The 65,332-nt window shown below is 40.7% G+C and overlaps 1 protein-coding gene, 1 non-coding gene and 1 pseudogene across 2 annotated transcripts; 1 reads left to right on the top strand and 2 right to left on the bottom strand.

Annotated features, from left to right (window-relative positions):
- The first annotated feature begins 6,642 nt into the window (after nt 1–6,642).
- Nucleotides 6,643–6,757, top strand: trnal-caa (transfer RNA leucine (anticodon CAA)). Its single transcript has 2 exons — nt 6,643–6,680; nt 6,712–6,757. It is a non-coding gene; the product is annotated as a tRNA-Leu (tRNA).
- A 19,682-nt stretch (nt 6,758–26,439) lies between these two features.
- Nucleotides 26,440–27,429, bottom strand: LOC110166419 (neuropeptides B/W receptor type 2-like). The gene has a single exon (XM_020931653.2). It carries the CDS (start codon nt 27,427–27,429, stop codon nt 26,440–26,442), a length of 990 nt encoding a protein of 329 aa, XP_020787312.1.
- Nucleotides 27,430–45,649: 18,220 nt separating this feature from the next.
- On the bottom strand, nt 45,650–45,767 carry LOC129412473 (5S ribosomal RNA; annotated as a pseudogene).
- Nucleotides 45,768–65,332: the final 19,565 nt, after the last annotated feature.

Here is a 65,332-nt window from a genome sequence, read left to right as displayed (position 1 = left end):
TTGGGCTCAGACATTTTGAGAAAACAAACAAGAATTTTCAGGATGTGTTGTTACATTCATGTCGTTTAAAAAACATGACAATATCAAGTAATCCAAAGTAATCAGATTACGTACTCGTTTAAGTAATTTAATGGATTACGTTACAAACTACATTTTGGGGTGTGTAATCTGTAATCTGTAGGGGATTACATTTTAAAAGTAACACTCCACACTGCACAGATGTGCCTCAGGGTCAAGAAATGACAAAGTGCAAAGCAGTGATGAAAGCAAAGGGTAAAGGTGAGTGTTGAATTTTTCAGAGTTGATTTTTGTTTCCTACATATGTGTTTCATTCATAGTTTTAAGGACTTCAGAGAGAATCTATGGAAAAAAGAACCATGAATGAAAAAGTGTGTCCAAACATTTGACTGGTGATGTATATGAATGGTGTATATGAAGTGCCCACCCCCTGTGACCACGCCCACGCCCACCACGCCCACCAATAAACCGAAACGCCATATTACCCACGAATGCTCTCACCACTTCCTGCTCTGATGCTCCTGCTTCCGCTCACTGTGGCTGTGTGCTCCAGATCAACCTCTACTACTACTATTTCTACTTCTCTTTCAGCGTATTCAACCCTCCGCTCAGCGTGAGTTTTTATTGTTCAAACTCGCTCGTGTCGAAGTGTCTGTGATCGTCCTGTACCGATGTTTGGTCGCTGTTAATGCTAATGCTAACGCTAGTAGCGGCTAAACTAGCGGGTGCCGCGAGTCACTTATTTACTCTCGTATTGATTAAATACGAACCAAACTTTAATTTCTATTGTTGCCGAATTTATGGCCAAACCGTAAACCCTTAAAGGACACCCTGATTTATGTATTTTACACCCGTTTTGGTGTTTATTTATTTGTTTGAATGGAATGAATGAATGTAGCTACATACTTTGATACTGTTGCGCAACTGTTTATATTCTAATGAAATGTCTTAAAGGTAAATTAATTTAAAGGTGCACTGTGAATTTTGATACATTGGAATGTTATCCGAATGATGACAAATGTATTAATTAATCATGTTACTGCTATTAATTCTGTTGTAAACTACAATTGTGAAAGTTTAGTTTGTAGCTTGTTTGCTATTTAATACAAAACTGAATGTAATTTGTTTTTTCCTTTTTGACCTTGTGCAGGTCAGGTTTTTTTTCTTCCTTCCCTTTGGGACAAAAACACCTCAGCCTGAGGCTGTGTCCCAATTCGAGGGCTGCAGCCTCCGAAGGCTGGTTTTAAGGCCGCATACGTCACTTCCGGTGAAAGAAGGCCTGTCCCATTTCATTTTTATGTCATGCAGCCTTCAAATGCAGCCCTAAAACCGGCCTCGTTTCCATGGAAATGGGGCCGCGAACGGAGGACACATCCGAGTATCCTTCGCAGCCTTCAGTATCCCAGCATGCACGCGCGGCGGCAAGTCAGATGTTCGAAAACACGGAGCAAAAGCCGGTCCCGAGAGCGGGAGAAAAACATGTGAGTAACACTTTTAACTTTAGGAAATCATTACTAACAAACTGTAAACGTAAAATAACGACCATAAGTCCCACAAAACTGTCAAATAAGTTTGTTTTTAACTGCGTGAACCGCGGAGTTTTGAGCTAAAAGTTTGCCTAGTAATGTGCAGCTAATGCGATGAAAAGTCCGCTCCAACTTTCATATTTGGACACATTTCCATCAAACACTCATCATGTTTTTACTGTTAGGGGAAAAGAAGCTCACAGAGTGATTTAAAGAAGCTACGAGGAGAAAACTCCACGTTTTCACGGACAGTGTAAACATGTAAACAGTTGGTCAGTGTAGCTCGGAGTTAAGATGAAAACACACATTATTTCATACATTCAGCTGAAAAAAGACTCAGTCTGACTCTATCAAAGCTCATATTTACTTGTAAATCACATAATATATGCCTCCAACGTGTGCATTTCATTCAGGGAATACATTATCTGCTTTTAACAATCCGTGCATGTTTGTAAAGTGAAGAGTATATAATATCCTGCCTGGACAGGTCAGATTTATGATGGACATGAGGCTCGTTTAACAGATTTGTGCAGACACTGGTGTAGATACGACCTGGTGTAGATACGACCTGACTGTGTCTGTTAGGTCTGTCACATCTAATGTTATAACAATGAGAAATCTGTTTTACATGAATTTTCTTTTCTCATCTGCAGCCTCCTGTATGAGGACACGGCACACTGCAGGGGCCACAGAACTGTTGGCTGACAAGATGCTTGTGATTCATAAAATGGGTCAATGCAGATGACAAAGTAAAGCCAACACTGAGCTGGAGGTGCTGACCCAGACTCCTGCCAACGATTAGGTATGGGGCATGTTACATTGAAAATTGTACTAATAAGAGCTGCAAATGAATCATGCTCATGTTGAAATTATGATTTAAATTGTGAAAATATGCATTTCTCAAATGTGTGGGATTCCTCTATTCATTTAGCTGTTTCAGATATAAACTGCCTTTGAATCTGAATGTACATCAAAGTTTAAGTTCAACGTTAAAATAGTTTATTGTCAATTCTTCATACAAAAAACATATAAGAATCGAAATTGTTTTTCTCACTCCCTTGCGTATAAATACAATAATAATAAATGTAAATAGTGCGGAGGGAGTCCAGGTGTTCTTTGGGGCTGCATGCTCTTTTGAAACTTACTTTCCTCTAATAGTTTTGTGTTCTTAATGTGTGTGTCATTACAGGTTTTCACTCTACAGGACAGAACTTTGAATCAATCAGACGCAACAACCATTCTGCTCTTCCTCCTCCAGAAGACGAGAGACACATCACACTGAGTGGTCCAGTCCACTGTCCATGTCTCCACTGTCCATGTCTCCACTGTCCATGTCTCACTGTCCATGTCTCCACTGTCCATGTCCATGTCCATGTCTCCACTGTCCATGTCTCCACTGTCCCATGTCCAGAGTCTCTGTCCATGTCCAAGAGCAGGTCCAGAGTCTCATATGATCTGAACAAGTGTGTGAGACAGAAATGAAAACATCTGCTCATAAGTGTTTCTGAATGTTTTTCAGCCTGTACTGACATTTGATTTATGGCGAAATGTGCCATTTATTTGGTGTCTCTTTTGATAGTAACTAATTACATGTACTATAAGAATGTACTATTGTACTGCAGATAAGCTGTGGTATTCCACATGACCATATCTGGCAAAGATAATTTGTTCATTTTTTGATTGTCACTTGCTTCAGCAAAAAGGGAACACAATGAGATTTACTGACATACAGCTGTTTGTACTAACTTGTTAATGCAGAGTGTGTGTAATGGGTTTAATATTTGACTTCATATTATGATAAAGTATTTCCAGAAGTTCCTTGGATTGTTTAATAAATCATCTTTTCTCAGGAGAGATGTCTTTCTTTCTTTACAAACTGACTGTATAAATGTAATCCCTGGTCAATATAAAAATCCTTAATAATGATAATATTTAGTAATGCATATCTCATCACAGTTTTTTTTTAATTTTAAGATAATTTAGTCTATTTAAAATGTATCCCTTAAATACAGCCGTTTTGTTTTGCAAAAGTTAAACATACATTTCGGTTTTGGCCATAAGATTTGGATGCGAATTATTAAAATAATTTGGTCACAAAATCCGACAGTTTGATGACCTGTGCGTCTTTTTACTGATCCGTGTGTGGAATCTGCGCGGAGCGTCTTAGCATTAGCATTAGCGCTAGCAGCGTCCCTCGGTTGCTAGGCGACAGGGGAGCGGCTCCGAGGTCTAGACCTGTCCCATTTCCGCAACGGCCTGGCGGTCCGCGGAGGCCAGTTCAAGGGCTGCAGCCTTCGCGGCCGACGAAGGACCCAGCCTTCACAGCCTTCGGAGGCTGCAGCCCTCGAATTGGGACACAGCCTGAGTCTGTGATGTCGAGCTGTGAATACCCCACCTTGTGGTAGGAGATGGAACTACATATATACTTCTTCCCTCTATTTCGCTGGATCTAAACTTCAAGAAAAACTTTTAAGACCTTTGAATCTTAGTCAATACGACTCGTGGACTAAAACCCCCAAAGACAATATACGATCTGACAGGACTCTCAGAAGAACTCAAGTTGTTTCTTTGGTTGTTTTAGTTTAGTTTTGTTTGTAATATCATATCTGTCTTAGTTATAATACATATATACATATCCAATAAGTATCCATAAGTCTATATTATATTCATATCATTATTATTGCCAACTTCAAAAAATATAATACAATTTATCATATAAACTTTAATGTGTGTCGCTTTTTCATTCACCCTACGGCTCTTCAACGAATCTACTTCTGAACAACTTAATATCACAGTCAGACCGACGAGCCAACGACACGTTACATGTACTTAGTGCTGATTACACTTCTTATTTGTATGCAGTGTTGGGAGTGTTACTTTTCAAATGTAATCCCCTACAGATTACAGATTACATACCCCAAAATGTAGTTTGTAACGGAATCCATTAAGTTACTTAAAGTGAGTAACGTAATCTGATTACTTTGGATTACTTGATATTGTCATGCTTTTTCACTTGTTTTGTATATTACCATTTGTCATTTAATAAATAAATAAATATATATATATAATGCCATGTTTTTTTTTTTAAACTACATGAATGTAACAACTACATCGTGAAAATTCGTGTTTGTACTTGACCATATAAAAAAATATTATTGATAGAGAAATTATTTTTATATAAAATCACAATTATGTCCACCTACTGTTAGTGTCATATTGTATTAGTTTAGTCCTGGTTTAGTCCTGGTTTTAGTTCTGGTTTAGTCCTAGTTTAGTTCTGGTTTAGTCCTGGTTTAGTTCTAGTTTAGTCCTGGTTTAGTCCTGTTTCAGCCCAAAATGTGAAAACAGTAAAATCCCTCTGTGTAATCCATTTATTTCAACAAAGTAACTGTAATCTAATTACCACTCATTGAAACAGTAACTGTAACTGAATACAGTTACTCATCATTTGTACTCTGATTACTCTGGTACATGTAATCTGTTACTCCCCAACACTGTTTGTATGGTACCTCCATTTAAGCACTTAAAACTGAAAATGAAGTATGTCTCAAAAAGGTACATGAGTTTGCATGTCTGGAAAACAGGTCAGTTATTTTCTGAGATTCCCAGAACATGTGGAAACCCTGTTTTAATTCTACAAAGAAAAATACACAGAGACAAATCTTTATCTTATCTTTATTAAAAGGTCTATAATGAGAAGCTAAAGTTAAGCCTTCAAAAGATGAACACAATATTATATTTACAGGACAAAGAAAAGCAGTAGTAAAGCTCTATTCAAATACTCGGATACACAGGCTTCAGTTCTCTCTCTGTAGAAATGCACAGGCTCTTATAATGAAGATTCTCCCAACAGTCTATTACTGCATCAAACAGATATGAACAAATGAAATGTGGAAAAACACAACTGAGATGTTATTTGTGTTTTCAAAGTTAGATTCATATCTATGGTACCCATAAGTTATCAGTGCAGAGGTTATGTTAAAACAGTGCACAACTAAATTAATCTTCAGAATTAATGAAATATATTTAAAACACAGACTGCAAAAGGTTCAAGATTCAATCAAAACATTTCTTTAAAAGGCACATTAGGAGAAACTCAGCCACTCTATAAATAAATGCGACACATTGAAGCAAAATCAGCAGAAACCTTTCAATGCGGAGTCCCCAAAATTCACAGTTAAGATGTGGATTTAACCCTTGTGCTATCCTTCAGAGCAGTCCAGTATATTGTAATAATAATGATATTATTATTTACTACTACTACTACTACTACTACTACTACTACTACTACTACTACTACTACTACTACTACTACTACTAATAATATTAATACATGGGCTAAACCAGGATTAAACATGGGGAAAACTAGGACCTCAGGGACCGGCCTCCTGCTGGTGCCCAGAGTCAGAACTACACATGGGCTAAACCAGGACTCAACCTGGAGTAAACATGGGCTAAACTTTTGCATGCTATTACTTTTTATTTATTTTGTATCTACTTGACTATATTTGCTGTAATAAAATTGGGTAAAAGGTTTATCGAGGAGATTGATGAAAGCAGTGTGATCAAACCATTCAAATGTTGTTGTTATAACTTCTTTCCCTAATTTAGGAGTTCACTTTAATTTTTACTACACCAAAACCGTAATTTCATAAAGAAAAACAACAACAACAACAAAACAGTGAATAATCAGCATATGATCCTGCCTGGTCAACTCAGTGTTTGTCCTGTAGGTGGCAGTAATGCGCCTTATCTACGCATGTCCACTTTTTAGGCTACTTCCTATGAATTTTACAGCTAAAACAAAATGCTCCGTTTGTATTAAATTAAATTAAAACATTTAAGCATTGAACAGAAAATAGAAGTTAGGCTGTATCCCACTGGTTTACGCTGCGTCTTTGGCGATAAACAGCGTCTGAACACAACCGCGATCGCAATGAGGTGACGTTTCCTTTCTAGAGACACGTAAAACATAAAAAATAGCGATATGCATTCGTAAACGTGATTTCAAAATATTCGTAGTACTTTAATCAAATACTGAGTCATGCTTTACGGTTTAGCGCTTAAATATATACTTCTGTTTGTGTATTCGCAGCGTGTCAGGATGGCCGAGTGGTCTAAGGCGCCAGACTCAAGGATAATCTCCTTCCTTCCGTAGAAACGGGACTTCTGGTCTCCGATTGGAGGCGTGGGTTCGAATCCCACTTCTGACACATACCTTTTCTTGACTTCAGACACATAAATCTAATACTATTTAAATCTTTTGATTTACGATGTAATAATTTGTACATATATATTTAAAACCTGACTCACCCGTAGTGACCAGGGACCCTCGGCATCTCGCGCGTGCGTGTGAGACGCGGGCCGATCATTGCCGCTTGCGGCTATATTTATTATTATTATTATTATTATTATTATTATGCATAATAATGATCAAAAGTGCATATTGTTGGTACTACAAAACTGTTACAAGTTGTAAAATTATTCATATATATATTTATTTATTTGTTATTACACTTTGTTACACATACAAAAGGTTAAAAACAAAGAAAATCATTTATTGGAGATTGAATTACAACACATCTAAATAATAATATGCACATGAAATGACACAATGTCACAACAAGAAAAAGAAGAAGAAGAAGCAATAGGAGCTCTGGGCAAGTCCTGCCAAGTGCTGCAACATGAGCACAGACGTCACAAGACGTCAGAGGCTTTTCTTTGACTGTATTTTATCAGGTTGTCGTTGTCGTCGTCGTCGTCAAGGTGACAGGATGACATTTCTTCATACACAGGTATGAATCTTATCTCATAACATGTCCTCATACACATGATGTGGAGCAGAAGGAGTGCGATGTCCTGGTTCATGTTTTGCAAGAAAACTATTGACCTATAAGATAAATAAGTGCAATTTAAACTTGGGCTATAAATTGTATAACAAGAAACTGGCACAGGCTCGCGCATGCATGCAAACACACGCACACGCACACGCACACACACACACACACACACACAGAGTGAGAGAGGAAAAACTAAAAAAAAAATAAAGATTTACTTGTACCTTTCCCAGTTTTAGGAGAATCAAAGCTAAACCGAACAATATTAACAGCCGCAGCAGTGCAGATGAGGAGATGACAGCAGATGACAGAAGAAGCGTAGTAGTAGTAGTAGTAGTAGTAGTAGTAGCAGTAGTAGTAGTAGTAGCTTTTGTCTTTGTCATGTGGTCATTGTGTTCTATAGGCTTGAGGGCTGCAGCACCTTTGAACAGATCTATATATTAGCATAAATCCAAATGACAAATAAAAAAACAATGCTTTATGAATTCCGTATCATCATACACACACACAAATACACTTAAATAACCAAGTAACATGGTAAAATAACGAGTGTGGTCGACTCACGTGAGACATTGAGAATCATGCTCGTCTGGCTACTTCTGAATTGGTCTTTCACAAGATAGGAAGCTTTACACCATATCACAAGTCCACGATGGGCTTCTGTCAGAGTCACGTTGCGTGCGATTGTACTGTTATATGTCCCCTGCGCGTCGGTGACTATTTTGTGGTCTGTAAGAACAACAGTCCCCTCACGGTTTTGCCCAAGGTTCCACTTGAGCCGAGGGAAGTGAAGAGGACAGGGCGTGACAGCTGAGCAGGTAATAGTCACCACCTCTGTCTCTCTCTGTTCACCAGAGACTTTTAGTGTGGAACTCCAGGGAGAGTCTGGGGAGAGTAAAAGAAAAAAAAAAAAAGATAAACAAACAAAACAAAACAACACACACAACAAACACACACACACACGCACGCACGCACGCACGCACGCACGCACGCACGGGCACACACACACACACGCAGAGACAGAGGTCTTCACTATGCAATGTTTCTTGTTACAGTGTAAAGCACAGTTACCGAGTGATGACAAGGCTACATTTTGGGCTGTTATTTATATTTATATAGCAATATTTAAAACAAACAAAAAAAAACTTTACTCACCTGAACACAGCAGCAGATGTAAGATTAGTATAAATTGATTAAACATATTTGCAGAGGGCAGAATCTGCAACAAAGATGTAGAAAGATAGAAAATACAAGAGGCGAGTGTATTGGTTTTGTTTTTAATATATTTTATTAGTTTGTTATGTATACAAGGTTACTGGTTTTGTAAGTAAGTAAGTAAGTAATGACTTACAGTGTAGTCTGTCTGTGCACCTCTCACTATCTGTATCATCTAGTTGTAGTCCTCGTCGTCAGTCTTCTCTGAGTGTGTTTGAGCAAGGCTGACAAAACCGTACGCTACATTGTCCGCACATGCATTTGTTACATTCCGAGCAAACAGTCTGTGTTTTCCGGTCCTTTTTGCTGGGGCATATTTGACACCTCTTTCTTTTATTGCTTATTTTTGGTCTGTTGTCCTCTTGCTCCTCCTCTTCCTCCTCCTCCCGCTCCTCCTCCTCCTCCTCCTGCCGTCGCTGCCGTTGAATGTCTCGAACCGTAGCCAGGGACGTTTCCGTGCGAGGCATACACCATCGCCTCTGGATGAGCGGCGTCACGAGTTCTTTGCCGAGTTGCTCCAGAAATATCCTTCTCTTGTTGCGTCTCGCTGACATCCACGTGGGGTTGAGCTCCCGCCACAGTACAAAGGCATTGTAGGACGAGACATCCAGGATGTTGTGAAAGACAGCCAGGGGCCAGCGTGCTGTCATCCGCCTGCAGCTGTAGGCGCTAATAACCTTGTCCAGATTGTCAACTCCGCCCTTGTTGCGATTGTACTCGATCACCAAGTCGGGCTTCGTCCCCCGTGCTGCTCCTGCTGCTGCTATCGGTGCGTCTTCTTCGTCTTCTTCTTCTGCCGCCGCTCCTGCTCCTGCTCCACGTTCTACAGGCTCTCAGGGATGTCGCCGCTTTGTACTCAGCAATAGTACGTTCCTATTTTTTTTCGGCATATACCAGACCAGGACGGCAGGCAGAGGAGCAAAAAGATAAGCGGACAGAGGATAGCTGCGTGGCGTGGTCCTCGAAGCGGAGATGACGCGAATACCTGTAAAAGGTTTTCAGGGACATGGTCACGCGGAATACGGCCCTGCCCGTGTGGGCGTCCCAAAGGCTGGCTGCGGCTTCTCCTCGCGATTTGAACACTCCCGCTAGGATGAGCAGTCCCAGGTAAGCGCGCAAATCGATCTCGTCCATGCTCTTCCACACGTCAGAGCCAAACTTGCGCACTCCCTCCCGATTGGTTTCTGCGACAATTATTTGTTCAATTTCCGGCGTCACGAAAAGGCCGAACGTCGAGGCGATCTCGTGCCGCCGCTGCCGCCGCCGGGTTTGGTGATGGGGATGGGCATGATGAGAAGGAAGAGCAACAGAAGGAACAGAACCGGCACCGCCACGGCCAAGGCCGCAACCTTCGCCACCTTCATCACCTCCGCCGCCGTCCTCGTCCTCACTCTCACCACCGCCCCTCGCCGCCTCGGCGGCCTGCAAATTGTCTTCCTCGTTCTCTTGCTGTTCTGGCTTCTCCTGCTGTACACCTTCCATCCCTTTAATTGCATATCGCATGGGTCCGGGAGTTCCTACAGGCGACGGGGAACGAGGACGAAGATCCTCCCGGTCGTCGGCATCGTACGGTGACGAGGTGGCGGGGCTACAGTAAGGTTGGCAAGAATCATACGGTACAGTACACCATTGTATTTGACCGTCTTTCGAACTGTAAAAGAAAACTGTCGCTGCTGCTGCTGCTGCTTCTTTGTCTTGCGCTGCCGCTGTTGTCGGATGTCTGCGAGGCATGACATTACTGTCACGGCTGTCTTCCTCGTCCTCCTTATCTGTGCTGTAGTCCTCGTAGTCCTCCACCTCCTCCCCTCCTCCCCCTTCTTTGGGGTCCTCTTCAGAGTCCTGTTCTTCATCATCGCCACCTTCTTTTTCTTCTTCTGATATCTCTTCGTCTACATTGTCCTCCTCTGGGGAATCCACAGCCTCTTGTGAAAAGAGTGACCGTAGAATTTCAAATGCACTCAGTTGTTGCCCATCGCTATACCCGCTACCCGTTTTTTGACTTGTCGTAGCCGAATTCTGCTGCTGCTGCTGCTGCTGCTGCTGTGGCATGGCTGCCAAAATCAAAAAAAAAAAAAAAAAGGATGCCTGTAGTAAGTAGTACAGGGATAAGTTTTGGAGTGGTGGGGTTGTGCAGTGTGTGTGCTGCTGCTGCTGCAGGTTAGGTGCCACAAAGGAGGTGTAGTGAAGGAATAGTAAATACATTGAAAGGTAAGGGTGTGAGTGAGTGAATGAGATGGGCAATGGGAAATGCCTCGGTACAGATGATATCAGCGTGTGTGCGCGCGCCAGGCTCAGCGGCTGCCTTGCCTTTCACCTTCTCGAACGAGTTCAAACCGTCGCCGTATCATCTAGGCACGCGCTCGGCCGATGCCGGAGGCGGTTTTGAGAAATGCCCGAATCCGCCCCCGAGAGTACTCTGCCTACTGGCTGTTTTTGAGACGGATCGACACTTGGGCCAACCCGCTTAAATTATTTTGCTGCAGTTTTGATGAGAGCAGCAGCAACATCAGCAGCAGCGGCGGCAGAAAACGAAGATAGAATTGGAAAAATATTGGTGTTGATGCCACCACCACCAAACATACACGGACACTGTGACATAATAATTCTCTATGAGATGAATCGAGATAGAAAGGTAATGAAGCACATTTTGACCACACAGGACTGCCCCCTAGTCATCGAGCGAGCAAGCGAGCAAGCAAGCAAGCAAGCAAGCAAGCAAGCAAGCATGCATCTCTGGGAAATGTCAAGTTTGATCTTGAAGAAGCAATCTGGAAACTACTGGAGCTATTTGTATACTACATCTTTTTCCTCGCCTTTGCACCTGAGCAAAAAATTTAGACTGTAGAGTGTACCAGGAGAAAAGAACACCTTCCTCTTCTTTACAACTGTCATCAACATACTCTATATGATACTATTATGATTTTTAGAAGTAGTAGTAGTAGTAGTAGTAGTCATTTGTTATCATGTATATGTATATTATCATGAATGTAATAAACAAACTTAATAAAAGAGACAAAGATTTGAGTATGCATTTCTTTATTTTTTTATAATCATAATCATAATTATGAGTAATACATTTATCCCTTTCACCCCAGCATAAATAGGCCCTGCATCAAAAAATAGGGAGTTGAGGGGAGGTTGATTTTGAGTCTATGATAGCAACACACACACACACACACACACCCCTCCAAGACATGTTTCTTTAGCAGCTGCCTCCTGGAGCACAAGGAGAAGCCATCGCTGCCGCTTCCGCTCCGGCTTTTGCTACTGTCACTGAAACTACCGTTAGCGAAACAGTCGCAGAAGCCGAGGCGGACTCGAAAGCAGCGGAGGATGCTACGGAGGCGGTCGAAGCCAGGACGCTCCCTTTGCGCGATGCCCTAAGAGAGACGGTAGTACTGATGTGCAACGCGCAGTCCTCCGCTTCGAGCCTTTTCACCATAGTGACGGAATTCAAACTTTCACGTTACCACCGGCCCATCCACACTACCACGTCTGGAGGCAATGCGTATCTGAACGCAGTCCTGCGTGACATTAAGCTTCAGGGCTCTGACCGATACCCCAACTATTTTCTTCTTTTAAGGAATGCCAGCAGGGCCTGCACAGATTATCTTGGTGCAGTCGTGACAGCGGCAAATGCGCAACGAGGACGAGGACGAGGACAAGGACAAGAAACAAACAAAGAGACAAAACATACATCAGGCCTAGCGCCTGGCCCCATCGCCGCCGCTGCCGCCGCCGCCGCCGCCGCCGCCGCCGCCGCCGCCGCCGCCGCCACCGCCGCCGCCGCCGCCGCCGCCGCCGCCGCTCTCGCCATCACCGGGGACTTGAGCAATCACTGCGATATAGTTGTCATCTTTCAAATGGACCAAGATGGGAAGGAATCGAGAAACATTTTCACCACTGACTCGTGCTCTCCCGCTATGCGAAATGCTGTACTTCAGGGCAATGTACGCTTTGACTATGAACAAATATGGAGACCAATAAAGACACACATACACTACTTATTCTGTCTTTGTTTTGCTCCTCACCATAGATTTAGACTAAGTCCAACAGCATAAAACAGGAGCAGCTGCAGCTGCCGGAGTACAGTAGTAGTAGGACTAGGAGTGGGAGGAGGAGTAGGCGTAGTAGTAGTAGTAGTAGTAGTAGTAGTAGGAGTAGTAGTAGGAGGAAGGAGGAGTAGTAGGAGGAGGTGGCATACAGTATGGCAGGCCCACAGGAAGGGTAGCGTGAGGGATAAATAAATAGTCAGACATACATACATACATACATACATACATACATACATACATACATACATACATACAGTAGTATGTAGAAGAGCAAAAACATGTATCCACAAGAGCCTGGAGCCCAAGAAGAAGCACAAGAAGGTGGACAAGCAGGAGCACAACAAGAGCCACAAGAAGAAGCACAAAGAAGGCCACAAGAAGAAGAAGAAGAAGAAGATGTAGACGAAGAAGCAGCACAAGCCAGAGCTGGATTGAACGCTTTAATCGAAGTGGCCGTGGCGGCTGGCCAGAATGAATGAGCGCTACTAAGGATGCGCGACGCCTTAATAGAGATGGCACGAGTGTGTTACTTTCAACCCCCTTTCGCTCTAGGGCACCTGTTCAAGCTGTCACGGTACCACGACGGTATCCACACGATATACGTGGCCGGAGACAATCGGTGTCTAGATACGGCGCTGCTCAAAGTTCGGCGACATCGACGACACTACCAGACCTACTGGCGTCTTTTGGGAAAGGTTGCCAGGGCCTGCGCGAGTTATTTCTGTGTGGTTCTGAGAGCGGCGAACGAAGACTTGCCGGCGGCAGGAGCGGGACGAGGAGAAGGAGAAGAAGGAGAAGAAGGACAAGGAGAAGGAGAAGGAACAGCAGCACCAGCAGCGTCACCACCACCACCACCGCCACCAATTAACCTACAGAAACACTGTGAAATACAGATTGCCTTTGAAATTGATCAAGATCGAAATGTGGTGAGGAAAAGTGTGATCCCAAAGGACTGCTCACCAGGAATGGCAACTGCAGTGTCTCAGGGGATGATGGGGCAGTTTGAGCTTGAAGAAATTTGGTGTCTTTTAAGGACACACTCATTGTACACGTTCTGTATTGCGTTTGCCCCTCAGCACAGGTTTAGCCTAAGGTGTTAGTAGCGGCGAGCAGCACCGTGAAGAAAAACAAATCCGACAAAAAAAACAAAACAACAACAACGACACAAAAGTACCAATGAAGTGGAAAGTTGTTGCCTACACAACAATTACAATTACAATGAAAACCAAACAAAAATAAAAATAAATAAAACAGTTACACGTGTCTCTGGGAGTGTTTATCATTAGAAATACTCGGTGTACTATGTATTGTATGTGTCTTGCGTTTGCCTGCCCCGCAGCAGAGATTTGCACTCACTCACTCACTATAATAATAGCAGAAAACACCACCATCATCACCATTCTGAAAATAAACCATATTTAAAGAAATACAACATATATGCAGGCGCGCGCACGCACGCACATACACACTAGCTACTGTATTCCAGAGTCAGCAGAGTAGATAGTAGTCGTGTTTTTGGCCTATTTATTAAACTCCACTAGCCTGATTCATCAGCACGCGGTTTCACGCCGCGGTTTATACTCGGTATATTATATACTTGATAAACTGTATTCTTGATTCCTGACCTAGTCGCTGGAGAGAAATGAAAATTGAGTGGAGGCACTAAGTGGCACCAGCCTGGGTAAAAAAAAACTCCACCACCTTATCATTTGTCTGTCTGTCTGTCTGTCAGTCCTATAAAAGAAAAGAAAAAGTTCAAGTACAATTTTAAACGTGGATCCACGGCAGCCTGGGGCTCATGGAGGATCACAGGGGGCTTCTAGAGCAGCAGGAGCACAAGAAGCAGGAGCGCAAGGAGGAGGAGGAGGAGGAACACAAGCCACCGCAGCAGGGGTTACGGATATTATCCTAAGAGCCGCAGCGGAAAGCAGACAGAGCGAAGCGACGCTGCGGACGATGCGTGATGCCATGTTAGAGATGGTCCTCGTGTGTGACACGCAGCCCCCTTTCGCTCTACTGCATGAGTTCAAACTGTCACGCTATCACGAAGGCGTACACTCGGTCAATTCCGGAGGCAATCCGTTTCTGAACACGCTACTGCAAAATGTTCGACTGTACCCGGAAGAGTACCCCGCCTATTGGCTTCTGTTAAAAAAGGCCAGCAGGGCCTGCTCGCGCTATTTTCGTGCAGTTATGAGAGCAGCGAATGAAGAAGAAGAAGAAGAAGACGACGACAGACGTGAGGACCGACGACGACCGCCTGTTAACCCGCACGAACACTGCGACGTACGAGTGATCTTTGAAATGGATCGAGATCGCAAAGAGGTCAAAAACATTGTGACCACAGAGAACTGCTCCCCACGAATGAGAAATGCAGTGTCTCTAGGGACTGTAGACTTTGACCTTGAGGAAATGTGGAAAATTTTAAAGATAAACTACGTATTCTGCCTCGCTTTTGCGCCTGGCCATAGGTTTACACTGGGAGTGTTGCCATGAATGAAGCGAAATGAAGAAGCACCAATCTAAAAGGTATTTGCTTTGCTAGTAGCAGTAGTAGTAGTAGTAGTAGTAGTAGTAGCAGTAGCAGTAGTAGTAGTACATTGTTATATTGTTATTATAAGACATGTTTATCTTTTATGTATTACAGTGATTATTGTCATGAATGTAATAAACAAAATGAATCACAAAGGCTTGAGTTTTACATTTACTTATTTTATTAATATTTTTTATAATTTATAAAAATATGGCCAAGGTGCTCATAAGCATTGAAACCCAAAGACTTTACAACTTAAAACATTGGCCTGTCTTCCATAGACCAGCAGCTGCTGTTGCTCTTGTTCTTCTGCAGGTTAGACCCTGAGGCCATCTCCTTCTTCAGGAGCGTGTTGACCTTGAGCTCTGGTCTGCTGCCGCTGCTGCTGCGGAACACCTCATAACACAGAGGACATGTGCGGCAGGGCTCATCAGTGTCCCAGGCCTGAGAGATGCAGCGTCGTCTGCACGAGTTGTATGTGTCAAGATAGTAGTGCTTAGTAGAAAAATTGGCAATTTCACAGAGATCAGGACCACGGACAGCTCAGATGGTGAATTTCTCACTCTCAGCAGAAAGTTTGATATCTGGAGCAAACAAATGCACAAACAAACACACACACTCACACACACACACACACACACACACGCACATCACACTCACAGGTTGCATGCTCCAGTTTAACCCTCCCGCGCTCCTGCTGGGTCAAACAGACCCAAAATTGTGTTTTTTTCCTTCATTTAAAACCCTACTGCTCTCCTGGTGGGTCAAACAAACCCCAAATTTTGGTTTATTTTTATTTTTATTATTTATTTCAGTCCTTGGGCCTGTGTACAACAGCTGTGTCTCATTTTCGTGCATGCACTACTGATTGCATACAGCAGGGGGCAATATTTTTTATTTTAATAAAGTGTCTAGTAAATGAAGGAAAAAAACAAACAAAAAAACAGCAAAGTGGGAGGGTTAAATGAAGGAAAAAACACAATTTGGGGTCTGTTTGACCCACCAGGAGAGCGGGAGGGTTAAATGAAGGAAAAAACACAATTTTGGGTCTGTTTGACCCACCAGGAGAGCGGGAGGGTTAAACATAAAAGACACAGTTTTTTTATGTTTAATGTATAAAACATTAAACATGTCAATGCTTATATTTACTTGTAAATCACGTAACATAAACCTCCAACGTGTGCATTTCATTCTGGGAATACATTATCGCCTTTTAACAATCCGTGCATGTTTGTAAAGTGAAAAGTAAAGAATCCTGCCTGGACAGGTCAGATATAAGGTGGACATGAGGCTCATTTAATAGATTTTGCAGACACTGTTGTAGATACTAGACACCTGTGTCTGTTTGGCCTATCACATCTAATATCATAACAGTGAGTCAACTGTTTGATATTCATGTTCTTTTCTCATCTGCAGCTTCCTGTATGAGAACACAACACACTGCTGGGGCCACAGAAATGTTGACTGATGAGACGCTCATGATTCATGAAATGGGTCAAATGCAGATGACAAAGAAAAGCCAACACTGAGCAGGAGGTACTGATCCAGACTTCTGCCTCTGTTTAGGTCTGGGACATGTTATATTGAAAACTCCAATAATAATAAGGGCTGCAAATGAATCATGCTCATGTTGAAATCATTATTTAATTTTCTGAAAATACACATTTCTCAAATGTGTGGGATTTAGCTGTTTGGATTTATGTAATAGTTTTCTTAATGTGTGTGTGAAATATTGGATATATGATGTATGCTGGCCTACAGGAGTCTGGCCTAAGTCTTCTGTCAGAAAGACTGCAGCAGGATCCAGAGGTTTGAATAGGAAGGTTTATTGATGATTGTTATGGATAAGAATAAAGACTGGGATTGTGACTGTAATTGTGTGTGTGTGTGTGGTCATCTAGAACAGAGAAAAAAAAGAAATATATATAAATAATTAGAACTGTACACACACACCAACAATAACAAATATACAAAAGAATACAAATAAACATATTGATTATACTATATGAGGAATGAAAGGCATTGGTTCGCAAGTGCACAATATTGACAGTTGCAATGCAAGTCCAACAGATGGCGCCAGAGACCACCTCATGACGTTATGTAGTTAGCGGAACGCGTGTTTAATGGCGGATCAGGTGGTAAATGACAACGTTGTATAGAAGTGATTAAGCTGGATATAGTGAAAATATTTGAAACAAGAGATAAAAAATACACACCAAACTGTATAGTATACATAATACAATACTCACTTCTCATTTACGCACAAACATGAACATTAGCAGGAGAAAGACGAACGTGTGCCTTTCTCAATCCGTGTATCATTCGTTCATTCGTTTTTCAATATAAAACCAAAAATAAGAAAACGAAAAAACTACAGTTTTCTTCGTTATTTGTCTCCAAAACCAAAATGAAAAAACTGATAACGATTCGTTTTTTCTGTTTTCGATTTTGTGTTTAAATGAAGAATGGAAAAAACGGATAACGGCCGTTTCCCGTTTCCGTGACTTCCGTGACTGCGATGCCGAACTTTTGCACCGCGTACGGACTGAACTAGGACTGACCCAGGTCCGAGACCAGACCGAGACCAGAGCGGGACTGAGACCGGGACCAGATCGGGACCAGAGCGGGACTGAAACCGGGACCAGAGCGGGACCGAGACCGGGACTGAGTCTCAGTAGCGCTCTGGTCCCGGTCTGGTCCCGGACCTGGTCCATCTGAACCAAAAGCTCTTAGTTCGGTTCGTTTTCGTTGGGGTGAAAGCGTCAGTCAGAGGCTCTGCACCACCTCGGAATCAACCGCGGTTCTTGATCGCGGAGGACCAGAGCAGCTCGGTCTGGTCTCGGACCTGGATCCGTCCTGATTCAGTCCGTATGCGGTGAGACTGGGACCAGACCGGGACCAGAGCGGGCCTGAGACCGAGATCGAGACAAGACCAGGACCAGACCGGGACCAGACCGGAGGCTCAGAGCCCACGGCAGGACCGGAGCTCGAAGCTGAGGCTCGGACCCCGTGGAGGCTCGGAGTCAAAGCTCGGAGTCCGGTCTGGTCCCGCTCTGGTCCCGCTCTGGTCCCGGTCTCAGTCCCGCTCTGGTCTCGGTCTGGTCTCGGACCTGGATCAGTCCCGGTTCAGTCCGTATGCGGTGCAAAAGTTCGGCATCGCAGTCACGGAAGTCACGTAAACGGGAAACGGCCGTTATCCGTTTTTTCCATTCTTCATTTAAACACAAAATCGAAAACAGAAAAAACGAATCGTTATCAGTTTTTTCATTTTGGTTTTGGAGACAAATAACGAAGAAAACTGTAGTTTTTTCGTTTTCTTATTTTTGGTTTTATATTGAAAAACGAATGAACGAATGATACACGGATTTTTCTCCTTGGCGCTTCCTCTGCGTACTGGCTACCTGCGCTGCAGTCAAGCCCCCAGGTTCCAAAATGGCCGCCTATTCAAGTCAATGGGCTGAGCTCAATGGCGCATGATCCCAGATTAGCCTAGCCCGGCTAGGTACTTCCGGTGGCTGTGGGCCGACCGAGCATGCGTAGTAGTGCTCTTTTCTCCCACGGGCACACGCGAATGCACATGACCACACGCACGGAGCGCGGGCTCGTGTATCACGTGATCGCTTTGACCAATCAGAGCGAGAGAAACGAGAGCGGAGCAGAGCGGAGCCGGAGCTAACGAATATAAAGCGTTTTTTAAGACAACTGAAGGATTTTGAGCGAGAAAAAGTTTATGATCTAAAAATAGGTAAAAATCGCCACAAAATCCGACATTTTGGAAAGTTGTAGGTGCCCTGTCAGCCGAACACGAGCAGGTTGTGATTACATTGCGCTCTATGAGAAAAATCTTCTCTCGGCCCATGGGATTTTTTCGACTGTAGTACCACTGAGTGGCCACTACGTCAACTCGAGGCAGCTACAAGCTAGCAATACTGTATCCAGTTATTTTAATAGATCCATGGCTGCAGTGCACATGCGAAAGAGAGGCAGTAATGACGTCCTCTTAAAGGGACGGCAGCATTACAGCGGGGAAATTTGTACAGTGTGTGTCATTACAGGTTTTCACTTTGCAGGACAGAAATCTCAACCAGTCAGACTTAAGGCCCATTCTGCTCTTCCTCCTCCAGAAGACGAGAGATACATCAGACTGAGTGGCCTAGTACACTGGTCACACACCTAGTCATGTCTCCACTGTCCATGTCCAGACTCACAGAGGAGGAGGAGGAGCAGGTCCAGACTGCAGCAGACCTGTGGGGCCTCTGGTTGCATCAGGCCTTCCTCCTGCACATTCTGTTTGCTGCTGTTCCTAATGTGTCCTAATAGTGATGTGTCCATAAAGTTTAGGTTTAACGTCTAATTTCCTCCAAAAGTGAAACAGTAAAATGGTGGTTTCTGTTCGTCTTAGCTGAGGAGCACCTAAACAGCTTTATCACTGAGGAAGTGTCCCATGATAAATGTGGCCTTATATGATCTTAACAAATGTATGAGACAAAACTAGAGTCATACAAGTTGCTCATAATAAGTTTTTCTGAATGTTTTTCAGTCTGTACTGATGTTTGATTCATGATGAAATGTGCCATTTACTTTCTGTCTCTTTTGAAAGTAACTAATTACATGTACTATAAGAATGTACTATTGTACTGCAGTTAAGCAGTGGTATTCCACCTGATCATATTTTGCAGTTTTTTTTTTCTGCTTCAGCAAAATGGGAACAACTCTTTGAGAGTACACTGACATACAGCTATTTGTACTCACCTATTAATGCAGTATGTGTTTGTGTGTGTGTGTGTGTGTGTGTAATGGGTTTAATGTTTGACTATTCACATTATGATAAAGTATTTACAGTATTTACAATCCTTTGATTGTTTAATAAACCATCTTTTCTCAAAGCAGAGATGTCTTTCTTTATAAACTGACTTAAATACATCCCCGGTATAAATGTAATCCTTTATCAATTTAAAAATACTTTATTAATAATTAACAATCTCATCAGTTTTTGAAACTTTAAGGTAATTTAGTCTATTTTAGATGTATCCCAGAAATATCGCCGTTTTGTTTTACAAAAGTTAAACATAAGTTTTCGTTTTTAGCCATAAGATTTGGATGAGAATTATTAGAATAACTTGGTCTGAAATTCCGACAGTTTGATTACCCGTGCATAATCTGCGTGGTACGTGTTGTTAGCATTAGCATTAGCAAAGTGTCTCGGTTGCTAGGCAACGGGGCGGCTCCATGGGCTACACCGGTCACATTTCAGCAACGGTGAGGGCTACAGCCTTCACAGCCTTCGAAAGCTGCCGCCCTTGAATTGGGACACGGCTAATACGGCTAATACGAATAAAAAATAAAAAATAAAAGTCTATCGTAGATATGACGTGTATCCGGTGGAGGTCACGTGTTTCCGGTCTGGAGTGGAGCTCCACTTTCCCCATGTGTCTGTAGCCAGACCCCTCTCCTCAGTTTCTGGAAATACAAATTATTTTAAAATAACGATTTGATTAATACAAACTATTAAAAAAATACAAGTTAGTACTGTATATTTTATAGTAATATCCTAATAAGAGTTTTATATGTTCTTGTTTAAATAATTTAACAAAAACATTAACGGTGTAAAATTGACAAAAAAAAAAAAAAATAAAAAATGCATTTTCTATTTAAGATAAATTTTTACCTCATTTATCTTTAACAGCTTCAAATCATTCCATACTCCTGTGGAAATGAGTAGAATAGAGGGGAAGAAATCTGAGAAATAAAAGCTAAAATAGAAAATGTATGATTTATGATCATTTGTGATAATTTATGATATGATCGTTTTTTTCCCACATCATCTTAAATAACAATATATTACAAAAATAAATATAAAATTTTGTGTTCTACCTAAGGATTATCTATTTCACCTTTGAAAAACAAAGACTCCTCAGAATATGGGGTAGAGGGATCAAAAGATAAAGACAGAAAGTTACTGGAATTGATTGACAATGAAGAGGTTAAAGATTTAATTAAGAAAATAAAAGAGAGTCGACAGTATTTTATGTCCCGTGTACTCCTCCAAATTATTTCCTCTCTATGGACTTATATATGCTATAGTCTGTTTGTCCAGGGTTATATTTCATCTAAGCATCACCAAGCATAGCAAACAATGAAAAACTATACCCTGAGTAAATATTCCCTCTGCAAAGTAAACAATATAGACTAGAGTGTGAAGTACAACAGCAGGCAAAAGAAGTTCACAAACAACTGAAAAAGACTTCTCTGTACACAAATAAATGTTTTATTATATACAAGCTCCACACTTTACATAGATTTATACTTGTATTGGAAACAAAAGGCATAACTGACATAGTTTAACTGTGCATGATTTATACAGAAATCCAGTGAGTTGTGGGCTTTCCTTGGCCATTTGGTTTAGTCCTGATTTAATTCTTGATTTAATTTTTTTCATTTTCACGTGATAAAACATAAAGCATAGAATATATTATACAATAGACTGTGACAGTCGATGCATAAGCTACTTTTCTGAGTCCTTTGAGTTTGAGATTCATGTTCACAATTATTATTTTTTCTTTCTTTTATATACAAAATAAATACATTATGCCTATTGACAACATAACAATTCATTTAACTTAAGTGTTTTTTTTTTTTAGATAATTTTGACTCCAGATGCTTTAATGTGAACGTTTTCATAAAATTGCATGTCAGCATTACTCCCCCTACTGGTGGAATAATAACTTTTTACCTGAAAAAAAAAAAAAAAAAACTACAAAAAATGGCAGACTATGTAACTTTTCTGCTAGTGTTTTTTCCTTGAATGTTCCACAGTATGGCGTCTACTTTAACTATCTCCATGGAGACAAGCAAACCACATCACCAGGCCAAGTTACAGGTCAAATCTGTGGAGAAGTGAGTCTGTTGTTCACAATAAACATGCACGTTTTTGCTGTAAAAATACCTGTAAATGACTAAAAACAAGATATAGTTGTTTAATGCCATACTGTGGAACATCCCAGGCAAAGCAATGACATCACCACGAGAGAAGCAGACGACGAACCCACCACCAGAAAAGTTACACAGTGCACCTTTAACAGAGTCCTTCTCAAAATAAAGACTAACACATCCCACTTCACACACCATTTGGCGATATTATAACACATCTGTACAGTAAAAGCAGCTAAGATTCACACACACATAAGTACACGGTGCTTAATTTACATCAGTGTGAAAAACAATACTTTCCATGTCATTTCAGATACTCAGATATTACATTTACAAATCTACAGTTCTTTGCACTTCCCCCTTTTACACCCTAGGGGGCGACATATGCACATGAAACAAAGTGAAGATTATTATACATAGCCCTCCTGTCCCATTGCCTGGTTTGTGCCAGGTCTACGCTAGGATGTCAGGGTTGGAGTGATTGCGTGACATATAATCGTGAAGCAGCACGTATGATCCTGGTTGATTGATTGATGAGCTGACAGTCACCTTGAATCTGAATAAGTCATGGTATTTGGCACTTTATTTATTAGCTGGGTGTCGAAAAGATGTAGGGAAGAAGGTGTATGGACTATAAAAACTGTCAGGAGCTCCAGATTACCACAAAATAATCTACAACCTACCAGTGATGTTTGAGCTGAAGAGGGAGACAAAAGTATATGCAACATAAAACAGTAGTAAAAAGTCATTTAAAGTTAGATAAAATGAGATAAAATGTATAATAGACTTTCAAGAGCTTTTAAAGATTTAATAATAATGTTCCCTCATTATAAGTTTACTTCAGGTTGTATAGATTCATTCATACGTGTTTGACTAATCCTGCTTTGTCATAAATCTAAGGCTTGAGCGCTCTGAAAATGTTTACGTTAAATATACATATAAAATATAGCATATAAAATATCACTTTCACTTTAATTTTCAACAATTAAAACATATACATTAACTTTGCTTCATGTTATACTCTAAAAAAAAAATCACAATGAGAAGGCGGAGCTTTGCATTTCTCTCGTTTTCAAACAGGAAACCAAATGATCAAGATCTATAATGTTCTAAAAACGTTATGATCAATGTTAAAGGTGCACTGCGCAACTTTTCTGGTCTAGTCTCCACGGAGATGTTATTGCTTTCCCTGGAATGTTCAATTTCTATTTAACATTCATTCATATTGCTCAAAAATACTATCATTTCATCTGTGAAAAGGGGTGGCTCTCCACAGATCTGACTCGTAATGTTAGGTTGTGCTGTAACCTGCTGGTCTTCCTCGTGATAGATAGTTTTAACCTGCACTGTGGAACATTCTAGACGAAGCAATAACATCTCCATGGCGACAAGCAGGTAGCGAAGTTGCACAATGCACGTTGAAATACTCGAAAAGCATAAAATGTCTTCTTCAAATCATCAAATATATAACCAATTCTTCAAAAACATTTCATCTCTCTCCACGTGTGAGATTGACATAAATTCAATTCCAATATTGCTACTCAGTCTTAATGAAAACCTGATTCGCCTTGTGGTTAAAAGTCGCTATTTGGCCCGCATAGATTTTCTCTTAAGGATTACACCGTTTGACACAATCTCCCCACCGTGACTTTTTCATGTTATCGATCTGATTGACAGCGTACAAATCAATGGCCCTGCCGAGACGGATATTTAATCCTGTAGTCAAAGCCGGCTCCCCCAGGTCCTCGGGGAGTGTCCTGGTTCTGGCCTGGTGAATTTGTCTCCATTAGATCATGATTGGTTTGTTCTGGTGTCAGTGTACAAGATGGAAATGAAAGATTAATCACAATTGAAAATCAAATCAAAAGTTGAAATTGAAGTTTGAATGGATGGTATTAGCAATCACAAGGCTGGTGTTTTTGAAGAACCGTAATTTCTGTCACAAACAAACTAATTTAATAGTGTCATTCTGTGTAAAAACGGCTAAATCTTGGAGTTTAAATCTTGTATTAGTTTGTCTTTTTTGTTGATTCTTCTGCGTTTTAAATGTGAACTTTGAACAGAATCCAATTTAACAAAAAATAATTCTGAAATCTCATCGCAATTCTTGGACTCAAACAGTTTGGTGTAATTTTTAGCTATTTTAAAAGTTAGTAAATTATATGCTTAAAAAAAATCTAATCTATCTGTGGGTTCCAACTTCCTGTCACATGGAGCCATTTTGAGGACCTTTGAAAAGACACAATGATTGGTTTTGATTGCTAATTGCTATGGCAACACTCCAGACATTTCATCATTCATCATTGAGACATGTGGGTTTCATAGTGATTAAGCAAATGAAATGCAAGCTGGTACCGTCCCAAATCCATTTAAGAGACGTTTAGGAAATAGCGATGAAAACCATGCATGTCACATGTAAGAAATGGCAAAATTTTCAATTGATTTTTTCAAGATATTTAAGGCAAGTTTGTATTCACAACAGGAAATGAACGATAATGTTAAAATACATTTGAAAACAGCTAAATATCAGACATAAAATTAAAACTGGAGAAGTTGGCAGGAGCAACATCAAGACTGAACTAAAGATTGTGTTAAGTTTTATGAAATTTTACATTTTATTGTTTGGTTTAGGTATTTTCTCTCTTTTTTTTTTCAACAAAATCCGAACAGAATTTGACCTTTGAGCTGCGAACTTCTCCAAAATGATAATTGCTATTTTATTTTCAATATATTTGTCTAATCTGTTACAATAAACCGTAACGAAAATGTCCACACGCTAACATAAAGTGCTTGTTGTTGTAAATGTATAATGATGACAATCTTTATTGGTCATAAGCACATGCAAAGTCTGGGATATACCATTGCAGTTCTTTTATTCAACACCAGATGGAGCTAGTACAAGCGAAAAAGTCACGCGTTTGTCCATAAGTGTTGGCAAAGTCGTTGTCCAGGTTTCCAAAGTTGAGATTTACTTGCGTGTATTGCATTATGTCGCCTTCAAAACATGTCAAACGAACACTTTTTTTTTTTTAAGGTGTGCGTATTTTCAAAAGTTACCATTAATTAAATATAAAGAAAGCTCAGATCTTCACAGTAGTCTTTTCCGAGCAAGTTTTTGTTTTGCAGCTTGTAGTAGACCTTTTTCACAACGGCAGGAAGTGCCAGGATGTAAGGTAAACGTCACTTCCTGTTAATGATTTTCTATGGCAAAATATCGGTGAAAATGTCTCCCATATTTTCCAACAGCTTCATAAATTTTCATCCAAAAAGGTCGACAAAGGATAAACATTCTGTCCATGAAGAATTTATCCACAACTATCAACGTAAGAAAGACGAAAACTTAAAGGCAACAAACAACGACTAACATTAGTGAACTACTACTCAGCAAAACTAACGCTATGGTCATGAATAAAACATAAGTAACTTGTTAACTCAGACTGATTCCAGAATTAAAATAAAAGAAAAATCGATTTCATGATATAGATATTAGCATAAACAGATAGATGTGTGTAGTTTGAATGCTATAGAAGTTTACAGATTACATGTGTAGCATTCGAACTGCACAAATCTATCTAAAATCTTTCTATGTATGCTAATATCAACATCACAAAATCAATTTTTAATTTTAATTCTAACATCAGTCTGAGTTAACAAGTTACTTATGTTTTATTCATGACCATAACGTAGTTCGTTTTTCCCCAGACATATCCGTTTTTGTGTCCTGTCCTGGGCGTCCGTTTTTTTTCCCCATAAAGTGACGCAAATGTCTGGGTTTTCATTATCATCCATTGGGCCATTAAACTGAGCGTCTCTCGTAGCTCTCTGTGACTCAGGAGGAGAGAGCAGACACAAACAGTAGGTCATGCTGAAGCGCAAACGTGCATTTAACGATGACTTGTACAAGAAATTCTCTATTTTCTGTCCCGGTCGAGACAAGTGGGAGGCCATGTGCACAGGTTGCGAGGTGAGAGTAGCTCAATGTGGAGGCCCCACCCTCCCACCCCTGGTAAGGTGTCCGGGTTTTCACAAACGGAAATATGGTCACCCTACAATAACGCTACTTTTGCTCAGTAGTTCACTAATGCAGGTCGTTGTTCGCCTTTAAGTTTTCGTCTTTCTTACCTTGATCGTTGTGGATAAATTCTTTCTTTGTCGACCTTTTTAGTTGAAGATTTCGTGATGGGGCAGATTTATAAAGCTGGTGGAAAACACGTGAGACATTTACACAGATATTTTGCCGTAGATAAGCATTAACCGGACGTTCCGCAAACCTACAGCGAGGCACTTCCGGCATTGTGAAAAAGGTCTGTTAGCATTAGCAATACTCAAGGCCTGCACTCTAGCATCTTCTTAAACGCCTTCCTGAAACTGTCGTCCAGAAACGCATACAGAAACGGATTCAGGCAGGAGTTAGCGTAACTTAAGCTGGTGATGAAGTAGGAGATCCCGATTAGCAGCGGCGTTGTCGGCAGATCCGTGGTTAACGCTACGATGGTGCTGAGGTGAAACGGCGTCCAGCAAAACAGGCACACCGCCAAGACGATGAAAACCATGATGGTAACTTTCTTCTTGGCCTTATCTAGTGCTTTAGCGTTGCTGTTTAGCCTCATGTTCCTCAGCTTGTACAACATCATCGTATACAGGATGCAGATCGTCGAAACGGGAATGGCAAATCCGAGAATTAGCGTGTAAATTCGGCTGGATTTGAACCACAGCGTTTCGGGACTGGGGAAACTAAGCACGCAACTTTTCCTCTCGTCGACTGGATTGATGTACACGCTGGCAAACACGGTGAAAGGCATCACGATCAGGATCACAAGGACCCAAACGCACAGAGAGATGATTTTGGCCGCTCTGTAAGTACGGTAAGGCATCCGTTTGGACCTTACTGTGGACAGGACAACTAAATAACGATCTATGCTCATGACGGTGAGGAAATAGATGCTGGAGAAGATGTTGTAGTGGTCGATGCTGAGTATGATTTTGCAGAGAACCTCCCCGAACGGCCAGTAGTGGAGCAAATGTTCTGCGATGTTGATTGGCAAAACTAGAGTGAATAAATCGTCCGCGATAGCGAGGTTTAAAATGAACATGTTGGTGACAGTTTTCATCTTGGGAGCTTTGAGGATCATGTAGATGACTGCGGTGTTTCCGGTAAGTCCCACAGCGCAGATCACAGAGTAAATAACCGGTAAAATAACGTAAAGATCGGCGTAGAAGAATAAATCAGAGGGAGGGGTGCAGTTTGAGTTTAAATTATAGTCCGATTCGTTGCACATAGGAGGTGCGTTGGATAGCACCGATATGTTCTCCATGATGATTCTCTGTGTTTGTTTTAGAAATTACAATCTTCTTATGTTAATTTCTTGAGAAAAATCAGTCCAAAGTTACCAAGTTGGGTAAATTCAAAACTCATCCACAGCTGAAAATGAGTTGAAAATGTTCTCAAAGATTGCAATTTGCCAGTTGATAATGAAGACACTGTTTACAAAGTCCATGAAGTATTGCTATTTCCTGCTAGAATGGCATTTATGGTTCACATGAAAGACGGTAACCAAGTCCGTTCATGACACAAGGAATTATGGATAATTGTATTAATAAGTTGCATTTCCAGTAGACTCACCAGCTGTCTGTACAATTATATCTAAATCAGGAAGTCATAATCCTTTTACGTCTTTCCACAAAACCAAATGGGTCGAAAGTGAATCCATGAAACGTACGTCTTCATTTTAAAAGTGTCTTATTTTTTTTCCAATGCTGATTCACTTGTCGCACGTTAATCTCTGGAACGCTCAATAAGTCCATTCACGCGGCAGAAGGTTGACGCGCTGACGCTGACTCCTCTGGCACTTTTCTTCTCTTTTCTTCTCTTCAGAAACTGTGAGCAGAAGATAAGATGATTACGCACGGACGGCGCATCACAGAATCTAAACAAAGGTGAGGGGAAAAGAGTCGCAAAGTACACAGGGGCTGTCCAGCGGGATTAGTCTAATGTCCAGTCAGACGTAACGTATGCGTGCCTTACCGGGCAACAAGTGCGGAGGCAGGGGGGCAGGGATCGCTGCCCGAGGACTAGGCACGTTTGAAAAAGGCAAATACAAACACAGACCCTAGTGGACTGTCATTAACTCAAAATCCACCTGTTAACTAGTTTAGATTAAAAAATTTACTTCAAAACATGGCGAATATGCGACAAATTGTGTATTACTGCTGATGTGTTGATTTCTTTTAAAATTTAGGATCTAATATCTAAAGTAAATTAACATAATCCACTTTGACACTACTGATATATGTTGTACTAAGCCTTGCGATGTTATAATTAATTCAAAATTACTTTAAAACCTCTGTATGCTCTAAAAAAGTAGATTAACAGATTAACTACTCTACATTTCTTTAAATAGAGAGAGAAAAATCAGTAAGTTTAAGATGAAGATTGAATTTTAAAAAATCAATAAAATCAACAAATATACAGTCGATTAAATTAGTTTAACTCAAAAATTGTACTGATAACTTACAAAAATCAGTTCTTAAGCGAAACAGATCTGAACAATACACGAGTTTAGCCGTCACTTTACAATTCTATAAAAGAGAAACAAAAAACATTTCAGAATTTTTAAGATAAAGACTGAATCAAAGCGCTAACTTAACTAACAAACTCAATTTGATCAACTCAAAAATCTCAGTTTGTAAAAATCAATTCAATTTGAGTGATAAATGACTAAATAATAATGTATAAATGAGTTGTTTACCCAGAGCTGTGTTGTGGTCCACTGCTCCGGCTCCACTGAAGGCACAGACTGCTCTCCCTGCACTACAACCCCCGACGCTTTCTCTCCTCCTCCTCCACTCTCTCTCTCTTCCTCTCACTCCTCCTCCTCCTCTCTCTCTCTCTCTCTCCTCCTCTTGTCCCCTTTCACCTCTTTCCCCGTCTGTCTCTTATCTACTTCCCTTCCTCTCCATGTTTTTTTGTGTGTGTTTTTTTTTCCGTCCTCCCTCGGATTATATCTGGTTTAGAACTACAGTGGAAAGGATGTAGTCCACTTTTAGACCCGCTGTAGTCCTAGATTAGACCAGGTTTAGATCTGGTGGTACAAACGAGAGCCACTGCCTTATGTCAGTCTCCCTCTCGCTCTCCGTTCCTCTCACGTTTCATCCTTTAACCCACACCTCTTCCTCTCATCCCTTATTTTTTACGCTCCCCCTCCCTGACTTCGTATGACACTTTTGGTGTTGCACTTTTCATGAAAACTATGCCGTGTTTGATGCTCTGAAGGTAATTTTTTTTTTTTTTTATCATAATGAAATAATAAAATCTTGAATCTCCCTTTATCTCATCCCTCTTTCTCTTCTTTCACTCCATCCATCCCCTTTCTTTCTTCCTCTTGTCTTGTCTCTTATCTCCTCCGGTCTTTTCTCCTTTCCTACCTACATAATCTCTCTCCTTTTTTCTTCTCTTGCTTCTACCTTTCCTGACTCTCTCTCTCTCTCTCCTCTTTCTCTTAAGCTTGTCTTCTTTCTCTCTCTCTCCTCTTTGCTCGCTGTCTCTTCTTCTTCTCTTACCACTACTACGACTATCTAACTATCCCTCCACCCTCTCTCTCTCGCTCTCATTTCTCACGCCGACTTCCCTGACTCCATACCCCACCTCTCTGTCTTTCTCTCTTCCTCCTCTTCTCTCACAGTCTCTCCTTTTAGTCTTACTACCTTGACTGTCTAAACCTTCTCTCTCTCATCTTTCACTCCTACCTTCCCTGACTCCACCCCCTCCTCCTCCTCCTCCTCCTCGCTCTCTCTTTCGCTCTCTCCTCTTCCTCCTCCCTCGCCTGAGCCAGTTGTCACTCTCTCCCCTCTCCGCGGTCAGACGATCGAACTCGTGGCTCTTTACAACAGCACAAGCTCCACAGTGGTCGCCCAGAGTCTCTGCATTTATTATCAGCATTTTTTACCGTGTTGTTTTTTTTTTTTTAGGACATGATCCACTCGATGCTTTAATTGAGTTCATCATTTTCCCACCAAATATCTAGGCAAATTCTGACAGATTCTCACGTTTTACTCATGTGGCGGTTGTTGAAACGAGGATACTCAGCACCAGCTCAGTCCTTGCTACGAGTGAAGTCTGTTCCATGATATCAATTCAGTCGATAACCTGATTGGGCATAAATTGAGGTAATAGGGCTGAAGTACGCCCAAGATGTCTCATAATGTTTTAGAACTTTGATTCATAAAAAGCCGTGAAGTAGTTTCATCGAAATAAGGGAGGTTCTTTGCAAAGATTTGTAACTTAATATTTATTTTATTACATTTTTTTTAAAGGGAGTTATTGATAGATTAATATCTGGAATCAGCAAATACTTAAAGGTTGTATGGAGGATTTTTTTTTGTTTCAAATTGTCAATGATAGCATTATAGAGATGCAGTAGCCTTGTAATTATGATGACCAAAAAAAAGAGAATAAAAATTCATCAACTCTGGACGTGGTGGGGCTAAACATTTGCCAATAGATAACGACACTGCCTCGTTATCTGTGAGCTGACAGGCTGTCAATCAATCCCCCTACGTTTCTAGCGTAACTGACTTGCCTGCGCGCCGCCGGTACGTGGTTTACGTACGTCTGTCACGCAGTCCACAGACGCAAGCCGCACAGACGCTGTTTACTCCACCAACGCAACAGTTCTTAGCGGCTTTTTTTGACCTATATCTTCCTCGCAGTTCGCACAAAGTTTGTTGCAATGGCAGACAAGAATCCAGGAGCAGTTCGCCGCAAAAGAAAGTCCGTTTTTGAGGTCGCTGAAAAAAAGAAGACAAGAGGAAAAAAGCAGCGAAGCCAAACTAAGGTGATTCTTGAAGATTCATTCCAGCGATGGCGCGAACTGAAGCAGACGCAGGGTCTAAAGACTGACGCACTGGTCGCACAAATTACTCCTGGACAGGTCACTTCTGCTTATTATGAAAACGTACTTTATTTCCAAGAGCTAGACAAACGTTTTTCAGGACACGAAAGCGATATCCTATGTCTGAAAACGTAATTTTCAAGGCAAAGAAAGAGTCCGCTTGCTGCTGCGTGTTGTAGCTAGTTCATTCGCACTGAATCTCTGCGCAACTCTTCTCTGCACCCCTTTCCTGCTCCTGTCCCCGCTGCCCGATCCGCTCTTCCCCCTGCTCCTCACTCCTCCGGGCACGGAATCTCCGTGCACCGCTCCCCTCTCCTCTCCTCTCTCCCCTCCTCTCTCCCTGCTCCGCTCTTCTCCCTGCTCCTCACTTCTCGTCCGCACACGAAATGTCCGCACACCCGCTCCCCCCGCTCCTCACTTCTCCGTCTTGCCTAACCAACACTGTAGTTAGTCGTTTACAAGTCATGTGCAGCGCACCGGCTGTAAACAAACCTGTTTCTGGCGTAAGGAGGAGGAGGAGGAGGCGTTTCTACGTAGGAGCTGTAGGGGAGGGGGGTGGTTTCACGCATGCGCAACATTTGAAAAAGGACAAACAGTCGCTGGATTTCTCGTTCCTTGGAAAATCCTCTATACAACCTTTAAAGCTTGAAGGTGCACTGTGTAACTTTTTCATTGGGGGTCTGTCACCTGCTTGTTTCTATGGAGATGTCATTGCTCTGCCTGGAATGTTCCACAGTATGACATTAAACATCTCTACAGTACAGTACAAGTCAAACTTCAACGTAAAGCCAATGACACTATCAAGGCACAAGTGTTTGGACCTATAACACATGTCTTCTAGGTCAAGGACTAAGACGCTATAAGAACTGCGTTAAAATGCTGTTTACCTGCCAATTACATGCAGATTTATAGGGAGTGAATGAATGAATACTGATTGAAATTATACAGGGACTTTGATTACTTGGAAAAACTCAATGGAATACTCATATATCCTTGTTATTTGATCAGCTTCCTTGTTCCTGTTTGTCACTGTTCGCCAATTACAGCTGAGTATCTCCGGCTCTCCACCAATCACCTTTGAAGCTATTTAAAGGTACCATATTACGCTGTTTTTTGATCCATGTTATAATATTGTTTCCTCTTCAAAAACATACCTGTACTTTGGCTTTTGCTTGTGTAATACAGAAAGTGTGTTACTGTTTTTAAACTCCATACACCTTCACTGGAATCATCTGAAATTTGCAATCTCTACTGAACAAAAGGTAAAAGGCAGATGTTCAAAACTCTCACTAGACAACATCACAAAGTGGAACGGAGCATTTTGAGCTCTGGAGATGTGAACAAACTATTACTTAGTGTTACTCAAACATGTGTGAATGAAACAAAACACAACTCCAGGTCTGTTTATGAGGAGGTAACAACATTATAACATGGCTTAAAGGTCACAAGAGTCAATTTTGTGCAATATTGGACCTTTAAATACACTACTGGTCAAAAGTTTTAGAACACCCTAATTTTTCCAGTGATTTATTGCAATTCAAGTCGCGCAAGTGCAATGAAGAGCTTGAAATGGTACAAAGGTAAGAACTGAACAGACAGAGGTTAAAGATAAAATACAAAACGCAAGTCCAAGCTCTGCCAAAACTACCTCAGGAAAAAAAGAATAAGATGGTAAAGCTTGAAAACATGGAGCGTCCAGCACAGTCTTCAGACTTAAACCCCATTGAGCTGGTTTGGGATGAACTGGACTGAAAAGTGAAAGTCAAGCAACCTACGAGTGCCACACATTTATGGGAACTTCTGCAACAGACTTGGGAAGAACTTTCTGAAGAATATTTTGATTTCTGTTGTAAAAAGAACGAGCCACGAGTGTGTTCAGCTGTTATATCTGCCAAAGGTGGTCACATTCATGAATCAAAAGTTTAGAATACGTTTTGGTCAACAGTAAATGGCTAAAAACTGGAAAAAAGTGTGGTGTTCTAAAACTTTTGACCATTCTGTTTAGGGGATGTAACTCTCCTCAAATCCATCTCAGCTCGAGCAGCAAAACCATCAGCCAACCCATCCTCATCTTCCTCTCTACTACCACACTTTAAAGGGCCCAAATTGTGCTGTTTTCTGATCTGTTATAATGTTGTTTCCTCATCACAAACAGACCTGGAGTTGTGTTTTGTTTCATTCACACATGTTTAACTCAGAAACTCTGCATATTTAGGCTGAGTTCTTCTCTCAAACAGAAAACAACGAAACGCTCCTTACTTCTTCTCTAGGATCATTTGGATACATTCAGTGCTGACATTTTCAATCTCTACTGAACAAAAGAGGTAAGAGGTAGCTGTTTACTTTAAAACAGCTTCATCACAAGGTGGAACAGAACGTTTTGTGCTTTGGAGAAGTTCACAGACAGATAATCCAGGATTACTCAGACGCGTGAATGAAACAAAACACTCCAGGTACGTTTTTGACGAGGTAACAACAGTATAACACGGCTCAAAGCTCTCAAGAGTCAGTTTTGTGTAATATAGGACCTTGAGGAAGCTATAGCAAGTCCACGGTTCTCTCATTACCATTGTCTCTCACATCTCTCCGTGTGTGTGTGTCTCTCCAGGTTGAGATGGTATTACCTCAAGATGTCACTACAAGAAAAAAAAAGCAAAACAAACAGCAGTTCCATCTGGCTAGACTCAAAATGAGATAAATGGATGCGTTAGGAAGATAATAACTTAATAATTGCTTTGGAGCAGTGACAGACGATGCAGTGGAGGTGCAGAGCTGGATATGAGATAAGACACTTCCCCCGGGCCTAGACATATTACGCAAAATCGATTTTTATGAGATTTTAATCACCTTTAACGCTGTTTCTTCATCATTTACTTGCTTCATCATTTAGTGCTAGTCTTTTGGTCGATTAATGCATGTTTGAGTAATTGTGTTATTGTCCTGCTTTTGACGCTTGAGTGCTCAGAAAATTTCTCCTACCACTTTCTCCATCTACTGCTCTATACTGCAATTATGTGCAATTATGAGGAAAAAAATCTGTCTGGTTTGTATATGTAGGATTAAGAAATGTCACAATTTTTTCAACAGCAGAAACAGGTAAATGACAATCTTGTTGCTATGGTGAACAGCTACTAGAAAGGCCAAGGAAGGCAGAGTCTGGAGTTTTAAACAAGTTAAGTGAATGCATTATTTCCCAAAGACTAGGTTGCGACCCTCAGGTGGGTTGCAAAAGAGTTTTATTATTATTTTTTGGGTCACCTTCTCTCGATCTGCATGTAGGTTGAAATGTTAAGACATGTTTTGTATAATTTATAATCGTTTTGTAATTATTTTATTGACTATTTTGTTCCAATATTGCTGGTTCAATTGAATGTTGAAAAGAAAAAGAAATGGGAAATGTCCAAATAACTTGAGTAATACTAATAGTTCAAAGAAACACGATCACTCAGTCAACAATAAAATATTCTCATTAATGTTCAATAATGGTTAAATCCACTTTTATTTTGTGATTTATGAATAATGTCTATTGACTTGGGTCACGAAGGTTTGTGACTTTTAAAATATGGATCCCCAGAAAAACAGTTTGGGAAACATGGAGTTAATGGATCTGTTTCAATCACAAAAACTCATCCAACAACCACATTTCAAATAGAGCTGCTAAACTGGGCAGCACCTGAAGGACTAAAGGGGAGAGTTGCCAAGTTTACATGAGAGTTTTAATTCTGAATAAAAATAATTTTATTTTAAAGACCATGTAAACACTTAATTCGTAATGAAAATGATTATTATTCAGAAGTAAGTGGGTGGTTTATTCCAATTTTAAAGCTGAATTAATTTATTCCTCAATCATGTAAAGATTTATTCTTCTTAAAAATGATTTTGTTCATTCAGCGCGTGCTCGTTGAGTCGCTCTTCTGAAGCGAACCGGATGATCTGGCTCTACCAGTCCTCGCTTTGGACTTTCATCCTCTGCTCTTTGGATTTGCGAGCGGGAAGCAGGAGTGGGTTGAGGTAACGCAGCCGTTGACTCAGTTTTTCTTCTTCCTCTCTTCTCCGACACCCTTCCCTTCCCTTCTCCTCCTCAGCTGACAGACGTAAAGTGTGATGAGAAAATTCTCCAGCTGCTGCTTCATTATCATCGGAATGACTGCGAAAAAAGTTTGTATGTTTGTGTCCGATGACAAAAAAGTAGCAGCTGAAGTGTATGTTTTCTTTTGGTCGACAAAATACATTTGTGTACCTGTCCAATCAGAACCTTTCCCCACCTCCAGATGCTGAGTGGAATTAATGAAAGCGATTTAACGTGTCAACATCAATATTATTTCCATGTAAACTCGAAGAATATTTTAATTCCGATCTATTTATTTATTTATTTAATTCAGAACAATTCATTCGGAATTAAAAAACATAATGTAAATGTGGCCAGTGAGGGGGGAGGAGGGGCAGGATCTGGAGGTATAAGGAACTGTGTCATCGGTCTGACAGGTATCCACACTTCCAAAAGCCTGTAATCAGGAAAGTCCTGTGTGATGTTACGTAGCACTTACAATTGTAGTACCCAGCACACACTCTTTTTGATCAGAGAAGCAAATATTATATAGATTTCAGAAAATTGCTCAAAAATTACTAGGAGCAATAGATAATGCTTTTCAAACACCGTATGAAAGTTTTTAAAGTTGATTCAGTGTTTAGTTTCACTTGACTTTGAAGGTACACGACGTAACATGTCTGGTGGTCTGGAAAGTCTGTCACCTGCTTGTCTCCATGGAGATGTGTCTAGAATGTTCCACAGTATGGCCATAAACTTCAGGTTAGATTTGTGGATAGGCGACCCCACTCACAGTAAGAATGGATGATTTAAGATATTTCTGAGCAATAAATAACACCTGTAGTTGAATAAATGCCAGATAGATTAGTTTAATGCCATACTGTGGACAATTTAAACCAGGGTTGTCAAACTCAAATTCACAGAGGGCCAAAATTAAAAACTGAGACTAAATCATGGGCCAAACTAGATATTTATTGAAAAATTTCAACAACATCTGCATATTTTTTCTTCTTTCGAGATATGTAATGTTAAATCTTTTCTTATTAAAATAAATGTTCAATTTTAGTTTTTCTTAAACACTGAGTGAAGAACAAGCATAAAATAAAATAATAACGACATTTTAAATAAAGTAAGACCTTTTATGACTTTATATGCGGCACGAATGTTTTTACACTCCATGATTCTGTCCCATATAGACGACTGCATAACCACATGGTCACTCGCTGCTGCACAACACTCAAACCCATCGAATCACTTTTTTAAAAAGCCATAAAAATATTGGACAGGAAACCATTCTCATTTCACCACTGCACTATTTTAGACAAGTATAATTTTAATAATTTTATTGGTTTTAAATATGGATGTTTTGTCTATGAAGTTTTGCATGGACTTGCCCCTCCTCCATTACAGGATTTTATTAAAGTAAAGACTGTGAGTGGGATGGGAACTAGGGCCACAGCCCGGGGGAACTGTGACGTCCCACACAGACGCTCAACATTCGGACAATGTGTGTCTCAGTCAGAGGCACAACATTTTGGAACAGTCTGCCACTATCAATAAGAGAAACTCCAACTCTTGCCACCTTCAAGTCCTACTTAAAAAAGTGGCTAAAGAAAAAACAGACTTGTGGACACTTTTAGTATAGATTTGTTACTTGTTTTTGCTTTGTTTAAATTTGTGGTGTTACCTGCCAAGGGACTACAGATGGAAATTAGCAGTCTTGCTATAATCTGGCATATTTACATTGCAATGTTGTAGATGTTCATTAATATGCACTGTCCCTATTGAATAAATAAATAAATAATGTCTCTATATCTTGTAACTTGTAATCTGTAATCCGTAGCCGGCGGGCCAGCTCTAATACATATGTGATATGATCTCGTGGGCCAGATATAATTATGTCACGGGACAAATTTGGCCCTCGAGGCTGAGTTTGACATGTCTGATTTAAACCAAAGAATTAACATCTCCCTTTAATTCTGCACCTTTAATGATACATTTATACAATGGTTTACAATTAAGAAATGAATAATTAAGCAAAGCTTGTGCAAGTTAGAGAAAGAATAGTTTATCTGTAGGTCACGTATCAGACATATTCTCCAGAGGCACAGCAGATGGCGCTCTGAATTGAAAATGACCTGCTGCCACCGTGAATATAGAGCTGATTCAGAGGAACTGGCAGCGAGTGACCGTTTATCTCTTAATGTTTGCTATTTTCTCATCAAAAACATACCTGGAGTTTTATTTTGTGTCATTCGCACATGTTTAACACCCAACGAACCTTGCATGTTAACACCCTAATCCACTTTGTGAGGTCTTGGGGTGATACAGGAAGGGCTCCGGTGGCTTTTTAAAACTCCACAGACCTTCACGAGAATCATCACAGGACACCTAACAGACATATCCTCAAGAGGCTCAGCAGATGGCGCTCTGAGTGGAAACTGGCCTGCTGCGATCGTGAATGTGGAGTTGATTCAGAGGAACTGGCAGTGAGCGGCCGTTTCTCTCTCATAGTTTGGAGCCAGCCCAGGTAATCCGTCATGATTTCTGTCACACTCAGGAAGCTTCTGGCACCCTTAACTTGAATACAGACTTTAATTTGGGAGCAAACATGAAGCAGACGAGCATTTTCGATTTGGTTCTTTCTGGATGAGTGCCTTTAACAACATGAACAGCTGCAGCTAAATATACACAATAGCAAACCATAATGAAATGTCATGTATGCCAAATCATGCTCCACGGTCTGTACTTTCAGCTGCGCGCTTTTGAAAAATCCTGTGTTTTTTTTTTCAATATTTTTCCTTTAAAGGTGGATGGTGTTATTTTACTGGTAGAGCATCTGTCATCTGATTTTTTTCATGGAATTTTAATGGTTTTGCCTGAAATTTTCCACAGAATTGCATTGAACTTATCTATCTTGCATTTACTCAATTACAGGTGTTTTTATAGCTTAAAAAAAATCATAAGCAGGGTCAACTCTCCCGCAAATCTGACGTGTAACATGACTTGGTGGTGTCACTTTTTTGTCTACAAGGAGATACATAATTTAATGCAATTCTGAGGAGCATTCTGGACAAAGCTTCAACTTATCTTTAAAGACGAGTGTTACGTGCCCCTTTGCGCATCCCATACAATATTTTACATTTATGTTTTGTGGCGTGTTTGGTCCGGGTATAAACAGTGTTGGGGAGTAACAGATTACATGTACCAGAGTTATGTAATCAGAGTAAAAATTATGAGTAACTGTATTCGGTTACAGTTACTGTTTCATTGAGTGGTCATTAGATTACAGTTACTTTGTAGAAATAAATGAATTACACTGTGGTATTTTCCTGTTTTTACATTTTGGGCTATATCCCTTTTTTTTTTTTTTTTTATTCCACTGGTAATTCCACTCATTGCTGGACACTAAACCAGGTCCAAACCAGGTCCAAAACCAGGTCTAAACTAGATCTAAACTAGATCTAAACCAGGACTAAAACCAGGTCTAAACTAGATCTAAACTAGATCTAAACTAGGACTAAAACCAGGTCTAAAACCAGGTCTAAACTAGGTCTAAAACCAGGTCTAAAACCAGGTCTAAAACCAGGTCTAAAACCAGGTCTAAAACCAGGTCTAAAACCAGGTCTAAAACCAAGACTAAACCAGGATTAAACCAGGTCTAAACTATGTCTCAAACAGGATTTAACAGAACTAAATCATGCTGCGTGGACCGTGCCTCCTCCTCTTCTATCAATAATATTTTTAATTTGATTAAGTAAAGTCTGGGCTTTTTCTTGTCTTTTAGCAGACAAAACGTCTTATGTTACGAATTCCTCGTCTTTGCTTCTCTACAGCAAAACAAGTAATCCAAAGTATTCAGATTACGTTACTCGCTTTAAGTAATTTAATGGATTACATTACAAACTACATTCTGGGGTATGTAATCTGTAATCTGTAGGGGAATACATTTTATAAGTCACCTTCCCAACACTGGGTATAAATAGGCTGTTTATCAGTGGTGCACTCTCTTGCTCCTCTCTCTCTCCTCCTCACAGGTTCTCACGCCGGGCTGGCTCTCCTGCTCCTTCGTTCTAGTAACTTTTTGTTAGCCATTAGTCTTTTGCTTTGACCTGGTGCGACCGGCTGTCCTGGTTTCACTTTTCCGTTGGGTTTAGGTTTGTTGGATTTTTTTATCTTTCGTTACGGGTGCTGGCACCAGCTTCTACGGCCCTGTATGGGGTTGGCCCAGTGTCGCACCTTTTGGTTCTGTTTTGCTGGCTCATCAGGTCCACCTTTCTGTTGTTTTTCTGGGCACGGGTTAAGAGTTTCTTTTTGGGTTCCAAAAAAAAACCCTCTCTAATCCTTAATTTGGTTTCCGTGTCCTTCTTAAGTATGTTGGGACTAATTTTTTTGGGGTTGTAACATATTTATTTTAACAAAGAGGAGGTAACGGTGCACCTTTAAAGTGGAACTAAATAAATCAGTGTTTTTCACTACTAAACTGTCTGCATGGTGTTTTAATCGCATTATTTATTAGGGATGTAACGACATCCAAGTCTCACGATATCATCATGGTATGAACCTCACGGTTACGATATTTATTGTGATATTTTATTTTAACAAAACTGTGAATATGCTACTTTTTCTTCTTAAAATGCCTTGAGAAGATTTAATCTAAAGAACTTAGACTTAAAATTGCGTAGAACTGTTAATTCTTCATGTAGTCTGCACTGAAATTGAGCAAAGGATCATGGTCTATGTAGTTCCCTTTGTCTTTTTTTGTCTTTTGCTGCACCATAACTCTTCATTTAAGCAAAGAGACTTGCAATTCGATATATTGTGATGGTCCACGATATTATTGTGAGAACTTTGACAATATGACATCGCAATACTTCGGTTATTGTTACATCCCTATTATCTAGTGTTCCTAGTTCTTTGGAAATTTTAGTACAAACTAGGCAATTTGCAGGTCTACAAGATAAAGTGTTAAGAGTGTGTGCTGCCTCCAATGCCCACTGCAATTCCAAGTAATCTTTAATCACTCAGGACTGCCATGATTACAGCCAGGTAATAGGCTCTATTCACACTAAAATCACAAACCAGGAAGACATTTGGAAAAGTGCGATGACAACTACTAGTAGTAAGTAATAAGCCTGACAAAATCTAGGAAGAATGTTGTTCGGCTAATCAACAATTACAACCATACCTCAGCGCACAGGGTACACGCGATTACAAGAGATGAGGCGCAAAATTCAAGATGATTCCGAACAGCACGTACGTCTGCAGTCTTCATTTTACCGCTGATCACATTTACTTCAGTGAGTTTTATCACAGTCGGTCGGTGAGCCCAGTGTCGGGAACTACACCAGAAGTTGTAATGTCGTCCTGGTTTGTGGCGGAGGTGTGAATAGAGTCTATACTGATTGAGTTTGAAGTGTGGTTATCTGTTAGACCAATCGCACTGTTCCTTATACTTCCAGACCAGCTATTTTTCCCCTAATCAGCTTATGCCACACTGTGCTTGCAAATGTAAAATATATTTTCACAGTTAGGTGAAGGTTAGTGTCAGGATTATGGTTAGGTTAAATGAACAGTTAATTTGGTTAAGAGTAGTATAGGGAGAGGTTAGAGGTTATGGGTAGAACTTGGTAGAACTGACGCCTCCAGACCCACCACTCGCTTTCCACTTTAAGCTCAATTTATGTTGCTGTGAACCTCCTCCACAGAGCGTCTGCGTTGACCAATGCGCACCTCTAAAATTTTCTAACTACACTTCGAAACGACGCAGACAACAAGGGAAAGCGACACAGACAATAAGAGCTGTGATTGGTCCTCTCCACCACCGCTCTACATACATTTTCGATACTCCACTTTCCTTAGGGTGACCATATTTCCGTTTGTGAAAACCTGGACACCTTGGGGGAGGGGGGAGCGGGGGGTCTCACCGTTTCTCGGATTTTTTTTTGTGTGCAATTTTGCATGCTTTTTTTTTTTTTTTTTTTACAGCGTATGAACGCGTATTGTGTATTACAGGCGGGTAATAATTACACACGGGTGGGTCAGTATTAAACCAGGTCTAAACCAGGACTAATCTTGGATTTAAGAGAGAAAACGCCGAGCAGTTTATCCGCAAAGCGCGATCGAGCAACTGCCGCGTTTAACTCCGTGAGGTGCGGAGCTGAGCCGGTCCTTTCTCCTGCGTCACCTCCGAGCCCGTCCTGACGGTGAGTCCTGTTTCAGTTCTGGTTTAGTCCTGTTTTAGTCCTAGTTCAGTCGTGGTTTAGTCCTCCTCTTCAGTCCTAGAATCAGTCCTGGGTTAGTCCTGGTTTAGTCTTGGTTCAGTTCGTGGTGTAGGCAGCGCAAAAGTTTGATATAATCTCAGGTTAACGGGCAGGTGTGGTCCTGTCCTGCGCGGTTGCGGTGTTGTACTGGGGGTCTCCAAAAATGGACCCGTGCAGGACTCTGCGCTGTTGGGCTCCATTACGGAATAAAAGAATCTTCAGTTCGTTACATAAAGAAGGAGGAAAATAACACAAGGACGACAGCAGCAACAAGTTTTAAGAAGGAAGTAAAAAGTGTTGTAACTGTCCTGTGTGAGAAAAGTGTATAAAGTTTGTGCTGAGGGGTTTTACAGCCTTAAAACAGATAGAATAATTGTAAAATATAAAGTTGACTACTTTGTGGATTTCACCTGTCATGGGTTATTTTTAGAATGAGGGACACTGTACTCTCACCTCACAACCTGTGCACATGGACTCCCACTTGTCCCGACCAGGACGGAAAACGGAGAATTTCTTGTACAAGTCATTGTTAAATGCACATTTGTGCTTCGGTATGTTGCAGACTGACCGACTGTTTGTGTCTCGCTCCTTCTGAGTCACAGACGCTACGAGAGACGCTCAGTTTAATGCCCCCAATGAACGGTACTGAAAACCCGGACATTTGCATCACTTTATAAAAAAATATGGACATGTCCGGGGAAAAACGGACGTTTGGTCACCCTAACTTTCCTGCTTCATTTTATTTACACGAACGCCATTTTTAATTTTTAACCTCCTAGCTTTGTGGCAGCAAATTACTTACGGAATTACGACACATAGACCTCGACTCAAATCCTTAAATAAAAAAAAACAATGGTGACAAGGCAACGGCAGCAGTGTGCGTTGAGTCAATGCAGAACTATAATTCAGCCATTAATCCTATAGGTACTGCTCAGTTTTGCCTCACATAAAGGGGCATTGTGTAACTTTTCTGGAGGGGGTCCAAAACCTGTTAATGCTTTGTCTTGACTTGTCCACAGTATGGCATTAAACTAATCTGTCTCAGTTATTTAACTACAAGTGTTATTATTACTCAAATCATCTTCACATAATCTATTCTTACTTTGAGTGGGGTCGCCTCTCCACAAATCTCACCTGTAATTGAATAATATGTTAAGTACTTGATCTGTACCTGACATTTTTCATCTCTTCTAGTTCAGGAAAACACCATTTACTCCATTCAGTGTTTTGTAAAATCTACTGACGATAAAAGCCTTATAAACAATATGTTCTGGGAGAGAAAATGCTGCTAGGGACAGTTTTATTCGATCCGAGGGACACTGTTGGATGTGAATAACTGCTTGATTCTCTGTCATGGATCAAGATCACACTAAGTGAGGCTTCATTATCAAAGAGCTATCTGAAATTCTCTCTAGCAGTGGTGGGCCGGACTGTACACCCTTCAGAGGAGCCCTTTCAAATACACACTTCAGACACAGGGCTAGATGGAGTTTTATGAAATTGAGAAAAATGTGACTCTTAGAAGCCCTGGTTTATTAAAGATGTAACTTACCAACAATGGAAGCTATGTTTGTAATCTGTAGAAAATTGCACTGTTGGTTATTGTTCCTATTTCACTTGAAGCTTAATCTGTTATAACAAAATTTTGTGTTTCTATAGGGACCCCCATGAAATAAAGCAGTGTGTATTTTTGTGTGTATTTCTTTTTGAAATCCCCAAAGTTTGTGCACAGATGGAGGAGACGACGAGGCCTCATGGAGCTCTTTGAGGACATGCACTGGACACGCTGAGCTCCAGGCCTTCAGATGTTTTCCTGTGGCCTCTTTTCAACAAGACCAACAACAATATTCATGCTAAATCTGAGAAAAATATGACCCAAAATGCTCGTAAAGTTTTTGTCTGTGTTCTTAGTCAGTGTGGAAGGTGCTCACTGGAGGCTGGGAGCTACAACTGCCAGAAAAATATAATAACAATAAAATTAATACATCGGACTTAATGTATATAGCCCCTTTTTGGACACTCAAAGACGCTCTACAAAGAAGTTGGAAGTAACACTGTAGAAAACTGAAAGGAATTATGGGGGAATGCCGCACTGAACAGGTGAGTTTTTAGTAGTGATTTGAAGTAGTAAAGCTGTGAGCCCGAGTTTCTTATGGTCTGGTGCTTTGTCCTGATGAGGTTGGTGTCGGCTGATCTGAGGCGGCGGGTGGGACAATGCAGACGGAGAAGGTCAGTGAGATCAGGAGGGACTTGTAGGTGATAAGGAGGACCTTGTATTGCATGTGGTTTTGTACAGGGAGCCAGCGGAGTTGTTTGAGGACAGAAGTGATATGGTCTCTGGAGCGAAGGCCTGGAGCAGAGTTCTGGATGTATTGTAGTTTTTGGAGGTTATAGTCAGTGTTGGGGAGTAACGGATTACATGTACCGGAGTTACGTAATCAGAGTACAAATTATGAGTAACTGTATTCAGTTACAGTTACTGTTTCTGTGAGTGGTAATTGGATTACAGTTACTTTGTTAAAATAAATGGATTACACGGCGGTATTTTACTATTTTCACATTCTGGGCTAAACCAGGACGAAAACCAGGACTAAAACCAGGACTAAACCAGGAATAAACCAGGTCTAAACCAGGTCTAAACCAGGTCTAAACCAGGACTAAAACCAGGACTAAACCAGGACTAAAACCAGGACTAAACCAGAACTAAGACCAGGACTAAACCAGGAATAAACCAGGTCTAAACCAGGACTAAACCAGGACTAAACCAGGTCTAAACCAGGTCTAAACCAGGTAAACCAGGTCTAAACCAGGACTAAACCAGGACTAAACCAGGGTCTAAACCAGGTCTAACCAGGTCTAAACCAGGTCTAAACAGGGTAAACCAGGTAAACTAAACCAGGTCTAAACCAGACTAAACCAGGTCTAAACCAGGTCTAAACCAGGACTAAACCAGGACTAAACCAGGATTTAAACAAGACTAAACCAGGACAAAACCAGGATTTAATAGGACTAAACCATGCCGTGTGGACCGTGTCTCCCCCTCTTCTATCAATAATATTTTTAATTTGGTTGAGTAAAGACTGGGCATTTTTATTTTCTTTTAGCAAATAAAACTAAAATGTTTTGTGAAGATGTCCTCGTCTTTGCTCCTCTACAGCAAATCAAGTAATCCAAAGTATTCAGATTACGTTACTCACCTAAAGTAATTTAATGGATTACGTTACAAACTACATTTTGAGGTGTGTAATCTGTAATCTGTAGGGGAATACATTTTAAAAGTCACCTTCCCAACACTGGTTATAGTTGTTGTAGTTGTGGACGGGAGACAGAGGAGAGGAGATAAAGGCACAAACGAGGATTTCTGCGGTGGGCTGGGAGAGGGAGGGCGGCGACGGGCGATGTTGCGGAAATGGAAGTAAGATGTTTTAGCGATGCGGCTGATGTTGGTTCTGATAGAGAGGGTAGGATCGATAATGATATCAAGGTTGCGTGCGGAGGGGGAGGGGGTAATGGTATGACCATCGATAAAGAAGAAGATGTTCTGAGCAAAGGGGAGGAGAGCTTTGGGTCCAGTAATAAGCAATTAGTCAAAGGCACTTTAGTATTAAAAATGAAAAAAGCCTTTATTGGACTGGGCCAAACCATTATTTTAAAACACGATATAGCGACCCACAGCAGCCTTCACCACGCAGAAGAACATTGCTGTTTGAAAGGTTTTGAAGCAACAATTTAGCTTTAAAATAACCTTTAACCTTGGATAAAAACTTTTGGAACTTTTAATGCACAAGTAATGTTTTTGCTTCTCTTTTCTGATGGTAAGTCATTTGTAGTATCAGAATGCAATATAATAACACTGAGTATGTCTCATTCTTGTAGGACATTTTGGATCCATGCTTCTCAGAAACAGCTGCTGGCTCCAGATTAGTCTAAACCTCAACCTCCATAAGAGCTCTGCTAATCCCCCTAGAGAAGGTACATTCAAGAATACTCAAGGAATGCTCAAAATGCCACTCCACGATTTAAGATAATATGGTTTCCTGGGATCCAGAATAACATACACAGTTCTCCAACATTAGTAAGTAAGTTTTATTTATATAAAGCTTTGCACAGACATACATGTCACAAAAACACTTTGCAGAGAATTTTTCAATCACTCCGTAACCGGTGGTGGTAAACTACTATTGTAACCTGGGGCAGATTGACTGAAGCACAGCTCCTAATCTGCGCCATCGGTCCTGCCCAACCAACACTCACACACACACCACTTTCATACTAGGCTATGTGGGTGAAGTGTCTTGCCTAAGGACACAACAACAGTTTTGCAACTGGTGCCCCGCTGTGGCACCTGGAATTCCCACTGGTCTCCCATCCAAGTACTAACCAGGCCTGGCCTCACTTACCTTCTGAGATCTGACGGGATCAAGCTTTGACAAACCAGTATGGCCACAATATTTGACCAAGAGTCTGGTCACTGTTGAATCTCTCTATGTTCAGATGGCCATGATTGACAGGTGGAACAGCCAATAGCCAAGGGACATGCATGGTCTGTATCAAAACAGAAAACAGAAAAGCTGCTTACGATAGAAAAATACCATTAATAATCTGGGGTCGATGCCCAAGGACACTAGCCTGATTCATCAGCCATTTTCACTTCGTGGAAACCGTCTGACCTCGCGACATTAGAATTTTTTTGCTCGACGATAGGTGGGTACTTTTTATTATTTAACCACTCGCTGCTATTTGGTCATGACGTATGTAATGCCCCTGCTAATGGGGCTGACTGGTATATTAAGCTTTTCCCAAATCCCATAGGAAGAAGGGCAACAACGTCTTTCCCCTTGATGAAATTCACCAAACATTCTCTTTATTCTGGCTTTAAATCCTCGATCTTGTTGCCAACACAGAATACATGGCTCTTCACTGATTGGCTGGTTCCCGAACTCGCACTTCCGAGGTTTCTGTGAACTGTCTAGTGTATTCTGATTCCTGACCTAGTTGCTAGAGAGAAATTAAATTGAGCGAAGGCACTAGATGGCGCCAGCCTGGCTACAAGGACACAGCGACAGCATTCATCTGTGGGAGCTGGAACTGTACCATCAACCTCTGAGTGTGTGGTTCTGACCGTTCAATCAATGATGTTTCATGTAGAGAGTGGGATTCGAACCACCAACCTTGGGATCCGCGGACAGACACTCTATAAATTATATAACTGCAAAATAAATAGCTCAACCATTTCACTACCAACTGACTTCTGCAGACTAGCAGATACTCTGAGGGCTACAAATATCTATACACATCAACAAATCCTTTTATTTACTTACAGAAAAGTTTTTGTTCAGTGGGATGCATCATATCATCTGTCTTTTAAGTTGAGATTGTCTTTGTGATTGCACCATCAGTTTCTTCTGCTGTGCATCCATCTCTTCTGTTACAAGTGTCAGAAACGTCAACCCGCTGACGCACTCGCTCTCACTGCAGTGTTCAGCTGCTCACTGTGGAGAATGCATGGGCCAAGCTGCCAATCAATAGAGATCCTTTGTGTTTTATTTCATTGCATTTCAAGCACATGGCAATGTTAATTTAGCCTGTTTGAGATAACAGTGTGGTGTCAAGCTGAATTTATCTTTGTATGTATCTGTGTGTTTGAAATGTAAAAGTCCTATATGACGATAATTGTGTCTTGTGAGATTTTAACTATGTTTAAAATTGTTACCTCCTCAAAAACAGACCTGAGTTGTGTTTTGTTTCATTAACACATGTTTGGGTAATCCTTATTATTGGTCTGTCTACGTCTCCAAAGCTCAAAATGCTGTTCCACCTTGTGATGTCATGAAGCGGTAGTTTTCAAGTTCACAGCTCCTTTTACCTTTAGTTCTGTAGAGATTAAAAATTCCAGGGCTGAAATCTTCCAAATGATTCTAGTGAAGGTGTATGGCGTTTAAAAACACAGTGGAACACTTCTTATAATACCACATGGCATCACAAGGTGGATCGTTTCCTGTTTGAGAGAAGAACCTTTTAATTGACATTTTATTTATTGAACACCATAAAGTAAAAAGCAGATCTGAAAACTAAAATAATCCAATTAATAAACGCACATTGTTGGACACTAACCATCTGGAAGCAGCTGCCTGGGGCTCTCCCAGACAGCTGCTCCTTTATCATGTTTCCACATTAAAGAGAAAATGGATTAAACCGGCGAACATCAAGTATTAAAGAAGACATATTATGTCAAGTCAATTTCTCAGGACTTTTAACCACGTTATAAATGTTTCCCTTCTCATTTACCCTCTGAAGTTGTATTTGGAGTGATTTGTGCACGTCTGAGCGATCTATAAGACGTCATTTTTGCTGATCAGTTTCCATTTTCATTTCCAACGGTACACGCAAACTGCTATGTACTTACTTCGTTCTCTAATTTTATTTTCTTAATTGGGGTGACAGTAACTCAGTGGTTAGAGAGTGGTCAATTCCAGCTCTCACCAAATGTTGTCATTGTGTCCTTAGGCAATACACTTCACCCACCTTGCCTAGTATGAATGTGTTGTATGTGAGTGTAGGTTGGAGGGGCAGACGACACACAGACGCACTTTGGCAATCTCGTTTTTGTCTGTCCCAGGGCAGTTGTGGCTACAGCAGTATCTTACTCAGTGAGTGAATGAATAATGACTACAGTGTACAGTGTAGTGTGGATTGGGCAGTGTTGTGTCTTACTATTGTGATCTGCAGCTGTCCATAGGAGAGACCAACAGCACAGATCTTTGACGTTATGACCAATGAAAAACTGTAGTGAATAGGGCTTGGTATCATTCAGAAGTTGCCGACACGATATATACCTCAATACAATGAGCTTGTGATTTTATACGGTTCACTACAGTATATTTCAAATCGATTTGATACAGTTCAATAAAAAATAAAGGCTAAATCATGGCTGTGATACTAAAAGTCTTTGTTAAACCACTTCTTGTGCAAAGTCAATATGAAAGACAAACATTTTAATCATCAAAACAGTGAATTTGACAAAGAAGTTGCATAAATGAGTTTCCTTCTTCTGAACAAGCAACAAAACTGTAACACTGTAACAAAACAATTTAGTAAAATATACCAAACATATTCTTGGCAATATATCGATACAGCAGCCCATGATATCGATATTGTATCATCACTTTAAACAACACGATATATCGATATTCCAGTATTTTTGCACACCCTTAGTATCCATCCATCCATTTTCTTCTGCTTATCTGGGGCTGGGTCGCGGGGACATCAGCCTAAGCAGGGAATCCCAGACTTCCTTCACCCCAGACACTTCCACCAGCTCCTCCAGGGGAACTCCAAGGTGTTCTCAGGCCAGCTGAGAGACATAGTCCCACCAGCGTGTTCTGGGTCTCTTCCTGGTAGGGAGGAGGCCCTGGGGAAGAGGAAGGCCCAGGAGGCATCCGGAACAGATGCCCGAGCCACCTCAACTGGCTCCTCTCCATGTGGAGGAGCAGCGGCTCTACTCTGAGCTCCTCCCGTGTGACCAAGCTATTTCAACTGATTGTATCCGCGGTCCCCTAGTAGTTCATTTTAAAACAGTTTGCAGTGGTCCAGAGTTATTCCTCACTTACTTTATGCCAGGGGTGTCAAACTCAAATTCACAAAGGGCCAAAATTAAAAACTGGGACTAAGTTGTGGGTCAAACTAAATATTTATTGAAAAATTTCACCAACATCTGCATGTTTTCTCTTCTTTTGAGATATGTAATGTTAAACCTTTTCTTATTAAACTAAATGTTTAATAATAGTTTTGCTCAAACATTGAATCCAGAAAAAGCAAAAAACCCAACATTTTAAATAAATAATTTCTCTATAGCCTCTGTAGCCGGCGGGCAGCTCTAAAACATATTTGATATGATCTCGCGGGCCAAATATAATTATATCGCGGGCCAAATTTGGTCCTCAGGCCTGAGTTTGACATGTCTGCCTTATGCATTCTGGGCTTATAAGTGCTTTTCTATACTTTCAGAGGCCAGAACAGAATTTAGCTGTTACAGTAAAGCTAACAACTTGCATCCTAACAGCACACTTCCTGAGTATCAGACAGTAAAAGTTTTATAGTTAGATCAATAGATTTACAATACATGCAGTTTATCTGTACTGGGGCAAGACGTGTTTTGGTAATACTGAGAGGAGCAACTTTATAAAACCTGGTCAATAACATCATCCGAAAATACTGCAAATGCATATTGGATTTTTCCTTTGATCAAGTTTCAAATGATTTTAATCAGCATTAGTTTCATGGTTATATTGGTAATAAGAGAGGACAGGAGCATTTAAACTTGTAATTATGCAGATTGTGTAAAGACCTTCTTCTCAAAGTGCAAAATGAGCAGACACTGTGTAATTTATTAGAAGCAACTCTCAGAGGATTGTGCGTAACCTGAATTATACAAACATGCCAGTTTCTCAATTACTGTTTATCAAATCAGTCTTTTGTTGAAATGTGCAGGGTTTTTCTAATCTTTGGCTTATTTTACCAAATTAGACCTGTCAGAGCGGATTGGTTTTCTTTCACTCAGAAAAGTTTGTTTCTTGACTCTACATGTAATGAGGTTTGGGTATTTAGCTGAGAAGTACAAGATGTAGTTTTAAAAAGCCTGTACAAGACTTTTTTTCCAAGAATATGAGGAAAATTTGTTAGACATTTGGTATAATCAGCTCTTAAACCCCCCCAGGTCTAAAAAACCAGGACTAAACCAGGTCTAAACCAGGACTAAACCAGGACTAAACCAGGACTAAACCAGGACTAAACCAGGACTAAACCAGGACTAAACCAGGTCTAAACCCAGGACTAAACCAGGACTAAACCAGGACTAAACCAGGACTAAACCAGGTCTAAACCAGGACTAAACCAGGACTAAACCAGGACTAAACCAGGACTAAACCAGGACTAAACCAGGTCTAAAACCAGGACTAAACCAGGTCTAAACCAGGACTAAACCAGGACTAAACCAGGACTAAACCAGGTCTAAACCAGGACTAAACCAGGACTAAACCAGGTCTAAACCAGGTCTAAACCAGGACTAAACCAGGACTAAACCAGGTCTAAACCAGGACTAAACCAGGACTAAACCAGGTCTAAACCAGGACTAAACCAGGACTAAACCCAGGTCTAAACCAGGACTAAACCAGGACTAAACCAGGTCTAAACCAGGTCTAACCAGGACTAAACCAGGTCTAAACCAGGACTAAACCAGGACTAAACCAGGTCTAAACCAGGACCAGACTAAACCAGGACTAAACCAGGTCTAAACAGGTAAACCAGGACTAAACCAGGTCTAAAACCAGGTCTAAACCAGGACTAAACCAGGACTAAACCAGGTCTAAACCAGGACTAAACCAGGACTAAACCAGGTCTAAACCAGGACTAAACCAGGACTAAACCAGGTCTAACCAGGACTAAACCAGGACTAAACCAGGACTAAACCAGGTCTAAACCAGGACTAACCAGGACTAAACCAGGTCTAAACCAGGACTAAACCAGGTCTACTAACCAGGACTAAACCAGGACTAAACCAGGACTAAACCAGGACTAACCAGGACTAGGACTAGACCAGTCTAAACCAGGTCTTAACCAGGACTAAACCAGGACCCAGGACTAACCAGGACTAAACCAGGACTAAACCAGGTCTAAACCAGGACTAAACCAGGTCTAAACCAGGTCTAAACCAGGTCTAAACCAGGTCTAAAACAGGTCTAAAACAGGACTAAAACAGGACTAAACTAGGACTAAAACAGGATTTAACAGGACTAAATCATGATGTGCAGCCCGTGTCTCCTCCTTTACTATCAATAATATTTTTTAATACGGTTCAGTAAAGTTTGGGCTTTTCATTTTCTTTTAGCAAACAAAACATCTTATGTTACAATTTCCTCGTCTTTGCTTCTCTACAGTAAACCAAGTAATCCAAAGTATTCAGATTACGTTACTCACTTTAAGTAACTTAATGGATACCTACTGGGCTTCATAGTCTCACCACACTTGCTTTATAAACCTCCTCCTTTGGAAGCACAGTAAAGGGGTTTAAACACTCAAAATCATGTTCACGTTTTGAAATCATACTATGTTGATTTTTCAAGTCCCCCTGAGCCTGTATTATTGATGGTAAATACATTTCTCTTGATTAAGACATCTAGTTGGTCTCCAGCCTTTTATTTCCACCCTTTCTTGGACAAGCTGACAACTTCTACAACACTGGGCACTGCAGTTTTCTAACTTGTTTCTTTTATTAAGTTGTTTTAGATGAATATTATGACTGAAAATGTACAAATTATAATACGCTGATCCACAGGTGTCGTAGCTTATAACTATATAGCAACCTGAAGCATGTGTTCTTTAAAATTAGTAGGTTTTAAGACAGTAAAAATCTGTTACAGCAATTTTAATAATAAGCACTCAAGCCTCAAATGCAGCAGGATATTACAGGAATACTCAAACAAGCATGAAGGAACGTCATTACAACATTTTACATATTCTGTTCCTGAAGAGTGTAACAGGGATGAGGGGGAATGCGGAGCGAGAGTGCATTTATGTGAACTTTTCCACTGGCTGTGATTGGCTGAAAACCAGACGCGGTGTGGGAACATGGTACAAATAGAGTAAATTATCTTTCAATTTCATAAACAGTGTGACGGAAATGAGCTCTCAGTATAATGCATCCATTTTTATACAATCATTATTTCATCAGTGTTGGCCAGGGAGCTATAGAGTCCAGAATAGAGTGGGAACAAGAAATTAGATCAGTATTAACAGAACAATTCACTAAAACTTGGTGTTGAAAGGAAATTGGGACAGTGGGGGTGCGGTTAGGGTAAATGAGTTTCTACTTTAGAAGACTCAAACTTTTTCGGACATTAAAAGAGGTGATTTTGACTCACAGTGAAGGGCGGGGTGATACAAGTATTGCTTTGTGTATAATCATTTACCAAACAAACCCAATCTACTTCATTTCTGTAGCATATTTCATAAACAAAGAACATTTCCAAAGCCCTGCACATAGAGAGAGAGAAAAAAAAAGTATAATTTAAAGGCGCTTTGTGTTACTTTTCTGGTGGAGGATCCGTCAAATGCTTTTCGCCATGATGATGTTATTGTTTTGTCTAGAATGTTTCCCAGTATGGCATTAAGACTATCATATTTTCCACACTATAGGGCGCCCTGTCACTGAATGGTCTATTTTCTAACTTTTTTCACATATAAACCGCACTGGACTATAAGGCGCATTAAACGAAACACAACAGTTGGATGGGTGAGTGGGACTTTGTTTGTTTGTGGCGTTCACGGTGACTCTGGGTTTGTTCAGTTGTGGCGTGTAGGGAGGGTGCTGTCTGGGATCGCTGGATTGTCGGCGTGTTCGCAGTGACTCAGTTGTTCAGTTGTGTCTAGAAGTGGCACATCGCACTCGCTTTTTTGGGTTCGTTTCTCCGTTCCGTTCCTCGTCCGCGTGGAGTGATGAGTGTGTCTGTGGGTGTTTTTCTCTGTGCGGTCGCTGTCTGCTCCGTGTGTGTTTGCGTGCGCTGCGGGTGGTGCGGCTTTGTAGTTTAGTGAAGTCGTGCTGGGACACCCGAGTGGATTCGTGTATAGGGCGCTCTGGATTGGATCTGGATCTTTTTTTGATGGGGTTGGAGGCTTATGAGGGCGCTCTGTCGTGAGGAAAATACCGTACGTTTATGGTAAATGGTCACATTTTTCTATAGCGCTTTTCCACCTTCAAGGCCCTCAAAGCGCTTTACAACAAGGAACCACTCACCCATTCACACGCACATTCACACACCAGTGTACGCAGACACTGTGGGCAAGGTGGGTTAAGTGTCTTGCCCAAGGACACAACGGCAGCATTCATCTGTGGGAGCTGGAATCACACCAGCCAACCTGCGGGTCAGTGGATCTGACCGCTCAACCTGTGATGTTTATGTTGAGAACGGGATTCAAACCTCCAACCTTCAGATCAGTGGGCGAATGCTCTACCAACTGAGCTACTGCCGCCCCCGTTTATATGATGACGGTCTGAACAAAAGACGTGGCGTCAAGATTTCACTTTTTATTCCGTGTTTAGATGAGTTTTTTTGGGAGGAAATCTGCGTTCATACGGTGACTCAAAAGCGTGTGGAATTCGATTGGATATTCATGCCAGAAGGCTAAAAAAAGTTCTCCCACCACCGACTGGTTCTCCCAAGTCTCGTCCATACCCATGTGGCTCGCTTGCGACGAATTGGTGCATCCAGAATTTGACAGAGGTAACTGTGAATCCTTCTCTGTTCACTAATAGTATCTCTGCATATTCTTCACATTTGTTGGGATGCCTCCTGTAAGTTTATTCGAGCTGCCAGAGCAGTTTGAAGGTCCGACACATAGAAATGATCCGACATGTTTCTGTGTACTGTATGTATGTGACGTAAACGTGTACGCGACGTGAGCAGATCTGACCAGAGTTTTGCGTCTTGGGCAGTGAAGACAGAAACACTACGGCGAAGCATATTCAACTTATCCACTCTGGAGGGTGTTGTCAGATTTTTGCGTTTTTAAGCCCCAAAAACGCCGTCACCATCTAAACAAAAGGCACTTCCGATAAAATATTTTGACGTTTTTACCCGGAAGCGTTCTTGTGTAAACAGGCCTTAAACCTTTCTATCTTCACGGAGACCAAACCAAACCAAGTTACAGGTCAGATCTGTGCAGAGGCGAACCCGCTCACAGTCAGAATGCTTGTTTTCCTAGGTATTTTTGAGCTATAAAACCACCTGTAATTGAATAAATATAAGGTAGAGCAATGACGAGCAATGACGTATCCATAGAAACACTAACCCTAGCCCTTTAATGAATGAATGAAATTTAAAATAAAGCCTTTCTGGTTAAAAATAAATACGTATATTAAAAAGAACTCTCTAAAAATGATCTTGTGTCTGAATATGATGTAATAACAAAATTGTATATTCCATTTATCCATCCTTTAAAGATGAGTGCGTAGTAATTTACCTATTGTGACGATTACAATTCAGATTTGATTGTGATTCCTTTTGCCATTCTCTTCACGTGATTGAGCTCCTATACTTCCTCAAGATGTCTTCAGGGTCTTTTATATAAGGAAAGTGTTCACGGATACAGCAGCCTAAGAACCTTTGCTGTGCCTCGGGATCTGGTCTGTTTGATCTCCTCTGCTCGTCTCAGCAGCTAGACTCGTCTCAAGCTCGTCAAATATTTCAAATCAACACATGAATCCTGCTTTAGTCTCCGTTTTCCTTTTGTATGTCCATGTATGGAAATGTTTCCTCCTCTATCAATCATACTTTGGCTTAAAAACAACAACGTGACAGTCTCATCCATCACTTAAGACTTAAGAAAAAACACAGCCAAATGGATGGAAAGGTATGGGTCTGCAGTATGGATTGGAAAAAAATGTAGTAACAGCGAAAAATGTAGCAATAGGTCTGTTCTGATTGCTATAAAGCATGTGTGAATGAAACAAAACACAACTCGATGTTTTTGATGAGGTCACAACATTCTAACATGTTTTACAACTCAGAAGAACCCATTTTGTGTAATATAGGACCTTTAAATACATTTTTTTCAATTACATTTCATTTAATGCACTGACTGGGCTATTTGACTAAAATTAATCCAGATTTGAAAGTAGTTTCTAGATTCATACAAGGTCGTCTTAGTAAGCCAAAACAGTAAGAAAAATGTAAGGGCATTTAATTGGATTCCATATATGAGTAAAAATGTATTTATTATGTTAATGATCTTTCCCTGTTCAATTTTACTCAAAAACATTTTTATTTTAGGCTAAAATAGAGTAGTTGGGTCAGTAACTGTAAAGTAAGTTGAATAATGGCAAGCCTCCTGCTTTATAACCTTATATTAACTGCGCCTCTGTTTTTCAAGAAATGACATGGTTTGTGGTGAAAAAGGAGTTGAACCGAAAGACAATGCGCTCAATTTACTGGTCAATCTACGTTCATACCCTCACCTATGGTCATGAGCTGTGGGTAATGACCGAAAGGACGAGATCGCGGACACAAGCGGTTGAAATGCGGTTCCTCTGCTGGCTGGGCGCTCCCTTAGAGATAGGGTGAGGAGCTCAGTCACACGGGAGAAGCTCAGAGTAGAGCCGCTGATCCTCCACGTCGAGAGAAGCAGCTGAGGCATCTGCTGGATGCAGGTTGCCTCCTGGGCACCACCCTCAGGAGGTGTTCCGAGCATGTCCCACTGGGAGGAGGCCCCAGGGAAGACCCAGGACACGCTGGGGTCTATGTCGCTCAGCTGGCCTAGAAACACCTAGGGGACCACCTGAAGAAGCTGGAGGAAGTGTGCGTGGAAAGGGAAGTCTGGGAGTCCCTGCTTAGACTGCTGCCTCTGCAAGTGGAGGAAAATGGATGGATGGATGGATGGATGACAGGGTTTGTCCAGTCTAGTCCAGTCCAGCCTGGCAATGCTTCCTTTGTGGGGAGTATTATACAAGGGCTCTTCTCTATCAGCATGTTCTTGATTAATCTGAGTTAAACAATTTGTTCATATTTTGATTATTTACTATTATTTATATTTAGAATTATATAGGGATCATCACTGCTGTCAGAAATATAAGATCTACCAACCTTCTGATGAGGCCTTTAGTGCTGCCGTTGACAACTCTTTTATTTCTCAGTCATTCCGTTGACAGCTCATTATATATTTAATTCTGACTGAACCATGCAATTGTGCCACTGTACCGTTTGAGTAGAGAACACGCTACTTGTACAAGTGTTTTAGTCCATGAAGTGAAAAATAGCTCCAACTAAAGTAAATACTGAATTTGTGTCCTTGAGCGAGACACTTTACCCAACACACACACAGAATTTTCAGTATTACCAAGTTAGGTTTCTTCAAGGTTAGTGTTCACCTGCCAACTGAAGAGGAGCAGATTCTATATTCTTCCATATTGTCATTATGTCTCTGAACAAGACACTTTTAGCCTGATTCATCAGTCGGTTTCACTTTGTAGAACCTGTCTGACCTCGCATCGCAGCATTAGGATTCGTTCACTCGACTGTAGGTGGGTACTTTTTAAAATTTAACCGATCACTGCTATTTGATCGTGACGTATGTAATGCGCCGCTAACGGGGCTTATTGGTATATTAAGCTTTTCCCAAATCCTGTAGGAAGAAGGACAATAACGTCTTTCTCCTTGATAAAATTCACCAAACATTCTCTTTGTTCCAGCTTTAAATCCTTGATCTCGGGAATTGTTGCCAACACAGAATGTATGTCTTTTTCTACATCCATCTCGACCGCTTTGTTTCCTGTTGTTTTCAATCAGTCAATCAATCAAACTTTTTTTTATAGAGCGCTTTTCGTACAAAAAAAGCAACACAAAGCGCTTTACAGTGATTAAAAACAACTCCACATTTCCCATTTCCACATTATTAATTTGATCATACATTAACGATACTTATATATCAGTGCTTCTCTTTTGCTCAGTCAGCACAGACAGGAAAGAAGTAAGATTCAGCCTTCTTATAGATCCTGTCCTTGATACTTTTTGTTCCATAGAAATAAGCAACTCCAGGGCAGAAATTATCCAAATGATTCTAATGAAGATGTGTGGAGTTTTAAAACACAGTATAACCAGATGAGTGTTTTCAGTCTGAGAGAAAAAAATGAATAAATATGCAGGGTTTGATTATTAAACATGTGTAAATGAAACAAACCAAAACACAACTCCAGGTTTAAACTTCAGATAGACAGCCTCTTTACACTGATCTGAGCTTTTAGTCTTGGATGGTTACTGCTTTTGGCGCATTTCCCAAAATGTGTCTCTTGCCTAACAGATGAGACAGACCTTTCACAACATGGATTTCGTTTCTGTTTGATTTACGTCAGTGTTCAAACCCAAGGCCCCTCCACCCTTCAGTGTCACAGCAGGAAGAATGAAGCTCCCATATAAACCCAAGAAATGACCAGAAATTGTAGATAATGATAATAAAACCCCATTTACAGTTTGTCCTGGTCTAGTCCTGGTTTAGTACCTGCTTTAGTACCTATTTTAGTCCTGATTTAGTTCTGGTTTAATACCTGGTTTAGTCCTGGTTTAGTCCTGCTTTAGTACCTGGTTTAGTCCTGATTTAGTCCTGCTTTAGTACCTGGTTTAGTACCTGGTTTATTCCTGGTTTAGTCCTGTTTACTCCTAGTTTAGTCCTGCTTTAGTACCTGGTTTAATCCTGCTTTAGTACCTGGTTTAATTCTGGTTTAGTCCTGCTTTAGTACCTGGTTTAGTCCTGGTTTAGTACCTGGTTTAATCCTGGTTTCGTCCTGCTTTAGTCCTGGTTTAGTCCTTGTTTTGTCCTGCTTTAGTCCTGGTTTAGTCCTGGTTTAGTCTTGCATTAGTACCTGGTTTAGTCCTGGTTTCATCCTGCTTTAGTACCTGGTTTAGTCCTGGTTTAGTACCTGGTTTAGTCCTGGTTTCGTCCTGCTTTAGTCCTTGTTTAGTCCTGGTTTCATCCTGGTTTAGTCCTGGTTTAGTACCTTGGTTTAGTCCTGGTTTCATCCTGTTTGGTTTAGTCCTGGTTTAGTACCTGGTTTAGTCCTGGTTTAGTCTTGCTTTAGTACCTGGTTTCATCCTGATTTAGTCCTGGTTTAGTACCTGGTTTAGTCCTGGTTTCATCCTGCTTTAGTCCTTGTTTAGTCCTGGTTTCATCCTGGTTTAGTCCTGGTTTAGTCTTGCTTTAGTACCTGGTTTCATCCTGATTTAGTCCTGGTTTAGTCCTGCTTTAGTACATGGTTTAGTCCTGGTTTAGTCCTACTTTAGTACCTGGTTTAGTTTTTATTTTATCCTTGTTTCCTGGTTTTGTACCTGGTTTAGTCTTGTAATGTTACACTTTGTTCAAAAAAACACTCTACTTTTCTTTACATTACACCATATTACTCGATGTTTAGTCAGCGATCCATTTGAATTAACTTTAAGCAAACTGAACTGATCATTTCTTGTAAGGAAAACACTGTTTGGGTTTACGGTGCAATGGAGACACTTTGAAATATGAGTAGGAAATGTGGCTTTGAATGCAGTGGGGTATAACAGTCTCTTTCACACTCAAGCACAAATATGAGCCCAGCTTTACACTTGCCTGGCTTTCTCAGTAAGATCAACGTGGATGTCAGAGCTAAGTGGCACTTGAGAAAATGTGTTTACTGCAAAATACGAGTTTTTATAAAGCCTGGAGGAGGTAGATGGTTTTGAGAGAATATTAGTGCAGTACGATTTATGAAATACTCACGCTGAATTTACTCCTGGAGCTATCCACCTTATTTTGAAGTTACTGTGGGCGTCGCCATCATCATTCGGGTTGTGTTATTTTGCATGGGGCTGCCTATTTTGAGAGCAAATAAGTTCAAGACGGACTATAAAGCCAATTTAAAGTCTTCTTTAAAGAGTTGGTGCAATGTTTACTTGAAAACTGAACATTTTACACAAATAAACCAACTTTATGTCATATTTAAGATACAAAACATTTCCCAAATTCTCCAGAGACATGAATGGGATCCCTGTTTAACCAGTGCCACTGTCCTATGGATTTGAGCTACCCGTCGATTTGAGCTCCCGAGGCAGAAGTGAAGTAAAAAGTCACATTTTAAAAGTGTATTGGTTTTATTGTATGTTTTGACCAGTTAAGCATGTAAACATCGACATGTGTGTGTTAGATTTGAGGCAGAATACCTACGTTAGATGATTGAATAGTTTGTATTTAATATTTGATTTTATTGTGAGCATTTTCACTACATTGTATTTTATTTAGTTTCCATGTGTAGCTTTGTAACCATGTTGTAACTTTGTTTAGAAAGGTGTTGTATAAGTAAAATATCACTATATTATAATAAGAAATTCACACTGTAGCCTGTGATATTTATTTAATATAAAGATTTTAGTGTTTCCAGTAATGTCTTTCTTTTATATAGTGGGAGCCTTATTTGATAGAAGATATCGCCTGTCGAAATGAATAATGGTGATTTTACAGGGGAGCATTATTCGATGGGTAAATTCGCCTGTCGATATGTGCTACCTTTAGCAAGATAACTATTTGGGCAGAATACGACTGTCCAAATGAACTACCTACGGATATTCATATAAATTGAAATTGTACATGACTAAGGTATACAGTCTGATCACCGTGCGCAAACAGCATCAAACCCGCTGTCTCTAATCCAAAGAAATATGTTGTAAAACTTGGGACGTTAGGCTTTATTGAATCTATACAACTGTACACGGAAAAACGTAAAGTGTGAATTGACCACAAAAAAAGCGTTTAGAGACCAAAGTGGACGGGGTGGAATAAGGTGGATAGCGATACTTTAAGTATTTATTAAAAACTGTCAATGTTCAGCTCATGAGTCACTCCCTGAGGTGAATGTGAGGTACATTGTTTACGAGACTGTCATGTTTCAAAGGACCATGATGTAACTTTTTGGTTAGGGGTCCATCACCTGCTTGTTTCTATGGATATGTCCTTGCTCTGCTTGGAATGCACAGTATAACATTAAACAGCTCTTTCTTACATTTATTAAATTACATGTTGCTCAACAATGCCTAGAAAAACAGGCACTGTGACTGAGAGCGGGTTTGCCTCTCCACAGATCTGGGCTGTAACTTGGTCTGGTTTGGTTTCCATGAAGATAGAAAGGTTTAACATCATACTGTGAAACATTTCAGACAAAGCAATTGACAGACTCTCCACCAGAAAAGTTACACAATGCACCTTTAAAGCCAAAATATTGACAAAAGCTGAATTGGTGCTTTCCTACCTAGAACGTTGTGTACATTATTATGCAAAACTGACTCTTGTGAACTTTTAGCCATGTTATAATGTTGTTATGTCATTAAAAACAGACCTGGAGTTGTGTTTTGTTTCATTCATATGTTTGAGTAATCCTCCATTAGTCTATTTCCAAAGCTCAAATTCCTCATGAAGCCGTAGTTTTCGAGTTAACAGCTACTGTTTACCTTTTGCCCAGTAAAGATGAACAATTCTAGGGCTGAAATCATCCAAATGATTCTAGTGAAGGTGCATGGAGTTTAAAAACAGAGTGGAGCACTTCCTGTATTACCACATGACATGACAAGGTGCAACAGGAGTGTTCCGTTTGAAAGTAGAACTCAGCCTAAATATGCACAGTGTGTGTGTTAAACATGTGAATGAAACAAAACAGAAATCCACGTATGTTTTATAACATTATAACATATTATAACATAGAGCAGAAAATAAAGCAGGTCTATTTTGCGTAATTTAAGTCTGCTTTAAATAAATAAATATCTGTGGTGTTTTGCGTGTGCTAAATCCCTTTCTTTAGCACACTGTCCTCTGTGTAATGGGGCATTGATCTACTCGGGTCACTGTGACACTAAACACTGGATTAGAGAAACGCCGGACACTTCCTGCTCCTGTGACACATGCATTAGTCACCAGCACCTCGCCTTCACCCTGCCACTGACAATTTACAGATATACATCCCAGAAGACACCAAAAAGCAACATTTATTCTTTTGCTGGCCCCTTGTGGGTAGAGTTGGTACTATGGTGACTACTAGCAATAATTTTTATAATGCCTGCGTGATGGTAGAGTGGTTAGCTCACATGTACAAATTAGTGACGGAGCTCCGGAGCACGTCTCATTTTTTCTGAAACAAATTGCTCCGAAGCACTGCCTCGGAGCTCGTCTCGCAGCAGCCGCTCATGTGACCAAAGTGTGGAAGTGTCGGTCCCTCCCCCGACTGCTTTGCTCTGCGTGTCGATTGCTTCAGTGTATCGAAGCGTTTCATTGGCTCAGCGAATGTTCCGCTCTGTGATTGGTTCAGAGTGTTCAGCGCACTTCCGTGGTTTGACAAGCGCTAAACTGCTACAGTATAAAAGATGCACCAATATTTCTTAAAAATGTTGGGTAGTGAGGAGTATTAAGTGACGTTAGTGGTGATTTTGGTGACTTTTGGCATTTATTTAATTTTCAATGGCATCTACAAGTGGAAAAAAAGCGATCCATGGTTTGGGATCACTTTGATCTAATTCCACCTAACAAGGTAACATCTTTTCTTATTTACAGCCATTTATGTTGCTCTTTACATATTATTTTAAATCATCATTATTATTGTTGTTGTTGGTACGGTGTCGCTCTGCACACAAGTATTGTCTTACACTAACAATACTTCATCGATGCTGAGACACCTGCGTGCCAATGGTTAAATTTGTCCACTAGAGGTCAGTGTTTCTCCGAGGCCTTAGACACGTCCAACCATTTGAGACAATATTGCGACTGAGGTGTCAATGCTTCACGAGGCTCCATTCGCCCATCACTAGTACAAATCTTTGGTTTCTGTTGAAAAGTTTGTCTTGCCTAGTACAGTCCATCCATCCAGTTTCTTCCTCTTACCTGGAGGCAGTGCTCTGAGCAGAAAGGCCCACACTTCTCTTACCACACACTCTTCCTCTATCTCCTCTAGCGGGATTCCGAGGTGGTCGCAGGTCAGCCCAGAGACATAGCAGCTCCTCACCCTATCTCCGAGGAAGTCCCCAGGCACTCTCCGGAGGAAACTCATTTTGACCTCTTGTATCCGCCTTCTTGTTCTTTTGGTCTTTACCCTATTCATTAGCCTTTCGCTCTGGGGATAAAACTGTTAAAGCGGAGGTCTGTGCTTTGAGGGTTTGAGGGTCTTCCTCAGGGCAATAGGGAGAAGAGACCATGTTTGTACTGCAGCAAACTCTAGCTCCATTTGTCACTTAAGACAGTAAAAATCATGTGAGCAAAGTCTCCACAAATCTGCACTGTATCTTGACCTGGTTTAAGCACCTGGTTTAAGCACCGTGGCATATTTGTAAGTGGACTTCAAGGTAGTAAAGTTGCCAGCAACGCCACCTGGTGATACCAAGACACAGTGTTTTCCCCACCCACTATAGGCACACAGGTTCATTGACTAAATATGGCATGAGACTTGAATATACTTTACAATGAATTTATTATCTGTTTTTGCAAAGGGTTAATCACACTTATCCTCGACCAGTCCTGTATGTTCATTGTCCATTGGGTCGCATGGCCTCGTTGCTTGGAATTACCTTAGGACCATTATCACAGTCAATATCGCGCCTCACAGTAGCGCTTCCCACAAGACGAAGACTTCAGAGAGCGAGTCCTTTCACCAAGGGCCACGACCACAGAACAAACCAGGCACACGGAGAAAGAAAATGGGATGCTTCCCGCCAGCAGGAGCCTAAATATAACATGTTACATTTAACATACAATACACATGACAAAGAGGAAGACAACATAAAGCATAGTGACGTACCGTATAGAATTCACCGCAGCACGTCACCCAAACATGCCAAGGACCGCCCAGTGTTGAGCCACAAACGCTAAAAAACACAACCCATGTTAACCTTGCGCACGGCTACTGAGCCAGCAAGACGATTTCCCCACTTACCCCCATGATGCAGCAGACTTTTTAAAAATTTATTTTTTACAACTTTTCAAATCTTTTAACCGTAGTTGTTTTCCCTTCTCATTTACCCGCTTGAAGTTGTATTTAGAGCGATTTGTGTGTATTTGAGAAATCTTTAATTATTTATTTTCAAGATGCCATATTTCTGATGATCAATCCCTGTTTCCACCACCACTGGCAAACTCCCACTGCTCAGTACTTACTTCGTTCTCCAATTTAATGTTCTTAATCGGTTAATTGGTAATTAATAGATGTAGAATTCAGCAGCGTTGCATAGTAATTTTCGCATAAATGATAAAAAAAATCCATTATTCACTGGTGTGATCTGCATAATAATCCTCGGATGTCATAGATTATAACTATATAGCAGACTCAAGCTCAATATTTGTTTAGAAAAGTTTACATAGTGCCCCATTTAAAGGAGCAATATTTTAGTTAGAATGTTGTTTCCTCATCAAGAAATGTACCCAGATTTGTGTTTTGTTTCATTCACAGATGTTTAACACACAAACCCATGGGAATATTTCAGCCTTAGAAAGTCAGTCTCTGAAGAAAGGAAAAAAGGTAGCTGTTAACTAAAAAACTACTAGTACTCCTACTCCTACTTCTACTTACTCAAACATGTGAATGAAAAACACAACTCCAGGTATGTTTTTGAGGAGGTAATAACATCCTAACATGGCTTAAAGCTCACAGGTGTCACTTGTGCGTAATACAGGACCTTCAAGCTCTCGTCTGGCTCCAGTTTAGCCTTGGTTTCATCCTGGTTTAGTTATTTGTGTAGGCCTTAGTTTATCTCTGTTGTACTAACTGGATCCTTCGTCTCAAATATTTATCTATTTCCGTGCACCTTTGACACATGCATTACTCTTCTGCTCCTTGGGCCTTGACCCCTCATGTATTATCAAAGCCTCTCCATCCCCCACCTCCCAGCTCACTCCAGCAGCAGCTAATGGGTTTTCATATTCACAGAGGGAACACCACTTAAACATAAAATGCCTTGACATTTGTAGAGCTGCTAATGGACTGAAGTTGGGTTAAATTGTAGGGTTGTAAGGAACATATTTGAAATGGTGGTATTTTATTTATTTATTTATTTGAGTGGGCCGGAGCATGTTAATGGACAAACATGACATAACATGAATGTAAACACGTCGGATGGTAACCTGAAGGGAATTTCCCTCCGTTGTCACAAAGGGTTGGGGTCACAGGACCAAACAATAAAATATTGCACACTCCATTCATTGCACAGTTTCAATTATTGCGCCCTCCACTCATTGCACAGTTCCCATTATAGCACACTCCATTCATTGCACAATTTCTATTATTGCACACTCCAGCAATTGCGCAGTTCCCGTTATTGCACACTCCACTCATTACACAGTTCCCATTATTGCACACTCCACTCATTACACAGTTCCCATTATTGCACACTCCACTCATAGCACAATTCCCATTATTGCACACTCCACTCATAGCGCAGTTCCCATTATTGCACACTCCACTCATTGTGCAGTTCCTATTATAGCACACTCCACTCATTGCACAATTTCTATTATTGCACACTCCAGTAATTGCGCAGTTCCCATTATTGCACACTCCACTCATTATACAGTTCCCATTATTGCACACTCCATTCATTGCATAGTTTCCACTCATTGCGCAGTTTCCATTATTGCACAGTTTCCATTCATTACACAGTTCCCATTATTGCACACTCCACTCATTACACAGTTCCCATTATTGCACACTCCATTCATTGCATAGTTTCCACTCATTGCGCAGTTTCCATTATTGCACAGTTTCCATTCATTACACAGTTCCCATTATTGCACACTCCATTCATTGCACAGTTCCCATTATTGCACACTCCACTCATTGCATAAAGAGTGTAGATGACGTACGCAAAACAGATCAAAATATGTATATAAATAAAGATTTGACTCCTAATAAAAAAAGAAGAGATAAAACTCAGATTTTTGAGATTATGATTGCTTGTGCAGGTATAACCAAACCTACAATTTACATAACAAATTTACAGAGAACCTAAAGTCCCATAAAACACAAAAATATGTATATTCTTCACACAAGATAATTAGTTTTTCAAGAAGTTTACAAAAAATATAATTCCTTTTTGCATCATTTAGTATCAAATTTGAACACATACACAAACACAGTATGATTTTAAACAGCTCTGTCTTACATTTATTCAATTACTAATGGTTTTATAGCTGAAAAATACCTAGAAAAACCTGTAACTTGGCCTGGTTTGGTCTCCACGAAGACAGAAAGGTTTAGGGACTCAGACTGAGAGCATCAAAAAGTAAACTGAAACTTATTTAACTTTTGAACACAAAACAATAAAAATCTAATAATATGTCATGTATTTGCAATTAGTGCATCACAGTAATTCTAATGTCACCTATTTAAGCAGCTATTCATATTATGCGTGATTATTGCATTGTGCATGATAATATATTTAAACAAAGAAAAGGAACAGTGCCAGGATGTATTTACAAT

The sequence above is a fragment of the Boleophthalmus pectinirostris genome, unplaced genomic scaffold, assembly GCF_026225935.1.
Source record: "Boleophthalmus pectinirostris isolate CB_2022bp ecotype Guang Dong unplaced genomic scaffold, ASM2622593v1 HiC_scaffold_8, whole genome shotgun sequence".
Classification (NCBI taxonomy): domain Eukaryota; kingdom Metazoa; phylum Chordata; class Actinopteri; order Gobiiformes; family Gobiidae; genus Boleophthalmus; species Boleophthalmus pectinirostris.
This window is presented reverse-complemented; position numbering and strand designations above follow the sequence as displayed.

Coding starts and splice junctions, on each gene's coding strand:
- LOC110166419 (XM_020931653.2), bottom strand. CDS start 27,429: ATGGAGAACATATCGGTGCTATCCAACGCACCTCCTATGTGCAACGAA.